Raw genomic sequence first — 60,948 nt, 5'->3', positions numbered from 1 at the left:
TCATCTGCAAACTTGGCAACAGAGCCGTCTATTCCATCATCTAAATCATTTATATACAGCATAAGAAGTGGTCCCAACACTGACCCCTGCTGAACACCACTAGTCACTGTCAGCCAACCAGAAAAGGATCCTTTTATTCCCACTCACTGCCTCCTACCAATCAGCCAATGCTCTAATCATGGTAGTAACTTCCCTGTAATGCCATGAGCACTTAACTTCGTAAACAACCTCATGTCTGGCACCTCATTAAAGGTCTTCTAAAAGTCCCAATATACAACATCCACTGCATCCCCTTTATCTATCCTATTTGTAATCTCCTCAAAGAATTCCAACAGGTATCAAGCAGGATTTTCCCTTCAAGAAACCATGCTGACTTTGTCCTATGTTGTCCTGTGTCACCAAGTACTCCATCACCTCATCCTTAACAACTGACTCTAACACCTTCCCAACCACTGAGGTTAGGCTAACTGGCCTATAATTTCCTTTCTACTGCCTTCCTCCTTTCTTAAAGAGTGCAGAGACATTTGCAATTTTCCAGTCCTCTGGCATGGTGCCAGAGTCCAATTTAAGGCAGAGATACATTCTGATTTGTAAGTGTTTCGGGGTACAGGGAGAAGGCAAGATTGAATTAAATTGAATTGAATTTACTTTATTTCTTACATCCTTCACATACATGAAGGGTAAAAATCTTTACGTTACATCTCCATCAAATGTGCAATGTGCAATCATAGTAATTTATAACAATTTATAATAAATAGGAGTTCATCAGTCTGGCGGTGCTGCCTCGAAGGGCTGAATGGCCTACTCCTGCACCTATTGTCTATTGTCTGATGGCCTGGTGGAAGAAGATGTCCCGGAGCCTGTTGGTCCTGGCTTTTATGCTGCGGTACTATTTCCTGGATGGTAGCAGCTGGAGCTGTTTGTGGTTGGGGTGACTCGGGTCCCCTATGATCCTTCGGGCTCTTTTCACACACCTGTCCTGAATCATGGGAAGTTCACAACTACAGATGCACTGGGCTGTCCGCACCACTCTCTGCAGAGTCCTGCGATTGAGGGAGGTACAGTTCCCATACCAGGCAGTGATGCAGCCAGTCAGGATGCTCTCAATCGTGCATCTGTAGAAAGTCCTTAGGCCTCTGACTATCCACACGATCAATGCCTCTCATTATCTCGTACACCTCTATCAGGTCACCTCTCATCCTCCGTCGCTCCGGGCAGAAAAGGCCGAGTTCACTCAACCTATTCTCATAAGGCATGCTCCCCAATCCAGGCAACATCCTTGTAAATCCCCTCTGCACCCTTTCTATGGTTTTCACATCCTTCCTGTAGTGAGGTGACCAGAACTGAGCACAGTACTCCAAGTGGGGTCTGGACCAGGGTCCTATATAGCTGCAACATTACCTCTCAGCTCTTAAAATCAGTCCCACGATTAATGAAGGCCAATGCACCGTATGCCTTCTTAACCACAGAGTCAACCTGCGTAGCAGCTTTGAGTGTCCTATGGGCACGGACCCCAAGATCCCTCTGATCCGCCACACTGCCAAGAGTCTTACCATTAATACTATATTCTGCCATCATATTTGACCTACCAAAATGAACCACTTCACAGTTATCTGGGTTGAACTCTATCTGCCACTTCTCAGCCCAGTTTTCCATCCTATCAATGTCCCATTGTAACCTCTGATAGCCCTCTACACTATCCACAACACAACAACCTTTGTGTCATCAGCAAACTTACTAACCCATCCCTCCAATTCCTCATCCAGGTCATTTATGAAAATCACGAAGTGTAGAGGTCCCAGAACAGATCCCTGAGGCACACCACTAGTCACCGATGGACTTACCAGGGTCTATCTTGAGATTGCCATTAGAGATGAGGAAGCCCAAAAAAGAAACAGTGTGTAGATGAAGTTCAGACTTCTCCAGCTTGACATAAAATCCAGGATCTAGAAGCCTCTTTAGGATATCTCCGATGAGAGAGACTTGCTCCTCCAAGGGCTTCGAGACTATTAGGATGTCATCCAAGTAGACAAAGGCATCCCTGTGGAGAGCATCCTGGAGCCCACCATTCATAAAGGCATGGAAAGCTACTGGCATACTCACAAGGCTGAAGGCATGACCGGGTACCCTTGCGGCCCTGTGTCGGTGTGTTGAATGCCATTTTCCACTCATCGCCCTCCTTAATGTGAACCAGGTTGTACACACTCTGCAAGTCCAGCTTCAGGAATACTCTTGCACTTGGAGAATCATGAAAGCAGTGCTCATGAGTGAAGAGGATAACGATTCTTGACTGTTATATGATTCCGTCTTCTAATGAATGCAAGGCCACAGACCCCCGTCCGCCTCCTGTATGAAGGAGCCAGCACCGGCTGGAGAGGTGGAGGGCCAAAAGAATCCCAGAGCAAGAGCAGTTCCCCAGATGGCTGCGGCTTCTGACATTTGGCCTGCGGGTGACTTGCTTCCCCACAGTAAGAGCAGCAACCTTGACTCTGATCAGTGGAGCAGGATCTCATCAGTGGAGAGTCTAGTGCAACCAATCTACAAGGATCCAGCTGGATCTTGAGCGGGTGACAGGTTGTTTGGAACAATGATGCATTGATTCCAGGCTCAGGGTAGCACTCCTCGACTTCATGTAGTTCCACTTACGCTCTGCCAGACACTTATCGAGACGGATGGACTGGTCGATGACAGCCTCCAAGCTGTCTGTTGGCTCTCCCAAGGAGAGGACATCCATCAGTTTATCTTAGATCTCTGGGAATATAGCATGGCCAAGGCCTCTCCATTTCCAACCCCTCTCCTGGGCCAAGTTCCAAAATTCCATAGAGTAGTCGGCCGTTGACTGTCCCCTGTCGAACCTTCATCAGGCGGTCTGAGGCTGGGCCTGCTCTGGCGTGGTAATGAAACACCTCCCTCATGGCGGCCATGAATTGCTCTAAGTCTGAGCAAATCTCCGACCTACGTTCCCAATGCACGGTGGCCCAGGCCAGGGCTTTCCCAGTCAGAAGAGGGATAATGAAGGCCACATTTCCACGCTCTGAAAGGAACCGGGAGGCTGGAGTTCAAATACTAACGAGCGCTGGATGAGGAGGCCGTGGAAGGAGCCCAGGTCACTGTCAAATATTTCTGGGATTGGAAGTTGTACTGGCTCTGGAGCAGAACTCACTGGTTCTCCAAAACCACTCTGGCCTCCTCCTTGCAAAAGGTGACCCATTGGCTACCTGGAGGTCATGTATCCCCAGGCTCTGTTGGGAAATATCTTTGCTATGGCTGGTCACAGCGGGCAAAAGACTGATACCCTGCTGGGTTCGTACTGGCTCAGTCGTACAGTGACGAGAGTCCTTGATGAGAATGGCTTGGACCCAAATGCTGGAGTATCTGTGGCAAGGATCGAGACATGCTATCAAACTAGATCAAGAATCTGAGCACAGAAACAAACATCAGACAAAATCACGAGTCAGCTTACAAGTGAGTAGCGAACCTCCTCCTTCTGACTTTTAATGGTGGTTGGCAGTCCAATTTACAGGTGAATTACTGCCGCCAACTGGACTGGAGTGTGATGTAGATTTGAAAATAAAACCTTGATCAAAAAAACTAAATTGCCCCAAAAACTCCTATAGATTGTAAATAATGAAAGACAATGTTGTGAATTATATTAAAGTCACTCCCATAACTTAGTGAAGTTTTTAAATGAAAACTATCAACCCTCAAAGATAGCAGTGCAGCCTACATTTGCTTTCTTTAAACCTCAGATGCTTCACATGCTAAAAGAATGTGCTCAACTATTTCATAATGATGAAAAAAATCTACACACTCTGATGTTTTCCAAAAAGATACAAGGAATAATTAAGCATAGTATGCCCAATTCTAAACTGAGTCAATATAATTCCTTCCCTTCTTGTCTTATCCCCTTCTCCCATCAATTTTATGTATTCTGTAAAGGTGTCCCCCTTCTGCCAATTAGCCCACAATTCTTGCCATAATCCCTTGATTCTTCGCCCACCAAGCTCTGATCGATAAGTGAAATAGCCACATCCACAGCTGAACTTTTAACAGCTTGTTTTTTTGGCCAAACAGTCAATCCATTCATTCCCCTGCACCTCTCTGTGCAGGGGCCCATAATAAGCAGACGTACAAGCCAGTATTTTGAATATGAAATGAATTATCGTTTCTCGCACCTCACTGCCGGTGTCTGAGGAGACAGACAAGGACTTGGACTGTGATTTGACTCCTGTTTTCACTGAAGACTCTTGTAGACCTCTGGAGGAGACTCTGAGATCAGCCGAAGCACCCTCACCACCGACGTGGTCTCAGAGGTCACCCTCGGAGGGAGGTTCCGGGGTAGGTATAGCACCCAAGCCAGTAGAAATCCCTCCCATTTACAAGGATTTGGAAGAGGTTTTCAGTAAGGGGAAGGCCTCAACTCTTCCACCGCACCGATCCTATGACTATGCAATAGATCTACTGCCAGCTACATGTCCTCCATCGTGCTCTCAGGCACAGTAACGCCATAGAGTATATTGAGGAAGTTCCTGTCCTGAGATTCATTCAGTCCTCCATCTCTCCAGCCGGCACCGATTTCTTCGTGCAGAAGCATGTGAATCTGTGGCCTTGCACTGATTATAGAGGACTGAATCGCACAACAGTCAAGAATTGTTACCCTCTTCACCTGTAAACACTGCTTTTGTGATTCTCCAAGGGCAAGTGTATTCAACACACCAACAGGAGCACCTGGTCATGCCTTCAGCCTTGTGAACATGCCAACAGTTTTCCAGGCCTTTATGAACAACGGGCTCTGGGATGCTCTCCACAAGTACGCCCTTGTCAACTTGGATGACGTCCTAATTTTCTTGAAGTCCATGGAGGAGCACATCACGTGCGTCAGAGATATCCTAAAGAGGCTTCTTGATCATGGACTTTACACCAAGCTGGAGAAGTGTGAATCTCACGTAACCACTATTTCTTTTTTGGACTTTATCATCTCTAATGGCAATCGCAAGAAGGACCCCAGTAAGATGCAGGCAATCGGAGATGGGCCACTATCATCCACTGTCAAACAGGTCCAGTGATTCCTGGGATTTGCCAATTTTTATCATAATTTTCTAAGTCTTCAACTCAGTGGCAGCTCCACTGTCAGCACTAACCAAGAGATCCACGGGCCCTTTTATTTGGACTTCCGCCTCGGGGGCTGCTTTCGCAGAATTCAAATGATGGTTCGCAACAGCTCCCATTTTGGTAACACTAACACGGACCTTCCCTTCATCATGGAGGTGAACGTCTCAACCATCAGTGTGGGGGCAATGTCTCAATGGACACCTTCGGGCAGTAAACTGCACCCATCTGTGTTCTTTTCCAGGAGATTAACCCCATCAGAGGTGACTTACGACATTGGTAATAGAGAGCTGCTCACGGACAGGTTGATTCTGGAGAAATGGCGTCACTGGTTCGAAGGGGCCAAGAACCTTTGTGTCATAGGAACAGACCACAAGAACCTGGCTTGTATTCAGGAGAGCAAGAGACTGAATTTCAGGCAGGCCAGGTGGTCTCTTCTTTAAGTGTTTTAATTTTATCCTGGCCTGTCGACTGGGATCTAAGAACCAGAAGCCATATTCCTACATTGTTTCGCCTCCTCACTTAAATTACCATGGTTACGGATTACATCAAGTGACCGAACCAGTAATCGTTTCAGTAAAAATCATATTACCTTCTTTAATCAATACAATTCTACCTCCCCACCACCACCTTTTTTTCTTATTTCCGAAACACCTCCAAGTTTAATATCTCTTCCAATACCATCTCAAAATGACCTCCAGTGAATCTTTTTTGCAACCTTCACCACTTTCCTCACCGATAAGGTCACTCGGAGACTGATCTTCAACTTTCCTAAACACCTCATTTCTCTCCCCGTTTGCCTCTGCACACTCCTCAGTCCACCATGCTACAGCCTTTCACCTACTCATGCCCTTTTTAACAGGAGTCATTTCAACCTCTATTTGCTGAATAATGTGACATAACCTTCCATTTCAAAAATCCAAATCATCAACATTCAGCCCTGACAGATGTTCATCACATTGAAGTCCAATTTGCTTTACTAAAATTCCACCTTGTAAAAGTGGCTTCCTATCCCCTACACAAATCCAAGCCCAAGCTTATGAAAATGGGGAACCACCATCTCCCATGCCATCCCACTCACTCAAGCCAGGATGTTCGAAACTGATGTTAATCTATAGCAGTTTCTTCTTTTTTTTTTACCTTTTCCATTTTTTTTATATGTATAAAACTACAATTATTTATACATTCTTAAGTACACATTGAGATGATATAAAAGGAAAATAAACATTTAAATAGATAATTATGTACTGTGGTAAATCCAACCTATTAGGCTAAGTAATGAAATTAGTTGTTAAGAAAAATGGTAATAATAGTTTCCATACAACCCTTCTGGACCATTTCCACTGGTCCAAAATGTTGCATACAAGCCAATATACCAACCATTGTAGGTGTTTATATCCCAATTTGTTCCTGCTTGTTCCTGCCCGCAGACATAATTATCCAATCCCTATGTACTTATTTACTTAATTTTTTCATTTTTTTTTATCCCTTTCCCAAATCTTTCCCTTTACTTGTGTTAATTCTCTATTTTCCAAAAAAAACAAACATTTAGACTAGGGGTGTTTACGTTAGCAATATTACTGTGTTGATGAGAAGAGCAATATAAATCATTAGGAGAGTCATCTAAAGTCTGCTCGCATTGGGGTTATATATTCAATCCATTTATTCCAGATTTGATAAAATGTTTCTTTTTGAGTTCTCAGGGAGTAAGTCAACTATTCCATTTTAAATATTTCCAAGATAATTTCGTACCAATCTTCTAATGTAGGTGGTATTGGATTTAGCCATTTTCTAGTGATTGATTTCTTACTTGCCGCTAAGAGGGCCTGCAGCAACTTTATATCTTCCTTCTGTTCAAGGAACAATACATGCCCCAAATAGAGCGTCTCAAAGTTCAGAGGTATCTGGGACCTAAGTACCTTAACTAATGTTCTATGAATACCTTCCAAAATAGACTTAATTTAGGGCAATCCCAGAAAATATGAAAATGATTTGCCTCCTTGGAGCCGCACCTTCTCCAACACATCACATTTGTATCTTTATATTTTTCCTGATATGGGGTCTTGAAGTATCTTATAATGTTTTTCCAACAATATTCTCTCCAAGTCAAAGAATTAGTCGAGGACCATTGAAAGCTGCAGATTTTCCCCCAAGCCTCCTCTGAAAGTACCAACCCCGCTTCTTTCTCCCACTTCTCTTTAATATACAGTGTATTTACATTTTTAGCATGGGAGAGTGCATTATATAGGCGAGAAACTGATTTACTAGGTATTGAACTGCAAGCCGAATTCAGAATCTTGAAAAATTCTAATTCTACTTTTGATAGGTCTGTATATCTACAACTCCGGTTAACATAGTTTCGTATTTGAAGGTACCTAAAAAAGTCATTATGTTCTAGGCCATGTTTGTCCTGCAGGATTTGGAAACTTTGTAATACTCTTTTATCTATAAATGAGAGGTAGGTTGTAAGACCTTTCTTTATCCATAGCTCAAATCTTTTATCTCCTCTGTTGGGAAGGAATTCGGTATCATATGCACACCATCTAAAGAGTTTTAGCATGTTATTAATTCCACATGAATTAACCACCTTCTGCCATACTTTTAATGTAAGATTTATCCAAGCATTATTAAATTTTTCCAACTGGGCCATCAATCCTTTGTCAGCTATTGAGGCCTGAAGAGGAAAACTGTCAACTAATCCAAATTCTATTTCCTTCCATCTAGCCTTATATTCCCTATTACACCAATATAACAGAGGGGTTATCTGTGAGGCATAAAAATAATTTCTCAGGCAAGGAAGAACCATACCTCCTCTTTCCTTCCCTAACTGTAAGGTGTTACATCGAATTCTAGGTTTCCTTCCTTGCCAAATGAAGCGGGAAATCCATTTGTCCCCTTCCCTGAATTGATTATCATCCACTTCCACCGGTAAAGTACGGAAAAGATACAATAACTGAGGAAGAATATTCATTTTTATAGTATTTATCCTTGAATTTAAACTTAAAAAGGGGATAAGATTCCATCTATGCATATCTGCTTTTACCTCTGAGATTAATGGCCCATAATTTACCTGTGACAGTGTTGAAAGCTCTTTCGGCAGGGTTATTCCTAAATATTTTAATGATTTAGCTTCCCACTTAAGATCGTATGTATCCTGCAATTTTTTTGGATGGTGTATAATTTAGGGACATAACCTGCGTTTTCTTTACATTTATTTTATAACCTGATATTTTCCCAAAGTCATCCAACAGTGTAAACAATCCTATAAATGATTTTTCTGGTTCACTCAGATAAACCAAAACATCATCTGCGAATAACGCCACTTTCTGTTCAATCCCTGCCACCTTGATACCTTTTACGATTTCGCTCTGTCTTATTAGTTGGGCAAGTGGTTCAATATATAGCGCAAAAAGGAGAGGAGAAATTGGGCATCCCTGTCTAGTGCCTCTCTCTAAAATGAAGGAGTCAGAGAGGTCCCCATTTATCTTAATTCGGGCTGTTGGGCTGTCATATAGAGTCTGAATTACTTTAATAAACCTTTCTTGAAAGCCGAATCTTCCTAACACTCTGTATAGGAATGCCCAACTAACCTAATCAAAAGCTTTCTCAGCGTCCAATCCTACTACAATTGTCTCTGTCTCGTTCTTATTAACCTGTTCTAATATGTGCAGAGTTCTCCTTATGTTGTCCTGTGTTTGTCTTTGTTGAATAAATCCAGTCTGGTCTAAATGGATTAGGCCAGGTAAGAGCTTTTCCAATCTGCTCGCTAATATAGATGTAAATAGTTTGTAATCTAAATTAAGAACACTAATTGGCCGATAATTGCCACATTCTAGTTTATCTTTACCCTCTTTAGGAATAACTGAAATAATCGCTTCTCTCCAGGAAGGTGGAGTTTCTCCTCTCTGCAAGATCCAATTAAAGGTGTTAAGTAGTAATGGGGCTAACTGTGTCTTCAGGGACTTGTACCACTCTGAGGTAAACCCATCAGAACCCGGGGACTTTCCAGCCTTTAACCTAGAGATGGCCACGTTCAGTTCTTTGACAGTTACTGGTTCTAATAAACTTTCATTTTGTAAATCTGTAAGTTTAGGTAGATCTAAAAAATTCAATACACTGTCTATATAGGGCTCATTGGGGGCCCGAGGTTGGGAGTACAGCTCTTGATAATATGTTTCAAAACTCTCTTGAATTTTCCCTATTGTACTCTCCACAAGCTTTGTCTTTGGATTCTTTATTTTATGAATTGTATTGTCTGCTTGTTGTTTTCATAATTTATATGCTAATAATCTAGCTGATTTACCTCCTACTTCATAATTCTTTTGTCTCAGGTAAAGAAAATTTCTTTGAGTTTCCAACGTATAAATATCATCAATTTCACTTTGCAATTTCCTAATTTCCTGTTTTCGATTTGAATTACTTTTGTTGCTATCTACAACTTGAAGTTGTTTTAATTTTCCTTGAAGGTCTGCTAATTTTTGTGCATTGATTTTTTTCATGTGAGTAATAATGGAAATAATTTTCCCTCTCAGTACAGCTTTCAATGTATCCCATAATATCACTGGTGATGTTTCTCCCGTGTCATTAAGGTCTAGATATTCTTTGATTTCTCCCCTTAATCTCTCCATTACTTTCGGGTTATTGAGTATATGTGAGTTTAGCCTCCATAGTGTTTTCCTCATTTTCCTTTCCAGGATTAGAGACATAGAGACTGGGCTATGATCCGACAGATCAATTGTTGCAATATTACAGTTTTTTATCCTGAGTCTATCTGTATTAAAGATAAAGAAATAGTCTATCCTTGAATAGGCTGAATGAGGGAAAGAGTAATATGTATAATCTTTACTAGTAGGGTGTAATTCCCTCCAGACATCTATAATTCCCAACTCCTCCATCAATGAATTCACTTTCCGAGTCAGAGGTTTATTCTGAGTAACTATTCTTGAAGAATCTAATATAGGATTTAATCTAATATTAAAATCCCCTCCACAAATTACTACCCCTCGAGAACTGACCATTAGGTCAAAAATGTGTCTATAAAATGACCATTCACTACCTGGAGGAGCATAAACATTCAGCAATGTTATTTCTGTACCTTCTATTCTTCCTGTGATTTTTACAAACCGTCCTTCTTTGTCTCTAGTCTCTGAAATATGTTCATAATTAAGAGTACTTGATATTAAAGTAGCTACCCCTCTTTTGTGACTTAACTGATATGATGAATAAAATATATGCTTAAAGCCCATTCTTTTTAATTTTCCATGTTCAGATTGGCTCATATGTGTTTCCTGGAGGAAAGCTATTTGTACCCTCTCTTTTTTCAATTTAGACATAATCTTATTTCTTTTAATTGGATTCAAAACCCCATTAACATTATAGGAAATTATTTTTACCAATTCAGTTTGCATTTTTCTCTAGTAGAAAAAAAGCACTCTCCTTTTCTAACCAAACAGTAAGCAATCCCTTCTCAACAGTAAACCAAGACATATAACCACACCCTAGACATTTCTGAACGTATAACATTTGAAAATTTTTCCCGACTTCCCACAGTGAGGCCTGAGCACCGACCCGCCTCAGTTCAGAGGGATAACTTCTATCTTCACCCTGTGTTAGAGGGCCCTCAGCAGTTTGAATAATCATAGAGAATTTTCTCCTATTTATGTCTCGACCATATTGCTATCATTCAAGTTATTCCACCTAGTTTATTTTCAGTTACCAGTTTTCATTTTACTTTTAAGTCCGATTTACTCTTTTCAGTCATTTCTCTTAATTAATCTGTATTCTCTGTTCATTCGCGTCTGAATATTTGCAGCTTTTCCTTGTAGTTTGACACTCTGGTTCGAGTGGAGCGTCCTCGCCCCACTAACTGCCACGACTTCTGCAAAATCCTCTCCAGTAGCGACTCCGGTTGGGTGATAACTTTAATAGGTAGTCCCCGGTCCGCCAGGTCCAACGTTGCCTCCTCCACCGTAGCGTAAGTTTTTGTCCCTTCGTCGTAAAAGACTCTCAGCCGAGCTGGATACAGGGTCTGGAATCTGATGTTGTTTTCCTTCAGGACCCTCCGTGTTTCCGTATATTCCTTCCGTCTGGCAAGAATCCCCGGTGCGTAGTCGTGGTCTAAACTGATTTTGCAGTTGTTCCACATGAAACCTTTCTTTTGCCATGCTCTTTTAAGCACCTCTTCCTTCGTTCTGTAACTGAGAAATCTGATCAGAATCGAGCTGGGCTGGGCGCCTGCCGGGGGCTGTGGTGCCAACGCGCGGTGAGCCCTTTCTATCTGTAGGTCTTTTGCGGCCGGTATATCAAGGTTCTCTCTAAGCAGCTTCTCCACGAAGGGAATCATCAATCCGGGTTTACCTTCGGTTCCTTCGGGAACTCCGTAAATCCTCACATTTTCCCTTCTCGAGCGGCCTTCTTGATCTATTAGCTTCCACTGGAGCTGGTCTTGCAGCTTCAGCATTTCTGCTATCACTTCCTCGGCGTTTTGTAGCTTCTCTTCAATTCCAACAATCCTCGCTTCGGCTTCATCTATCCGCGAGTTAGTTTTTACTATTTCTCCTTTAATATCTTCCAGCTGTTTGCTGTTATCTTGTCGGAACTTGCGAATCTCTCCGAGAATCAAAGACAGAGTCACCGATTCCCCCTCATTATCTCCGTCCTGGCTTGCCGTGGGGGAGCTAGGCCCGTCGCCTTGCTGCGTCTCTTTATGTTTATCAGCCTTCGAAGCGGACTTTTTATTCTTGTTCTTAGACATCATCCTTGCCCCTTTTATTAATATAGTTATGCAATATTAAGTATTTGTCTAAATTCAATTTTGGGGCAGTTTACCTTCTTTTTTGTCGAGAGACCTTTTCCTTACGCCGCCATTCCCTTGATGACCCGGAAGTCCTCTCTATAGCAGTTTCAGAACTATTCTGAACATCAAATCTCATACCCTTCCCGTCATTAAGCCACACAAAAAGGAAAATATCAAAAAATTATTTGAAAACTGAACCATTAACATCATTCTCAGAACAACCCCGCAATGAACCATGTGCATTAAAATCTCCACACTATACAATCCCCAGTGTGCTAGAGCTACATATGCTTTTTAACAAAAGAATCAAAAGCTTTCCACTAGGGTTGTAAAAATTTACAACTTTAATACCCCTACCCATTGAATCAAATACTTTTACTACAAGTGCACCATACTCTTCATTCACTTCCATAACTCCTTACAAAACTTACACCCCTTTACCAACTAACCTAGCACACCTAATTACACTATACTCCTGCAAAGAAAAAACTTAAATGTGGCAACAGGCAGGTTTCCTGAATACATATAACTTCGGGTGGATTTGGTAAATCAGAAATGAACTTTAAGTCTTGACCGTTGGATATCAGGGTTCTCGTTTTCCACTGCAGTATTCTTATGCCCATTCTGTACCTTCACAAAGAGACTGAAATACAGGCATCCCACCCATCAGAGCTTTATTTCCAGCTTCCCACATAACACCAGTTATAACAAGATACTTCTGAGCAGCTTTCACAATCTTAATTTTCACACTATGACTAGACGTCTGAACAGTACAATTCGCTACATCCATTATAAACATCACAAACTTGATTTTATCAACTAGAAAGGTATCTGTAGTAAGAAAACTATGATACTGACATTTAGCATCCGACTTCAGATTGTTCTCTGACCAGTAATATTTTATCAACATTCGGTTCAACTTTTTGCAAGGCCTGTGCATAAGACACTCCTAACTGTACTTTAACCTGTTGAACTCCAGCTGCCTTCTTCAGCACTTCACATCCTCTATAAGCTGCTCTATGTTCTCCTTTTCAGTCACAACAATTAAACTTTACACCTTCACAATCTTCATACTTATGTTCCCCATCACACTTACTACATCTTAGTTTCCCACAACATACTGCGACAACATGTCAAAACCTCCAACGTTTGTGACATCTAAGTGGGGGTGGAATCTAAGCTCATACATTATAACTAACATACCCCAAGCTAACTTTATCAGGGAGCTTCACCTCATCAAGATATGTCAATACAGATAAACTATCCATCCTTTCCCCATTTCTGACTACTTCGGATCTCTACCTCCTTAACCATGCCTCCCAATGAATGAGATTTAACTTGCATCAAAATCTCCACCAGAACACCCGTTATAACACCCCTAACACCTCTATTTTCACTAGGCAACTTTTTGCCAGTTAAAGCTTTCAAAAGCAGCGTCTTGTCATACTGCTTCTTATTCTTACAAACGATTAACATATTACCTCTTCTTAAAGTACGAAGACAATCTATATTCCTTTATCTGATTTTAACTCTAGTTAATTTGATAGGATTGATAGGAGGCTGATCGGGGCCAGGTTTAAACAATACCTTTGGAGTCTTCCTTTTTTCAAAGCATCCCACACTTCCTCTCCAGCACTTGAAATTATTGGAAAATTATGTTTTCTTTCATTTTCTAGATCTAGATTCAACTTCACCACAACCTCCTCCTGCCAACCCGCCCTCACCCGAACCCTCCATTTGTGGATCTTTTTCCAGATCCTCCCTCCTACCTGAATTCTCAATATCCCCACAACCAGCGCCACCAACCACCATTCCTCCAAACCAATGGTTTGAAAACCCTGCGGGTAAAAGTCTGAGCCAAGTGCTGAAACTCCATTCAGGTGCTCCTTAAGTACTCACTCCTTGGCGCCCAAAACAGGATTGCAGGTTAGCGGGACTGTCCTGAACCTTAAAGGGGCTGAGCCAGCTGGAACGTTAGATACCCTAAACCTCGGAGTTTGGTATGCATGCCGAAACATGTACGTTTCACTACCTCGATAAAGCGGCCAAAGACCCCAACCATATGACATAGGCGCAGAATTAGGTCATTCAGCCCATTGAGTCTTGCTCCGCATTCCACCATGTCTGATCCCGGATCCCACTCAACCTCATACACCTGCCTTCCTGCCATGTCCTTTGATGCCCTGATCAATCAGGAAACGATCAACTTCTGCCTTAAATATACCCAGGACTTGGCCTCCACAGCAGTCTGTGGCGGAGCATTCCACACATTCACCACTCTCTGGCGAAAACAAAAATTCTGCTTAACTCTGTTCTAAAAGTTCACCCTCGATTTTGAGCCTGTGCCCTCTAGTTCTGGATACCCCCACCATAGGAAACATCATCTCCACATCTACCCTATCTAGTCCTTTCAACATTCGGTACACTTCAATGAGATTCCCCCGCATTATTCTAACTTCCAGTGAGTACAGGTCCAAAGCTGCCAAACGCTCCTCATATAGTAACCCTTTCGTTCCCAGAGTCATCCTCGTGAACATCCTCTGGACTCTCTCCAATGCCAACGCATCCTTTCTGAGATATAGGGTCCAAAACTGTTGACAATACTCCAAGTTTAGCCTTATAAAGGCTTAGCTTACCTTCTTGATTTTATATTCTATTCCCCATGAAATAAATGCCAACGTTGTATTTGCCTTCTTTACCACAGACTCAACCTGTAAATTAACCTTCAGGGAGTCTTGCATGAGGACTCCTAAGTCCCCCCGCACCTCTGATGTTGGAACCTTCTCCCCTTTAGATAATAGTCTGCACTATTGTTCTTTCTATCAAAATATATGATCATACATTTCCCAACACTATATTCCATCTGCCAATTTTTACCCATTCTTCCAATTTGTCTGAGTCCTTCTGCAATCGCATTGCTTCCTCAGCACTACCTACCCCTCCACTTAGAAACATAGAAACATAGAGAATAGGTGAAGGGGTAGGCCATTTGGCCCTTCGAGCCTGCACCGCCATTCAGTATGATCATGGCTGATCATCCAACTCAAAACCCTGCCCCAGCCTTCCCTCCATAACCCCCTGATTCCTTTAGCCACAAGGGCCATATCTAACTCCCTCTTTTCCTAATCTCGGTCCTAAAAGGCTTCCCTTTTATCCTCAAACTGTGACCCCTCGTTCTGGACTTCCCCAACATCGGGAACAATCTTCCTGCATCTAGCCTGTCCTATCCCTTTAGGATTTTATACGTTTCAATAAGATCCCCCCTCAATCTTCTAAATTCCAACGAGTATAAGCCTAGTCGATCCAGTCTTTCATCATATGAAAGTCCTGCCATCCCAGGAATCAATCTGGTGAACCTTCTTTGTACTCCCTCTATGGCAAGGATGTCTTTCCTCAGATAGGGGACCAAAACTGCACACTTGGTGTGGTCTCACCAAGGCCTTGTACAACTGCAGCAGTACCTCCCTGCTCCTGTACTTGAATCCTATTGCTATAAATCCCAGCATACCATTCGCCTTCTTCACCACCTGCTGTACCTGCATGCCCACTTTCAATGACTGGTCTATAATGACAGCCAGGTCTCGTTGCACCTCCCCTTTTCCTAATCGGCCGCCATTCAGATAATAATCTGTTTTCCTATTTTTGCCACCAAAGTGGAAAACTTCACATTTATCCACATTAAATTGCATCTGCCATGAATTTGCCCACTCACCTAACCTATCCAAGTCACCCTGCATCCTCTTAGCATCCTCCTCACAGCTAACACTGCCGCCCAGCTTCGTGTCATCCGCAAACTTGGAGATGCTGCATTTAATTCCCTCATCTAAGTCACCTCAATATATATTGTAAACAACTGGTGTCCCAGCACTGAGCTTTGCGGTACCCCACTAGTCACTGCCTGCCATTCTGAAAAGGTCCCGTTTATTCCCACTCTTTGCTTCCTGTCTGCCAACCAATTCTCTATCCACATCAATACCTTATCCCCAATACCATGTGCTTTAAGTTTGCACACTAATCTCCCGTGTGGGACCTTGTCAAAAGCCTTTTGAAAATCCAAATATACCACATCCACTGGTTCTCCCCTAGTCACTCTACTAGTTACATCCTCAAAAAATTCTATGAGATTCGTCAGACATGATTTTCCTTTCACAAATCCAATGTAATAGAAAGCCAAGAGTCAGCTTTGCTTTTTTTTTTACAAAAAGGATGGTGGGTATCTGGAATGAGCTGCTAGAGGACGTGGTTGGTGAAATGCATTAACATTTAAAAGACAGTTGGACGGGTACATGGATAGGAATGGTTTAGCAGGTACAGTCCAAACACGGGTAAATGTGACTATATTTGAGGGTGCATTTTGGTCAGCGTGGACCCAAGAGGCCAAATCGTCTGTTTCCGTGTTGTATGATTCTCTAGGAGCTGATCAACAGCCCGGCTATGACCAGTAATGATTTCTTCTGTCTTTGATTGACAGTCTCCACTATCACTGCAGAAGAGGTACTTGATCAGCCAGAGGCAGCACAGGAAACAAACCAAGCGCTAGAGGCAGTTGGAGATGATGCAGAACACAGGATTTCTGGAGGATGCACGCCCTGCCTGCGACGTCACAGGGCCTCACATCTCCGTGGCCAAAGGTGACGAGCTGAGCAAGGAATGCATCACCATGAAGGCTCCCTACACCACCCCCAGCAGCAGCATTGCCGGGCTCCTCATTCATTCAACCAATGAGAAGATGAGCATCTACCAGGCCTTCAAAAAGAAACTGCTTCCGCCCGGCAGAGCTCTACTTCTGCTGGAAGCCCAAGCTGCCACGGGTTCTGTCATTGACCCGGTGACAGAGCAGAGGCTGCCCGTGGATGAAGCTCTGCAGGCCGGGATCATTGGCCCTGACGTATACGACAAATTGCTGTCTGCAGAGAAGGCCCTATCAGGTTACAAGGATCCGGCCACAGGGAATACCATCTCCCTATTCCAAGCCATTAAGAAGGAACTGGTGGTGAGCTCCCATGGCATCCGGCTGTTGGAAGCTCAAATAGCCACGGGTGGCATCATCGATCCGACCTCTGGCGATCGGATTTCCGTGGAGGATGCCTATCAGCGAGGAATGTTTGATCAGGAGATGAACAATATTCTATCTGACCCCAGTGATGACACCAAGGGATTTTTTGACCCGAACACCCAGGAGAACCTCAGCTACCTGGAGCTGAAGCAGAGATGTGTGACTGAGCCAAGCTCCGGTCTCTGCCTGCTGATCATCACAGATAAAGTGGTGAAAGGGATCCAGATTTCCACTGATGAACAAATAAAGAGCATCTTCAGAAAGACTTTGGTTTCAGTGAAAGCTGGCCGGTTCAGAGACCGAGAAGTGGCATTATGGGAAGTCATCAATTCAGAATATTTCACTGCCGAACAAATCTGTGAGTTTATCAAAGATTTCAAGTCCAGTAAAGCCACCATCAAGAAAATCATCACCGTTGTCACAACAAAAATTGAACAAACAGAGAGGGAGAAAAAGATGGCCACTTTCCGTGGACTGAGGCGCAGGGTGACTGCAGAACAACTCCTGGAATCAAACATCATTGATAAGAAACTCTACGACAAACTGGAGAAAGGGATCACCACAGTTCAAAAAGTTACCAAACTCCAGTCTGTGGAGCAGTATCTAACAGGAACATGCAGTATCGCTGGAGTCCTGGTGGAGAAAACCAGTGAGAAGATGAGCATTTACCAAGCCATGAAGAAAGGCCTGCTGATGCCTGGAACAGCCCTAATCCTGCTGGAAGCTCAGGCGGCGACTGGCTTTCTCATTGACCCAGTCAATAACGTGAAGCTCACAGTGGACGAGGCAGTTAAGAACGGTCTCGTTGGAAAAGAGCTCCATGAGAAGCTGCTGTCTGCAGAAAGGGCAGTCACTGGATACAAAGACCCCTACACCGGCAACATCATCTCCTTGTTCCAGGCTCTGAAGAAGGATTTGATCATCAAGGAACATGGGATTCGCCTGCTGGAGGCACAGATTGCCACAGGAGGCATCATTGACCCGGTACACAGTCATCGCCTCCCTGTCGATGTGGCGTACAAGACAGGGATGTTTGATGAGGAGATGAACAAGATTCTGGCTGATGAAGGAGATGACACCAAGGGATTCTTCGACCCCAACACCAAGGAGAACCTGACGTATCTACAGCTGAAGCAGAGGTGTGTAAATGAGGAGGAAACTGGCCTCTGCCTCTTGTGCTTGAGAGACCTCCATTATATAGATAAACAGACAGAAGTAATTTTCAAACAGACCACCTTCTCCAGCACAATGGGCATATTTCAGGGAAGGACCTTGACAATCTGGGAATTTCTAAATTCTAAATATGTCACAGACAAAAAGAGAAAAGAAGTGCTAGAGCAGTACAGTTCTGGATCGTTGACAATCCAACAGATCATTAGCCTTTTTACCAGGATCATTGAGGAGACTGAAAGACAATCCAGCTGCACAATGACAGTGGATGGATTCCGAAAGAAAGTTTCCGTGCAGGAACTTGTGAACTCTCAGGTAATAGAAAGCGATACGTTCAAGGACCTCAGTGAAGGCAGGACAACAGTGCAAGACCTTCTGCAGATGGACTCTGTGAAGAGATACCTGCAAGGATCAAGCAGCATTGCAGGCATAATTCTGGAAAACTCCAATCAGAAGATGGGCATTTACGAGGCACTAAAAAACCGCCTGCTCATGCCCGGAACAGCCTTGATCCTACTGGAAGCTCAGGCAGCGACGGGCTTTCTCATAGACCCAGTCAGGAATCTGAAACTCACCGTGGACCAGGCAGTTGAGAGGGGTCTCATCGGCAAAGAACTGCGTGCAAAGCTGCTGTCTGCAGAAAGAGCAGTCACTGGATACAAAGACCCCTACACCGGCAACATCATCTCCTTGTTCCAGGCTCTGAAGAAGGATTTGATCATCAAGGAACATGGGATTCGCCTGCTGGAGGCACAGATTGCCACAGGAGGCATCATTGACCCGGTACACAGTCATCGCCTGCCTGTCGATGTGGCATACAGGAGAGGGATGTTTGATGAGGAGATGAACAAGATTCTGGCTGATGAAGGAGATGACACCAAGGGATTCTTCGACCCCAACACCAAGGAGAATCTGACCTATCTACAGCTGAAGCAGAGATGTGTGAGTGACAAGGACACAGGCCTATGCTTACTGAAGATATTAGATGGAAGCGTGAAGAATCGCCAGGGATACACCACTGATGAAATAATGAGCGCATTTCAGAAGGAGACCATGTTTGTATCATGTGGCAAGTTCAAAGGCAGATCCATCTCAATTTGGGAAATGCTGCACTCTGAGTATTTCACAGAGGAGAAGAGGAAGGAGCTGATGGAGATGTACGGATTGAGGGAAGTTGACATAAAGACCATCATAACAAAAATAACGACCATTATTGAGCAAACACAAAGCCAGGCTAATGCTGTGAGTCCCTCTGTTGCTGTGCCGCGTCAGAGCCCTGTGCTCTACACTGCAGAAGAGACTGAAGCCGCTTTTCGAAAGACAACTCTCACCTTCACGCTGTGGTGTCTTCTTCATTCTAAGCTCTTCACTGAAGAGGAGCGCATATCATTGATTGATAGGTATAACAGGAAGGAGATTGATATGGCGACGGTGATCACAACCATCACCACAAGAGTTGAGGCAAGACAAAGCCATTTGGACACCTCAGTCACCTTCAGCGGTCTCCGAGCAGATATTTCCCTCCAGGAATTGGTGGAGTCAGAGGTTATTGATGAGGCAACGTTGCTGGATCTGAAGGAGGGGAAGAAGACTGTGCAAGAAGTCAGTGAGTTGGAGTCAGTGAAGATCTATCTCAAGGGATCAGACAGCATCGCCGGCATCCTTGTAGGGTCAACCAATGAGAAGATGAGCATCTACCAAGCCATGAAGAAACGCCTACTGATGCCTGGAACAGCCCTAATCCTGCTGGAAGCTCAGGTGGCGACTGGCTTTGTCATTGACCCAGTCAAGAACATGAAGCTCACAGTGGATGAGGCAGTTAAGAACGGGCTCATTGGAAAAGAGCTCCATGCGAAGCTGCTGTCTGCAGAAAGAGCAGTCACTGGATACAAAGACCCCTACACCGGCAACATCATCTCCTTGTTCCAGGCTCTGAAGAAGGATTTGATCATCAAGGAACATGGGATTCGCCTGCTGGAGGCACAGATTGCCACGGGGGGCATAATTGACCCGGTACACAGTCATCGCCTGCCTGTCGATGTGGCGTACAGGAGAGGGATGTTTGATGAGGAGATGAACAAGATTCTGGCTGATGAAGGAGATGACACCAAGGGATTCTTCGACCCCAACACCAAGGAGAATCTGACCTATCTACAGCTGAAGCAGAGATGTGTGAGTGACAAGGACACAGGCCTATGCTTACTGAAGATATTAGATGGAAGCGTGAAGAATCGCCAGGGATACACCACTGATGAAATAATGAGCGCATTTCAGAAGGAGACCATGTTTGTATCATGTGGCAAGTTCAAAGGCAGATCCATCTCAATTTGGGAAATGCTGCACTCTGAGTATTTCACAGAGGAGAAGAGGAAGGAGCTGATGGAGATGTACGGATTGAGGGAAGTTGACATAAAGACCATCATAACAAAAATAACGACCATTATTGAGCAAACACAAAGCCAGGCTAATGCTGTGAGTCCCTCTGTTGCTGTGCCGCGTCAGAGCCCTGTGCTCTACACTGCAGAAGAGACTGAAGCCGCTTTTCGAAAGACAACTCTCACCTTCACGCTGTGGTGTCTTCTTCATTCTAAGCTCTTCACTGAAGAGGAGCGCATATCATTGATTGATAGGTATAACAGGAAGGAGATTGATATGGCGACGGTGATCACAACCATCACCACAAGAGTTGAGGCAAGACAAAGCCATTTGGACACCTCAGTCACCTTCAGCGGTCTCCGAGCAGATATTTCCCTCCAGGAATTGGTGGAGTCAGAGGTTATTGATGAGGCAACGTTGCTGGATCTGAAGGAGGGGAAGAAGACTGTGCAAGAAGTCAGTGAGTTGGAGTCAGTGAAGATCTATCTCAAGGGATCAGACAGCATCGCCGGCATCCTTGTAGGGTCAACCAATGAGAAGATGAGCATCTACCAAGCCATGAAGAAACGCCTACTGATGCCTGGAACAGCCCTAATCCTGCTGGAAGCTCAGGCGGCGACTGGCTTTGTCATTGACCCAGTCAAGAACATGAAGCTCACAGTGGATGAGGCAGTTAAGAACGGGCTCATTGGAAAAGAGCTCCATGCGAAGCTGCTGTCTGCAGAAAGAGCAGTCACTGGATACAAAGACCCCTACACCGGCAACATCATCTCCTTGTTCCAGGCTCTGAAGAAGGATTTGATCATCAAGGAACATGGGATTCGCCTGCTGGAGGCACAGATTGCCACGGGGGGCATAATTGACCCGGTACACAGTCATTGCCTGCCTGTCGATGTGGCGTACAGGAGAGGGATGTTTGATGAGGAGATGAACAAGATTCTGGCTGATGAAGGAGATGACACCAAGGGATTCTTCGACCCCAACACCAAGGAGAATCTGACCTATCTACAGCTGAAGCAGAGATGTGTGAGTGACAAGGACACAGGCCTATGCTTACTGAAGATATTAGATGGAAGCATGAAGAATCGCCAGGGATACACCACTGATGAAATAATGAGCGCATTTCAGAAGGAGACCATGTTTGTATCATGTGGCAAGTTCAAAGGCAGATCCATCTCAATTTGGGAAATGCTGCACTCTGAGTATTTCACAGAGGAGAAGAGGAAGGAGCTGATGGAGATGTACGGATTGAGGGAAGTTGACATAAAGACCATCATAACAAAAATAACGACCATTATTGAGCAAACACAAAGCCAGGCTAATGCTGTGAGTCCCTCTGTTGCTGTGCCGCGTCAGAGCCCTGTGCTCTACACTGCAGAAGAGACTGAAGCCGCTTTTCGAAAGACAACTCTCACCTTCACGCTGTGGTGTCTTCTTCATTCTAAGCTCTTCACTGAAGAGGAGCGCATATCATTGATTGATAGGTATAACAGGAAGGAGATTGATATGGCGACGGTGATCACAACCATCACCACAAGAGTTGAGGCAAGACAAAGCCATTTGGACACCTCAGTCACCTTCAGCGGTCTCCGAGCAGATATTTCCCTCCAGGAATTGGTGGAGTCAGAGGTTATTGATGAGGCAACGTTGCTGGATCTGAAGGAGGGGAAGAAGACTGTGCAAGAAGTCAGTGAGTTGGAGTCAGTGAAGATCTATCTCAAGGGATCAGACAGCATCGCCGGCATCCTTGTAGGGTCAACCAATGAGAAGATGAGCATCTACCAAGCCATGAAGAAACGCCTACTGATGCCTGGAACAGCCCTAATCCTGCTGGAAGCTCAGGCAGCGACTGGCTTTGTCATTGACCCAGTCAAGAACATGAAGCTCACAGTGGATGAGGCAGTTAAGAACGGGCTCATTGGAAAAGAGCTCCATGCGAAGCTGCTGTCTGCAGAAAGAGCAGTCACTGGATACAAAGACCCCTACACCGGCAACATCATCTCCTTGTTCCAGGCTCTGAAGAAGGATTTGATCATCAAGGATCATGGGATTCGCCTGCTGGAGGCACAGATTGCCACAGGAGGCATCATTGACCCGGTACACAGTCATCGCCTGCCTGTCGATGTGGCATACAGGAGAGGGATGTTTGATGAGGAGATGAACAAGATTCTGGCTGATGAAGGAGATGACACCAAGGGATTCTTCGACCCCAACACCAAGGAGAATCTGACCTATCTACAGCTGAAGCAGAGATGTGTGAGTGACAAGGACACAGGTCTATGCTTACTGAAGATATTAGATGGAAGCATGAAGAATCGCCAGGGATACACCACTGATGAAATAATGAGCGCATTTCAGAAGGAGACCATGTTTGTATCATGTGGCAAGTTCAAAGGCAGATCCATCTCAATTTGGGAAATGCTGCACTCTGAGTATTTCACAGAGGAGAAGAGGAAGGAGCTGATGGAGATGTACGGATTGAGGGAAGTTGACATAAAGACCATCATAACAAAAATAACGACCATTATTGAGCAAACACGAAGCCAGGCTAATGCTGTGAGTCCCTCTGTTGCTGTGCCGCGTCAGAGCCCTGTGCTCTACACTGCAGAAGAGACTGAAGCCGCTTTTCGAAAGACAACTCTCACCTTCACGCTGTGGTGTCTTCTTCATTCTAAGCTCTTCACTGAAGAGGAGCGCATATCATTGATTGATAGGTATAACAGGAAGGAGATTGATATGGCGACGGTGATCACAACCATCACCACAAGAGTTGAGGCAAGACAAAGCCATTTGGACACCTCAGTCACCTTCAGCGGTCTCCGAGCAGATATTTCCCTCCAGGAATTGGTGGAGTCAGAGGTTATTGATGAGGCAACGTTGCTGGATCTGAAGGAGGGGAAGAAGACTGTGCAAGAAGTCAGTGAGTTGGAGTCAGTGAAGATCTATCTCAAGGGATCAGACAGCATCGCCGGCATCCTTGTAGGGTCAACCAATGAGAAGATGAGCATCTACCAAGCCATGAAGAAACGCCTACTGATGCCTGGAACAGCCCTAATCCTGCTGGAAGCTCAGGCAGCGACTGGCTTTGTCATTGACCCAGTCAAGAACATGAAGCTCACAGTGGATGAGGCAGTTAAGAACGGGCTCATTGGAAAAGAGCTCCATGCGAAGCTGCTGTCTGCAGAAAGAGCAGTCACTGGATACAAAGACCCCTACACCGGCAACATCATCTCCTTGTTCCAGGCTCTGAAGAAGGATTTGATCATCAAGGATCATGGGATTCGCCTGCTGGAGGCACAGATTGCCACAGGAGGCATCATTGACCCGGTACACAGTCATCGCCTGCCTGTCGATGTGGCATACAGGAGAGGGATGTTTGATGAGGAGATGAACAAGATTCTGGCTGATGAAGGAGATGACACCAAGGGATTCTTCGACCCCAACACCAAGGAGAATCTGACCTATCTACAGCTGAAGCAGAGATGTGTGAGTGACAAGGACACAGGTCTATGCTTACTGAAGATATTAGATGGAAGCATGAAGAATCGCCAGGGATACACCACTGATGAAATAATGAGCGCATTTCAGAAGGAGACCATGTTTGTATCATGTGGCAAGTTCAAAGGCAGATCCATCTCAATTTGGGAAATGCTGCACTCTGAGTATTTCACAGAGGAGAAGAGGAAGGAGCTGATGGAGATGTACGGATTGAGGGAAGTTGACATAAAGACCATCATAACAAAAATAACGACCATTATTGAGCAAACACAAAGCCAGGCTAATGCTGTGAGTTCCTCTGTTGCTGTGCCGCGTCAGAGCCCTGTGCTCTACACTGCAGAAGAGACTGAAGCCGCTTTTCGAAAGACAACTCTCACCTTCACGCTGTGGTGTCTTCTTCATTCTAAGCTCTTCACTGAAGAGGAGCGCATATCATTGATTGATAGGTATAACAGGAAGGAGATTGATATGGCGACGGTGATCACAACCATCACCACAAGAGTTGAGGCAAGACAAAGCCATTTGGACACCTCAGTCACCTTCAGCGGTCTCCGAGCAGATATTTCCCTCCAGGAATTGGTGGAGTCAGAGGTTATTGATGAGGCAACGTTGCTGGATCTGAAGGAGGGGAAGAAGACTGTGCAAGAAGTCAGTGAGTTGGAGTCAGTGAAGATCTATCTCAAGGGATCAGACAGCATCGCCGGCATCCTTGTAGGGTCAACCAATGAGAAGATGAGCATCTACAAAGCCATGAAGAAACGCCTACTGATGCCTGGAACAGCCCTAATCCTGCTGGAAGCTCAGGTGGCGACTGGCTTTGTCATTGACCCAGTCAAGAACATGAAGCTCACAGTGGATGAGGCAGTTAAGAACGGGCTCATTGGAAAAGAGCTCCATGCGAAGCTGCTGTCTGCAGAAAGAGCAGTCACTGGATACAAAGACCCCTACACCGGCAACATCATCTCCTTGTTCCAGGCTCTGAAGAAGGATTTGATCATCAAGGAACATGGGATTCGCCTGCTGGAGGCACAGATTGCCACGGGGGGCATAATTGACCCGGTACACAGTCATCGCCTGCCTGTCGATGTGGCGTACAGGAGAGGGATGTTTGATGAGGAGATGAACAAGATTCTGGCTGATGAAGGAGATGACACCAAGGGATTCTTCGACCCCAACACCAAGGAGAATCTGACCTATCTACAGCTGAAGCAGAGATGTGTGAGTGACAAGGACACAGGCCTATGCTTACTGAAGATATTAGATGGAAGCGTGAAGAATCGCCAGGGATACACCACTGATGAAATAATGAGCGCATTTCAGAAGGAGACCATGTTTGTATCATGTGGCAAGTTCAAAGGCAGATCCATCTCAATTTGGGAAATGCTGCACTCTGAGTATTTCACAGAGGAGAAGAGGAAGGAGCTGATGGAGATGTACGGATTGAGGGAAGTTGACATAAAGACCATCATAACAAAAATAACGACCATTATTGAGCAAACACAAAGCCAGGCTAATGCTGTGAGTCCCTCTGTTGCTGTGCCGCGTCAGAGCCCTGTGCTCTACACTGCAGAAGAGACTGAAGCCGCTTTTCGAAAGACAACTCTCACCTTCACGCTGTGGTGTCTTCTTCATTCTAAGCTCTTCACTAAAGAGGAGCGCATATCATTGATTGATAGGTATAACAGGAAGGAGATTGATATGGCGACGGTGATCACAACCATCACCACAAGAGTTGAGGCAAGACAAAGCCATTTGGACACCTCAGTCACCTTCAGCGGTCTCCGAGCAGATATTTCCCTGCAGGAATTGGTGGAGTCAGAGGTTATTGATGAGGCAACGTTGCTGGATCTGAAGGAGGGGAAGAAGACTGTGCAAGAAGTCAGTGAGTTGGAGTCAGTGAAGATCTATCTCAAGGGATCAGACAGCATCGCCGGGGTCATGGTGGAGTCAACCAATGAGAAGATGAGCATCTACCAAGCCATGAAGAAACGCCTACTGATGCCTGGAACAGCCCTAATCCTGCTGGAAGCTCAGGCAGCGACTGGCTTTGTCATTGACCCAGTCAAGAACATGAAGCTCACAGTGGATGAGGCAGTTAAGAACGGGCTCATTGGAAAAGAGCTCCATGCGAAGCTGCTGTCTGCAGAAAGAGCAGTCACTGGATACAAAGACCCCTACACCGGCAACATCATCTCCTTGTTCCAGGCTCTGAAGAAGGATTTGATCATCAAGGATCATGGGATTCGCCTGCTGGAGGCACAGATTGCCACAGGAGGCATCATTGACCCGGTACACAGTCATCGCCTGCCTGTCGATGTGGCATACAGGAGAGGGATGTTTGATGAGGAGATGAACAAGATTCTGGCTGATGAAGGAGATGACACCAAGGGATTCTTCGACCCCAACACCAAGGAGAATCTGACCTATCTACAGCTGAAGCAGAGATGTGTGAGTGACAAGGACACAGGTCTATGCTTACTGAAGATATTAGATGGAAGCATGAAGAATCGCCAGGGATACACCACTGATGAAATAATGAGCGCATTTCAGAAGGAGACCATGTTTGTATCATGTGGCAAGTTCAAAGGCAGATCCATCTCAATTTGGGAAATGCTGCACTCTGAGTATTTCACAGAGGAGAAGAGGAAGGAGCTGATGGAGATGTACGGATTGAGGGAAGTTGACATAAAGACCATCATAACAAAAATAACGACCATTATTGAGCAAACACAAAGCCAGGCTAATGCTGTGAGTCCCTCTGTTGCTGTGCCGCGTCAGAGCCCTGTGCTCTACACTGCAGAAGAGACTGAAGCCGCTTTTCGAAAGACAACTCTCACCTTCACGCTGTGGTGTCTTCTTCATTCTAAGCTCTTCACTGAAGAGGAGCGCATATCATTGATTGATAGGTATAACAGGAAGGAGATTGATATGGCGACGGTGATCACAACCATCACCACAAGAGTTGAGGCAAGACAAAGCCATTTGGACACCTCAGTCACCTTCAGCGGTCTCCGAGCAGATATTTCCCTCCAGGAATTGGTGGAGTCAGAGGTTATTGATGAGGCAACGTTGCTGGATCTGAAGGAGGGGAAGAAGACTGTGCAAGAAGTCAGTGAGTTGGAGTCAGTGAAGATCTATCTCAAGGGATCAGACAGCATCGCCGGCATCCTTGTAGGGTCAACCAATGAGAAGATGAGCATCTACCAAGCCATGAAGAAACGCCTACTGATGCCTGGAACAGCCCTAATCCTGCTGGAAGCTCAGGCAGCGACTGGCTTTGTCATTGACCCAGTCAAGAACATGAAGCTCACAGTGGATGAGGCAGTTAAGAACGGGCTCATTGGAAAAGAGCTCCATGCGAAGCTGCTGTCTGCAGAAAGAGCAGTCACTGGATACAAAGACCCCTACACCGGCAACATCATCTCCTTGTTCCAGGCTCTGAAGAAGGATTTGATCATCAAGGATCATGGGATTCGCCTGCTGGAGGCACAGATTGCCACAGGAGGCATCATTGACCCGGTACACAGTCATCGCCTGCCTGTCGATGTGGCATACAGGAGAGGGATGTTTGATGAGGAGATGAACAAGATTCTGGCTGATGAAGGAGATGACACCAAGGGATTCTTCGACCCCAACACCAAGGAGAATCTGACCTATCTACAGCTGAAGCAGAGATGTGTGAGTGACAAGGACACAGGTCTATGCTTACTGAAGATATTAGATGGAAGCATGAAGAATCGCCAGGGATACACCACTGATGAAATAATGAGCGCATTTCAGAAGGAGACCATGTTTGTATCATGTGGCAAGTTCAAAGGCAGATCCATCTCAATTTGGGAAATGCTGCACTCTGAGTATTTCACAGAGGAGAAGAGGAAGGAGCTGATGGAGATGTACGGATTGAGGGAAGTTGACATAAAGACCATCATAACAAAAATAACGACCATTATTGAGCAAACACAAAGCCAGGCTAATGCTGTGAGTCCCTCTGTTGCTGTGCCGCGTCAGAGCCCTGTGCTCTACACTGCAGAAGAGACTGAAGCCGCTTTTCGAAAGACAACTCTCACCTTCACGCTGTGGTGTCTTCTTCATTCTAAGCTCTTCACTGAAGAGGAGCGCATATCATTGATTGATAGGTATAACAGGAAGGAGATTGATATGGCGACGGTGATCACAACCATCACCACAAGAGTTGAGGCAAGACAAAGCCATTTGGACACCTCAGTCACCTTCAGCGGTCTCCGAGCAGATATTTCCCTGCAGGAATTGGTGGAGTCAGAGGTTATTGATGAGGCAACGTTGCTGGATCTGAAGGAGGGGAAGAAGACTGTGCAAGAAGTCAGTGAGTTGGAGTCAGTGAAGATCTATCTCAAGGGATCAGACAGCATCGCCGGGGTCATGGTGGAGTCAACCAATGAGAAGATGAGCATCTACCAAGCCATGAAGAAACGCCTACTGATGCCTGGAACAGCCCTAATCCTGCTGGAAGCTCAGGCAGCGACTGGCTTTGTCATTGACCCAGTCAAGAACATGAAGCTCACAGTGGATGAGGCAGTTAAGAACGGGCTCATTGGAAAAGAGCTCCATGCGAAGCTGCTGTCTGCAGAAAGAGCAGTCACTGGATACAAAGACCCCTACACCGGCAACATCATCTCCTTGTTCCAGGCTCTGAAGAAGGATTTGATCATCAAGGATCATGGGATTCGCCTGCTGGAGGCACAGATTGCCACAGGAGGCATCATTGACCCGGTACACAGTCATCGCCTGCCTGTCGATGTGGCATACAGGAGAGGGATGTTTGATGAGGAGATGAACAAGATTCTGGCTGATGAAGGAGATGACACCAAGGGATTCTTCGACCCCAACACCAAGGAGAATCTGACCTATCTACAGCTGAAGCAGAGATGTGTGAGTGACAAGGACACAGGTCTATGCTTACTGAAGATATTAGATGGAAGCATGAAGAATCGCCAGGGATACACCACTGATGAAATAATGAGCGCATTTCAGAAGGAGACCATGTTTGTATCATGTGGCAAGTTCAAAGGCAGATCCATCTCAATTTGGGAAATGCTGCACTCTGAGTATTTCACAGAGGAGAAGAGGAAGGAGCTGATGGAGATGTACGGATTGAGGGAAGTTGACATAAAGACCATCATAACAAAAATAACGACCATTATTGAGCAAACACAAAGCCAGGCTAATGCTGTGAGTCCCTCTGTTGCTGTGCCGCGTCAGAGCCCTGTGCTCTACACTGCAGAAGAGACTGAAGCCGCTTTTCGAAAGACAACTCTCACCTTCACGCTGTGGTGTCTTCTTCATTCTAAGCTCTTCACTGAAGAGGAGCGCATATCATTGATTGATAGGTATAACAGGAAGGAGATTGATATGGCGACGGTGATCACAACCATCACCACAAGAGTTGAGGCAAGACAAAGCCATTTGGACACCTCAGTCACCTTCAGCGGTCTCCGAGCAGATATTTCCCTCCAGGAATTGGTGGAGTCAGAGGTTATTGATGAGGCAACGTTGCTGGATCTGAAGGAGGGGAAGAAGACTGTGCAAGAAGTCAGTGAGTTGGAGTCAGTGAAGATCTATCTCAAGGGATCAGACAGCATCGCCGGCATCCTTGTAGGGTCAACCAATGAGAAGATGAGCATCTACCAAGCCATGAAGAAACGCCTACTGATGCCTGGAACAGCCCTAATCCTGCTGGAAGCTCAGGCAGCGACTGGCTTTGTCATTGACCCAGTCAAGAACATGAAGCTCACAGTGGATGAGGCAGTTAAGAACGGGCTCATTGGAAAAGAGCTCCATGCGAAGCTGCTGTCTGCAGAAAGAGCAGTCACTGGATACAAAGACCCCTACACCGGCAACATCATCTCCTTGTTCCAGGCTCTGAAGAAGGATTTGATCATCAAGGATCATGGGATTCGCCTGCTGGAGGCACAGATTGCCACAGGAGGCATCATTGACCCGGTACACAGTCATCGCCTGCCTGTCGATGTGGCATACAGGAGAGGGATGTTTGATGAGGAGATGAACAAGATTCTGGCTGATGAAGGAGATGACACCAAGGGATTCTTCGACCCCAACACCAAGGAGAATCTGACCTATCTACAGCTGAAGCAGAGATGTGTGAGTGACAAGGACACAGGTCTATGCTTACTGAAGATATTAGATGGAAGCATGAAGAATCGCCAGGGATACACCACTGATGAAATAATGAGCGCATTTCAGAAGGAGACCATGTTTGTATCATGTGGCAAGTTCAAAGGCAGATCCATCTCAATTTGGGAAATGCTGCACTCTGAGTATTTCACAGAGGAGAAGAGGAAGGAGCTGATGGAGATGTACGGATTGAGGGAAGTTGACATAAAGACCATCATAACAAAAATAACGACCATTATTGAGCAAACACAAAGCCAGGCTAATGCTGTGAGTCCCTCTGTTGCTGTGCCGCGTCAGAGCCCTGTGCTCTACACTGCAGAAGAGACTGAAGCCGCTTTTCGAAAGACAACTCTCACCTTCACGCTGTGGTGTCTTCTTCATTCTAAGCTCTTCACTGAAGAGGAGCGCATATCATTGATTGATAGGTATAACAGGAAGGAGATTGATATGGCGACGGTGATCACAACCATCACCACAAGAGTTGAGGCAAGACAAAGCCATTTGGACACCTCAGTCACCTTCAGCGGTCTCCGAGCAGATATTTCCCTCCAGGAATTGGTGGAGTCAGAGGTTATTGATGAGGCAACGTTGCTGGATCTGAAGGAGGGGAAGAAGACTGTGCAAGAAGTCAGTGAGTTGGAGTCAGTGAAGATCTATCTCAAGGGATCAGACAGCATCGCCGGCATCCTTGTAGGGTCAACCAATGAGAAGATGAGCATCTACAAAGCCATGAAGAAACGCCTACTGATGCCTGGAACAGCCCTAATCCTGCTGGAAGCTCAGGTGGCGACTGGCTTTGTCATTGACCCAGTCAAGAACATGAAGCTCACAGTGGATGAGGCAGTTAAGAACGGGCTCATTGGAAAAGAGCTCCATGCGAAGCTGCTGTCTGCAGAAAGAGCAGTCACTGGATACAAAGACCCCTACACCGGCAACATCATCTCCTTGTTCCAGGCTCTGAAGAAGGATTTGATCATCAAGGAACATGGGATTCGCCTGCTGGAGGCACAGATTGCCACGGGGGGCATAATTGACCCGGTACACAGTCATCGCCTGCCTGTCGATGTGGCGTACAGGAGAGGGATGTTTGATGAGGAGATGAACAAGATTCTGGCTGATGAAGGAGATGACACCAAGGGATTCTTCGACCCCAACACCAAGGAGAATCTGACCTATCTACAGCTGAAGCAGAGATGTGTGAGTGACAAGGACACAGGCCTATGCTTACTGAAGATATTAGATGGAAGCGTGAAGAATCGCCAGGGATACACCACTGATGAAATAATGAGCGCATTTCAGAAGGAGACCATGTTTGTATCATGTGGCAAGTTCAAAGGCAGATCCATCTCAATTTGGGAAATGCTGCACTCTGAGTATTTCACAGAGGAGAAGAGGAAGGAGCTGATGGAGATGTACGGATTGAGGGAAGTTGACATAAAGACCATCATAACAAAAATAACGACCATTATTGAGCAAACACAAAGCCAGGCTAATGCTGTGAGTCCCTCTGTTGCTGTGCCGCGTCAGAGCCCTGTGCTCTACACTGCAGAAGAGACTGAAGCCGCTTTTCGAAAGACAACTCTCACCTTCACGCTGTGGTGTCTTCTTCATTCTAAGCTCTTCACTAAAGAGGAGCGCATATCATTGATTGATAGGTATAACAGGAAGGAGATTGATATGGCGACGGTGATCACAACCATCACCACAAGAGTTGAGGCAAGACAAAGCCATTTGGACACCTCAGTCACCTTCAGCGGTCTCCGAGCAGATATTTCCCTGCAGGAATTGGTGGAGTCAGAGGTTATTGATGAGGCAACGTTGCTGGATCTGAAGGAGGGGAAGAAGACTGTGCAAGAAGTCAGTGAGTTGGAGTCAGTGAAGATCTATCTCAAGGGATCAGACAGCATCGCCGGGGTCATGGTGGAGTCAACCAATGAGAAGATGAGCATCTACCAAGCCATGAAGAAACGCCTACTGATGCCTGGAACAGCCCTAATCCTGCTGGAAGCTCAGGCGGCGACTGGCTTTGTCATTGACCCAGTCAAGAACATGAAGCTCACAGTGGATGAGGCAGTTAAGAACGGGCTCATTGGAAAAGAGCTCCATGAGAAGCTGCTGTCTGCAGAAAGAGCAGTCACTGGATACAAAGACCCCTACACTGGCAACATCATCTCCTTGTTCCAGGCTCTGACGAAGGATTTGATCATCAAGGATCATGGGATTCGCCTGCTGGAGGCACAGATTGCCACGGGGGGCATAATTGACCCGGTACACAGTCATCGCCTGCCTGTCGATGTGGCGTACAGGAGAGGGATGTTTGATGAGGAGATGAACAAGATTCTGGCTGATGAAGGAGATGACACCAAGGGATTCTTCGACCCCAACACCAAGGAGAATCTGACCTATCTGCAGCTGAAGCAGAAATGTATTAAGGATCCCATGACAGATCTGTGTTTTTTGTTACTGAGAAGATAAATAGTTGAATAATCTTGACATTATTATTATGATTAGGTACTACTGTTTAAATGGACTGTATAATTTTAATTAATTCCTTGTCATGCCCCATGCCATAAGTCTGCAGTCCTAAGATCTTATCTGCCCCTCTTCAATGGGATGACTGATCCTTCTTTGACTTTGCCCATGTGCTCTATTGTCTAATTTTCCTCTCCTCTCTTTCTCTTTTCATTCACATTGTCCCTCTCACCTGACTCCAGATCTGATATGAGACAGATGAGGACTTTAGCACATTTCATTTAAACCCCCAATATAATTAGCATGGAGATACTTCAATAGTCATTGTCCTGCCACAATCACGGAAAGAATTTCCCTCAGAACTGAGAAAGAGGCAAATAAGTTGGTTCAGCAGCAGCGAGAGAAGTTGATTGTAATATGACTTCTGTTCATTTTGTGCAGATCCATTCTGACCTTCTGTGTTGTACAGGTCCAGCATGATCCTGTTGGAGTGCAGGGTAATGTGGACAGCTTTGGGGAGTTCAGGCCATTGACATATATGGAGTCTGTGGTCAGCAAAAGAAAGGAGGTATACAGTCAGATTTGGCAATTGGAAGCAAGAAAATCCAGGCTCGTTGAGGTCTTTGGTTATGCTGACTGCTTCAGCAAGTGTAAACAGAGCCTGATTTCCTGCTCCTGCAGTAATTTTCAAAGCCGTCCGAAGCTGTCGTCCATCTTGATCTGGTGCTTTCTGTGGTGAATCGTAAGTGACTCAGTGTTGACAGACATGCCAGACTTCTTGAACTTCCTGAGGAAGTAAAGACATTGCTGAGCTTTTTTAGTCGTTGCACTGAGTAATGGACAGGTTGTTGGTGATGTTTACTTGTCGGAACTTGAAGCCCTCGACCCTCTCAGCATTAAGATCATTGATGTAGATGCTCATCTACCAAGCCATGAAGAAACGCCTACTGATGCCTGGAACAGCCCTAATCCTGCTGGAAGCTCAGGCAGCGACTGGCTTTGTCATTGACCCAGTCAAGAACATGAAGCTCACAGTGGATGAGGCAGTTAAGAACGGGCTCATTGGAAAAGAGCTCCATGCGAAGCTGCTGTCTGCAGAAAGAGCAGTCACTGGATACAAAGACCCCTACACCGGCAACATCATCTCCTTGTTCCAGGCTCTGAAGAAGGATTTGATCATCAAGGAACATGGGATTCGCCTGCTGGAGGCACAGATTGCCACAGGAGGCATCATTGACCCGGTACACAGTCATCGCCTGCCTGTCGATGTGGCATACAGGAGAGGGATGTTTGATGAGGAGATGAACAAGATTCTGGCTGATGAAGGAGATGACACCAAGGGATTCTTCGACCCCAACACCAAGGAGAATCTGACCTATCTACAGCTGAAGCAGAGATGTGTGAGTGACAAGGACACAGGTCTATGCTTACTGAAGATATTAGATGGAAGCATGAAGAATCGCCAGGGATACACCACTGATGAAATAATGAGCGCATTTCAGAAGGAGACCATGTTTGTATCATGTGGCAAGTTCAAAGGCAGATCCATCTCAATTTGGGAAATGCTGCACTCTGAGTATTTCACAGAGGAGAAGAGGAAGGAGCTGATGGAGATGTACGGATTGAGGGAAGTTGACATAAAGACCATCATAACAAAAATAACGACCATTATTGAGCAAACACAAAGCCAGGCTAATGCTGTGAGTCCCTCTGTTGCTGTGCCGCGTCAGAGCCCTGTGCTCTACACTGCAGAAGAGACTGAAGCCGCTTTTCGAAAGACAACTCTCACCTTCACGCTGTGGTGTCTTCTTCATTCTAAGCTCTTCACTGAAGAGGAGCGCATATCATTGATTGATAGGTATAACAGGAAGGAGATTGATATGGCGACGGTGATCACAACCATCACCACAAGAGTTGAGGCAAGACAAAGCCATTTGGACACCTCAGTCACCTTCAGCGGTCTCCGAGCAGATATTTCCCTCCAGGAATTGGTGGAGTCAGAGGTTATTGATGAGGCAACGTTGCTGGATCTGAAGGAGGGGAAGAAGACTGTGCAAGAAGTCAGTGAGTTGGAGTCAGTGAAGATCTATCTCAAGGGATCAGACAGCATCGCCGGCATCCTTGTAGGGTCAACCAATGAGAAGATGAGCATCTACCAAGCCATGAAGAAACGCCTACTGATGCCTGGAACAGCCCTAATCCTGCTGGAAGCTCAGGCAGCGACTGGCTTTGTCATTGACCCAGTCAAGAACATGAAGCTCACAGTGGATGAGGCAGTTAAGAACGGGCTCATTGGAAAAGAGCTCCATGCGAAGCTGCTGTCTGCAGAAAGAGCAGTCACTGGATACAAAGACCCCTACACCGGCAACATCATCTCCTTGTTCCAGGCTCTGAAGAAGGATTTGATCATCAAGGATCATGGGATTCGCCTGCTGGAGGCACAGATTGCCACAGGAGGCATCATTGACCCGGTACACAGTCATCGCCTGCCTGTCGATGTGGCATACAGGAGAGGGATGTTTGATGAGGAGATGAACAAGATTCTGGCTGATGAAGGAGATGACACCAAGGGATTCTTCGACCCCAACACCAAGGAGAATCTGACCTACCTACAGCTGAAGCAGAGATGTGTGAGTGACAAGGACACAGGTCTATGCTTACTGAAGATATTAGATGGAAGCATGAAGAATCGCCAGGGATACACCACTGATGAAATAATGAGCGCATTTCAGAAGGAGACCATGTTTGTATCATGTGGCAAGTTCAAAGGCAGATCCATCTCAATTTGGGAAATGCTGCACTCTGAGTATTTCACAGAGGAGAAGAGGAAGGAGCTGATGGAGATGTACGGATTGAGGGAAGTTGACATAAAGACCATCATAACAAAAATAACGACCATTATTGAGCAAACACAAAGCCAGGCTAATGCTGTGAGTCCCTCTGTTGCTGTGCCGCGTCAGAGCCCTGTGCTCTACACTGCAGAAGAGACTGAAGCCGCTTTTCGAAAGACAACTCTCACCTTCACGCTGTGGTGTCTTCTTCATTCTAAGCTCTTCACTGAAGAGGAGCGCATATCATTGATTGATAGGTATAACAGGAAGGAGATTGATATGGCGACGGTGATCACAACCATCACCACAAGAGTTGAGGCAAGACAAAGCCATTTGGACACCTCAGTCACCTTCAGCGGTCTCCGAGCAGATATTTCCCTCCAGGAATTGGTGGAGTCAGAGGTTATTGATGAGGCAACGTTGCTGGATCTGAAGGAGGGGAAGAAGACTGTGCAAGAAGTCAGTGAGTTGGAGTCAGTGAAGATCTATCTCAAGGGATCAGACAGCATCGCCGGCATCCTTGTAGGGTCAACCAATGAGAAGATGAGCATCTACCAAGCCATGAAGAAACGCCTACTGATGCCTGGAACAGCCCTAATCCTGCTGGAAGCTCAGGCGGCGACTGGCTTTGTCATTGACCCAGTCAAGAACATGAAGCTCACAGTGGATGAGGCAGTTAAGAACGGGCTCATTGGAAAAGAGCTCCATGCGAAGCTGCTGTCTGCAGAAAGAGCAGTCACTGGATACAAAGACCCCTACACCGGCAACATCATCTCCTTGTTCCAGGCTCTGAAGAAGGATTTGATCATCAAGGAACATGGGATTCGCCTGCTGGAGGCACAGATTGCCACGGGGGGCATAATTGACCCGGTACACAGTCATCGCCTGCCTGTCGATGTGGCGTACAGGAGAGGGATGTTTGATGAGGAGATGAACAAGATTCTGGCTGATGAAGGAGATGACACCAAGGGATTCTTCGACCCCAACACCAAGGAGAATCTGACCTATCTACAGCTGAAGCAGAGATGTGTGAGTGACAAGGACACAGGCCTATGCTTACTGAAGATATTAGATGGAAGCGTGAAGAATTGCCAGGGATACACCACTGATGAAATAATGAGCGCATTTCAGAAGGAGACCATGTTTGTATCATGTGGCAAGTTCAAAGGCAGATCCATCTCAATTTGGGAAATGCTGCACTCTGAGTATTTCACAGAGGAGAAGAGGAAGGAGCTGATGGAGATGTACGGATTGAGGGAAGTTGACATAAAGACCATCATAACAAAAATAACGACCGTTATTGAGCAAACACAAAGCTAGGCTAATGCTGTGAGTCCCTCTGTTGCTGTGCCGCGTCAGAGCCCTGTGCTCTACACTGCAGAAGAGACTGAAGCCGCTTTTCGAAAGACAACTCTCACCTTCACGCTGTGGTGTCTTCTTCATTCTAAGCTCTTCACTGAAGAGGAGCGCATATCATTGATTGATAGGTATAACAGGAAGGAGATTGATATGGCGACGGTGATCACAACCATCACCAAAAGAGTTGAGGCAAGACAAAGCCATTTGGACACCTCAGTCACCTTCAGCGGTCTCCGAGCAGATATTTCCCTGCAGGAATTGGTGGAGTCAGAGGTTATTGATGAGGCAACGTTGCTGGATCTGAAGGAGGGGAAGAAGACTGTGCAAGAAGTCAGTGAGTTGGAGTCAGTGAAGATCTATCTCAAGGGATCAGACAGCATCGCCGGGGTCATGGTGGAGTCAACCAATGAGAAGATGAGCATCTACCAAGCCATGAAGAAACGCCTACTGATGCCTGGAACAGCCCTAATCCTGCTGGAAGCTCAGGCGGCGACTGGCTTTGTCATTGACCCAGTCAAGAACATGAAGCTCACAGTGGATGAGGCAGTTAAGAACGGGCTCATTGGAAAAGAGCTCCATGAGAAGCTGCTGTCTGCAGAAAGAGCAGTCACTGGATACAAAGACCCCTACACCGGCAACATCATCTCCTTGTTCCAGGCTCTGAAGAAGGATTTGATCATCAAGGATCATGGGATTCGCCTGCTGGAGGCACAGATTGCCACGGGGGGCATAATTGACCCGGTACACAGTCATCGCCTGCCTGTCGATGTAGCGTTCAGGAGAGGGATGTTTGATGAGGAGATGAACAAGATTCTGGCTGATGAAGGAGATGACACCAAGGGATTCTTCGACCCCAACACCAAGGAGAATCTGACCTATCTGCAGCTGAAGCAGAAATGTATTAAGGATCCCATGACAGATCTGTGTTTTTTGTTACTGAGAAGATAAATAGTTGAATAATCTTGACATTATTATTATGATTAGGTACTACTGTTTAAATGGACTGTATAATTTTAATTAATTCCTTGTCATGCCCCATGCCATAAGTCTGCAGTCCTAAGATCTTATCTGCCCCTCTTCAATGGGATGACTGATCCTTCTTTGACTTTGCCCATGTGCTCTATTGTCTAATTTTCCTCTCCTCTCTTTCTCTTTTCATTCACATTGTCCCTCTCACCTGACTCCAGATCTGATATGAGACAGATGAGGACTTTAGCACATTTCATTTAAACCCCCAATATAATTAGCATGGAGATACTTCAATAGTCATTGTCCTGCCACAATCACGGAAAGAATTTCCCTCAGAACTGAGAAAGAGGCAAATAAGTTGGTTCAGCAGCAGCGAGAGAAGTTGATTGTAATATGACTTCTGTTCATTTTGTGCAGATCCATTCTGACCTTCTGTGTTGTACAGGTCCAGCATGATCCTGTTGGAGTGCAGGGTAATGTGGACAGCTTTGGGGAGTTCAGGCCATTGACATATATGGAGTCTGTGGTCAGCAAAAGAAAGGAGGTATACAGTCAGATTTGGCAATTGGAAGCAAGAAAATCCAGGCTCGTTGAGGTCTTTGGTTATGCTGACTGCTTCAGCAAGTGTAAACAGAGCCTGATTTCCTGCTCCTGCAATAATTTTCAAAGCCGTCCGAAGCTGTCGTCCATCTTGATCTGGTGCTTTCTGTGGTGAATCGTAAGTGACTCAGTGTTGACAGACATGCCAGACTTCTTGAACTTCCTGAGGAAGTAAAGACATTGCTGAGCTTTTTTAGTCGTTGCACTGAGTAATGGACAGGTTGTTGGTGATGTTTACTTGTCGGAACTTGAAGCCCTCGACCCTCTCAGCATTAAGATCATTGATGTAGACAGCAGCAGGTGCTCTTCCCCCCACCCACTTTCTGAAGTCAGTGACCAGCTCCTTTTTCATGACAAATGACACTAAGCTATCTGCCTCCTTCCTGTACTCGGAATCATTATTTGAAATATGGTGACTACGGTGGTATTATCTGCCAAGTTAGAGATGGGGTTTGAGCACAATATGGCCACAGAGTAATGAGTATACAGGGGACGAGCTGGGGGATGTGACAACACAGCCGTATGGGGTAACATTGTTGAGAATAATTGTAGTTGAGCTGTTGCTGCAAATCCTGAATGGTTGTAGTCTGTTGGTCAGGAAGTTAAGGATCCAGTTGCAGAGGGAGGCATTGACACCCCAGGTCTAGGATTTTGGTAGTTAAATTTTTAATTGTAGTACTAAAGGCAGAAGTGTAGTCAATAAACTGTAGAGGCATATGCACTACCATTGAGAAAGAGGACATTGCCGACTTGATCTTCTGCATTGTCCAATCTACACTGACAAAAACCACACTGCTCAAACCCCCTCCCATCCATGTACCTATCCAAACATTTCTTAAATGATACAACTCAGCCCACAGTTACCACTTCCGCTGGCAAATCGTTCCACACTCGCAACAGCCGCTGAGTGAAGAAGTTCCCACTCAGACTTCCCATCAAATATTTTGCCTCATAACTCTGTGACTATGACCTCTAGTTTAAGTCCCACCCAACACGAGGGGGAAAGCCCTGCAAGTATTTGCCCTGTCTACACCCCTCACCATTGCATATCACCTATACGCTCTCCCCTCATTTTCCTGAACTCTAGCTTCTAAAATCCAACAAAAGGCAACTAAAAATGCTATAAGTAGGAAAAAGATAAAATATGAGGGCAAACTAGCCAGTAATATAAAGCAGGATATTAATAGTATTTTCAGTTATGTAAAGAGTGAAAGGGAGGCAAGAGATGATATTGGAACACTAGAAAATGATGCTGGTGAGATATGGGAGACAAAGAAATGGCAGATGAACTTAATGGGTACTTTTCAACAATCTTCACTGTGGAAGACACTAGCAGTGTGCCAGAGGTCTGTGAGTGTAAGGGAGTAGGAGTGAATGCCACTGCTAGGCAAAAGTGCTAGGCAAACTCAAAGGTCTTAAGGTGGATGTCATCTGGGCCAGATGGACAACATCCCAAAGTCCTGAGAGAGGTTGCTGAAGAGATAATGGATGCATTGGTCATGATCTTTCAAGAATCACTTGATTCTAGCATGGTCGTGGAGGACAGGAAGATTGTAAATGTCACTCCCCACTCTTTAAGAAGGGAGGAGGGCAAAAGAAAGAAAATTATAGGTGAGTTAGCCTAACCTCTGTGGTTGGGAAAGTGTTGGAGTCTATTATTAAGGATGAGGTTTCGGGGTACTTGGACACTAATGATAAAATAAGTCAAAGTCAGTATGTAAAGGGAAATCTTGCCTCACAAATCTGTTAGAGTTCTTTGAAGAAGTAACAAGCAGAATGGACAAAGGAGATGCAGTGGATGTCATTTACTTGGATTTTCAGAAGGCATTTGATAAGGCGCCACACAAAGTAAAATCCGAAAGCATTATAGGAAAGATACTGGGGTGAATAGTGGAATGATTGCTAGGCAGGAGGCAGCAAGTGGGAATAGAAGCGGCCTTTTCTTTCTTTATTAATCTTTTTATTGATTTAAAAGGAACATAAATACAAACAAGAGGAGAATTATCTCAAATATATATCAATAACCATACAGAGATTAAAATAATCATCAAAATCATAGATAGTGTTAAGCTAGTGTATAATATACAATAAAAGAGAAAACAGCAATTCTCCTCTTATCAGTTCATAAAGAGGAAAGAAAAAAACTTTGAATTTTAAATAAGGAAAAGAAAACTACTGCACTGTACAAAAAAGGGACTGGGCAGTCCATTCTGAGGATATGACCAGAAAAGAAAATGAAAGACTTTCTGATCAAATCTAAAACTTCGGAAAAAAAAAAAATTGGAAGAGTAATAAATCAAATCAAATGAAAATATTGAATAAAAGGTCACCAGATTTGCTCAAATTTAAAGGATGTATCAAATGTCTGACTTCTTATTTTCTTTAAACTTAAACAGGACATAATGGAGGAAAGCCAATAAAAGACAGTAGGTGGATTAGAATCCTTACACTTCAGTAAAATGGCTCTCCTAGCCAATATAGTTGAAAAGGCTATCATACGTTGAGCAGAAACAGGAATATTTCCTGGTTTCGATGGGGTAATCCCAAAGATTGCCTTAAGTAAATTAGGTTGTAGGTCCAGATTCAAGACTTTTGATAATGTTTTAAAAATATCTCTCCAAAAATTGTCTAGCTTTATACAAGACCAAAACATATGAGTTAAAGTGGCCACCTCAATATTACATCTGTCACAAATAGGATTGATGTTGGAAAAAATATGTGCTAGTTTATCCTTTGACATATGGGCCCGATGCACTATCTTGAACTGTATCAAGGAATGACAGGCACAAGTAGATGAATTATTAACCAAATGAAGAATTTTACTCCATTGATCATCTGAAAATGACTCTTGAACTTCCAATTCCCAGGCGCCTTTAATTTTATCGTTAGATATCATTCGTGAATTCAATATCCATTTATAAATTATAGCTATCAACCCTTGGCCTTTTCTGGTTGGCTGCCAGTGACTAGTGGTGTTCCTGAGGGCCAGTATTGGGAACTGCTACTTATCATTTGTTTGACAATGAATTAGACAATGGAATTTATGGTTTTGTGGCAGAGTTTGTGGATGATACGAAGATAGGTGGAGGGGTAGGTAGTGCTGAGGAAGCAATGTAATTGCAGCGCAACTTAATTTCACTATGGATGTCCAGTCCCCGTACACCTCCATCATCCACCAGGAAAGCCTCAAAGCTCTCCATTTCTTTCTGGACACCAGACCCAACCAGTTCCCTCCACCACCACTCCCCTCCATCTAGCAGAACTTGTCCTTACTCTTAATAATTTCTCCTTTGGCTCCTTCCACTTGTTTCAAATGAAAGGTATAGCCATGGGCACTCGCATGGGTCCCAGCCTTGCCTACCTTGTTGTCAGTTACATGGAACAGTCTATGTTCCAAGCCTACACTGGTGTCTGTCCCCCACTTTTCCTACACTACATTGACGACTGCATTGGTGCTGCTTTCTGCACCCATGCCAAGCTCATTGACTTCATCAACTTTGCCTCCAACTTCCAACCTGCCCTCAAATTTAATTGGTCCATTTCCGACACCTCCCTCCCTTTTCTCGATCTCACTATCTCTGAAGACAGTTTATCTACTATTGTCTATTTTAAATGCACAGACTCTCACAGCTACCTGGACTATACCTCTCCCCATCCACTTCTTCTCTCTAATCCTCCATCTCCACCACACCTGCTCTCAGGATAAGACTTTTCATTCTAAGACAATGGAGACCTGTATGTCAATGATTTGGACTATGGGATTAATGGATTTGTGGCTAACATTTGCCAATGATACAAAGATAGGTGGAGAAGCGGGTAGTGTTGAAGAAACCTGACAGGGTGTTCCCTCGGACCTTGAAGGAGACTAGTGTTGAAATTGCGGGGGCCCTGGCAGAAATATTTAAAATGTCACTGTCTACAGGTGAGGTGCCGGAGGATTGGAGAGTGGCTCATGTTGTTTCGTTGTTTAAAAAAGGATCAAAAAGTAATCCAGGAAATTATAGGCCAGTAAGTTTAACGTCGGTAGTAGGTAAGTTATTGGAGGGAGTACTAAGAGACAAAATCTACAAGCATTTGGATAGACAGGGACTTATTAGGGAGAGTCAACATGGCTTTGTGCGTGGTAGGTCATGTTTGACCAATCTATTGGAGTTTTTCGAGGAGGTTACCAGGAAAGTGGATGAAGAGAAGGCAGTGAATATTGTCTACATGGACTTCAGTAAGGCCTTTGACAAGGTCCCGCATGGGAGGTTAGTTAGGAAAATTCAGTTGCTAGGTATACATGGAGAGGTGGTAAATTGGATTAGACATTGGCTCAGTGGAAGAAACCAAAGAGTGGTAGTAGAGAATTGCTTCTCCGAGTGGAGGCCTGTGACTAGTGGTGTGCCACAGGGATCAGTGCTGGGTCCATTGTTATTTGTCATCCGTATCAATGATCTGGATGATAATGTGGTAAATTGGATCAGCAAATTTGCTGATGATACAAAGATTGGAGGTATAGTAGATAGTGAGGAAGGTTTTCAGAGCCTGCAGAGGGACTTGGACCAGCTGGAAAAATGGGCTGAAAAATGGCAGATGGAGTTTAATACTGACAAGTGTGAGGTATTGCACGTTGGAAGGACAAACCAACCTAGAACATACAGGGTTAATGGTAAGGCACTGAGGAGTGCAGTGGAACAGAGGGATCTGGGAATACAGATACATAATTCCCTAAAAGTGGCGTCACAGGTAGACAGGGTCGTAAAGAGAGCTTTTGGTACATTGGCCTTTATTAATCGAAGTATTAAGTATAAGAGCTGGAATGTTATGATGAGGTTGTATAAGGCATTGGTGAGGCCGAATCTGGAGTATTGTGTTCAGTTTTGGTCACCAAATTACAGGAAGGATATAAATAAGGTTGAAAGAGTGCAGAGAAGGTTTACAAGGATGTTGCCGGGACTTGAGAAACTCAGTTACAGAGAAAGGTTGAATAGGTTAGGACTTTATTCCCTGGAGCGTAGAAGAATGAGGGGAGATTTGATAGAGGTATATAAAATTATGATGGGTATAGATAGAATGAATGCAAGCAGGCTTTTCCACTGAGGCAAGGGGAGAAAAAAACCAGAGGACATGGGTTAAGGGTGAGGGGGGAGAAGTTTAAAGGGAATATTAGGGGGGGCTTTTTCACACAGAGAGTGGTGGGAGTATGGAATGAGCTGCCAGATGAGGTGGTAAATGCGGGTTCTTTTTTAACATTTAAGAATAAATTGGACAGATACGTGGATGGGAGGTGTATGGAGGGATATGGTCCATGTGCAGGTCAGTGGGACTAGGCAGAAAATGGTTCGGCACAGCCGAGAAGGGCCAAAAGGCCTGTTTCTGTGCTGTAGTTTCTATGGTTTCCTACAGCTTGGCCGCCAGCCAGAAAAAAAGAGAGACTGCAGAGAGACTTAGATAGTGTAAGGGATTTCTTCTTATATGTTACTGCTAAGGCTAATTAAAATGGCTTCTTTGTTATGTTATAATAAAAATGGCTTCTCTGTGATGTTAACTGCTGAGACAGTGGTTCTCTCTCGCAGCTTGTTCGGGTTATAATTACTAATAACGAGAATTGTATTCATTTGCTATTCAATTGGGATAGACGATATTCTTTCTTGTGAGTCTGTAAGCTATTGTTTTTCGTGGGCTTTGGGGAGAAGACGCGATGGGGACAGAGAGGGGAGATATAATGCTGTAAGCTGGGCGATGAAACGGACCCCAAGCGGGAGTCCGAGGCCCAGGGTCTTCGGCGAGGAGAGGAGACAAGGACAGATTCGTGTGGAGCGTTTGATCAATCACTGAGGGTGGTCCCATTCGAGGGTCAGCGGAGTTCGGCGGACATCGACTGGCGGAAGGGGGACCCGGTTCTGTAAGAGCTCCAATGATGTGTGCACAAACTACTTAATAATAATGGTGCCTTTTTCTTTTAACAGTTAAACAGTTCCTATTTTGTTCCTTTACTATCTACATAGTCAAAGTATGAGTTATAAAGTGTAATAATTTAATTGCAATTGGTGTACTGTCTGTTATTTGGCGGGGTGGGGTACATCACACAGCCTCCACACAAACTTGATTACCCAGCTTGGCAGGGCTGAAGGCTGCTCCCCCTAGACGAAAGCGAGTTGAGCGAGCCTGAGGCTTACCAGGGGCTACAATAGTTTGGGGGAATGGGAAAAGAAGTGGCAAATGAAATACAATGTTGGAAATTGTATGCATTTTGATGGAAGCAATAAATGAGCAGGCTGTTATTTAGATGGGGAGAGAATTCAAAATGCAGAGACGCAAAGGTTAATCTCCAGGTTGAATCGCTTGTGAAGAAGGCAAATGCAACATTGCCATTCATTTCTAGACGTATAGAGTATAAGAGCAGGGATGTGATGTTAAGGCTCTATAAGACACTTGTGAGACCACACAGAGTATTCTGTGCAGTTTTGGGCTCCTTATTTTAGAAAAGTTATACTGACATTGAAGAGGGTTCAGCGAAGTGTGATTCATGGGAATGATTCCAGGAATGAAAGGGTTACCGTATGAGGAACGTCTGGCAGCTCTTGGGCTGTATTCCCTGGAGTTCAGGAGAATGAGAGGGGAATCTCATAGAAACTTTCCGAATGTTAAAAGGCCTGAACAGATTAGATATGGCAATGTTACTTCCCATGGTAGGGGATTCTACGACAAGCGGGCACAATTTCAGGATTGAAGAACATCCATTTAAAACAGAGGCAGAGAAATTACTTTTGTCAGAGGGTGGTAAATCTGTGGAATTTGTTGCCATGAGCAGCTGTGGAGGCCAAGTTATTGGGTGTATTTAAGGCAGAGATAGATAGGTTCTTGATTAGCCAGGGCATCAAAGGGTATGGGGAGAAGGCAGGGGAGTGGGGATGACTGGAAGAATTGGATCAGCCCATGATTGAATGGCGGAGCAGACTCGATGGGCCGAATGGCCTACTTCTGCTCCTATATCTTATGGTCTTATGGAGACGTTCCTGTTTTCCAAAGAAAGGTGCTTCCCTTCCTCCACCATCAATGCTGCCCTCAACCACATTTCTTCCATTTCATGCATGTCTGCTCTTACCCCATCCTCCTACCATGTTATCAGGGATAGAGATCCTCTTGCCGTCATCTACCACCCCACCTGCCTCCATGTCCAGCACATAATTCTCTGGAACTTCCACCATCTTCGACAGGACCCCACCACCAAGCACATCTTTCTCTCCCCCATCTTTCTGCTTTCCACAGAGGTCGCTCCTACATGACTCCTTGGTTGATTTGTCCCTCCCTACTAATCTCCTTCCTGGCACTTACCCTAGCAACAGAACACCATGCTGCACCTGCCCTGACACCTCCTCCCTCACTACCATCGAGGGCCCGAGATAGACCTTCCCACATTTCACCTGTGGGCTGCTTGGGTGATATACCGTGTCCGGTGCTTCCAGTGTGGCCTCCTGCATACCAGTGAGACCCGATGTAGATTGGGAGACCGCTTCGCTGAGCATCTACGCTCCATCCGCCAGAACAAGCAGGATCTCCCTGTGGCCACCCATTTTAATTCCACTTCCCATTCCCATTCCAATATGTCCATCCATGGCTTCCTGCACTGTTGTGATGAGGCCATGCTCAGGTTGGAGGAACAACACCTTATATTTAGTCAGGGTAGCCTCCAACCTGGTGGCACTGACATCAATTTCCTGAACTTGCTGTAATGACCCACCCCCTCTCCTTCTCCATTCCCCATCCCTCTTTCTTCTCTCACCTTATCTCCTTGGCTGCCCATCACATCCCTTTGGTGCTCCTCCCCCACTTCTTTCTTCCATGGCCTTCTGTCTTTCCTTTCTGACTCCCCCTTCTCCAGCCCTGTATCTCGTTCACCAATCAATTTCCCAGCTCGATATTTCAACCCTCCCCCTCCCAGTTTCACCTAACACCTTGTGCTTCTCTCTACTCTTCCCCCAACTTTTAAATCTGCACCTCATCTTTTTTTCTCCAGTTTTGTTGAAGGGTCTCGGCCCGAAATGTCGACTGTAGTTTTTTTCCATAGATGCTGCTTGACCTGCTGAGTTCCTCCAGCATTTTGTGTGTGATGCTTGGGTTTCCAATATCTGCAGATTTCCTCGTTTGTGAGATAATGTTGAGATAAGACACTAGTCAGGCCGCACTTGGAGTATTGTCAACAGTTTTGGGCCCCATATCTCAGAAAAGATGGTTGTCATTGGAGAGAGTCCAGAGGAGGTTGAAGATGATGATTCCGGGAACGAAGGGAGCATATAAGGAGCATTTGGCAGCTGTGGGTCTGTACTCACTGGAATTTATCATTGAAACTTTCCGAATGTTGAAAGGGCCAGATGACGTGGATGTAGAGAGGATATTTCCTATGTGGGCATATTCGGAATTAGAAAGCACAAAATTGAGGGGTGACGTTTTAGAACAGAGTTAAGGAGGAATTTTTTTCAGGCAGAGAGTAGTGGAATTCTCTGCCACAGACTGTGGTGGAGGCCAAGTCTGTGCGTATACTTAAGGCGGAAGTTACAGGCACCAATTATGGTTCTGTGGTGCAGAAGGGAAAAAGAGACAAGAACGGGACTTGATAGTGAGGGGAACAGGCAGAAGATTCTGTGGAAGTGAACGAGACACCCGGATGGTATGTTGCCTCCCACGTGCCAGGGTCAGGGATGTCTCAGATTGCGTCCACAACATTTTGGAGGGGGAGGGCGAGCAGCCAGATGTCTTGGTACATATTGGTACCAATAAGATAGGAAGGAAAACAATGAGGTCCTGAAAAGAGAATTTGGAGTGCTAGGTAGAAAGCTAAGAAGGAGGACCTCCTGGGTAGTAATTTCTGGATTGCTGCCTGTGCCACACGCCAGTGAGGGTAGAAGCAGGATGATTTGGCAGATTAATGCATGTCTGAGAAGCTGGTGCAAGGGGGAGGGCTTCAGGTTCTTGGATCATTGGGATCTCTTCTGGGGGAGATATGACCTGTACAAAAGTGAAGGGTTGTACCTGAACCCAAGGGAGCCAATATTCTCACAGGCAAGTTTTTTTAGAGCTGTTGGGGAACATTTAAACTAATTTGGCAGGGAGTTGGGAACCAGAGTGAAGGGATTCAGGAAAGGACGATGGTAAAAAAGTAAAGATAGTGTGCAGTCAGATTGTCAGGAAGGGCAGGCAGGTGATGGGACTTAGCTGCAGACAACCAAATCATTAGGCATGCAGAATCAGAAAGGATAGCAAATACGGTAGTCAAGGTGTTGTATCTAAATGTGCATAGTATAAGAAATAAGGTGGATGCTGTTGTTGCAATATTGCAGATTGTCAGGTATGATGTTGTGGTCATCACTGAATCGTGGCTGAAGGATGGTTGTAGTTGGGAGATGAATGTCCAAGGTTACACATTATTTCAGAGGGATAGGAAGGTAGGCAAAGGGGATGGTGTGGATTTACTGGTAAAGAATTACATCAAATCAGTAGAAAGACGTGACATAGGATCGGAAGATGTTGAATCATTGTAGATTGAGTTAAGGAACTGCAAGGGTAAAAGGACATTAATGGCAGTTATATAAAGGCAGTTATATGTGGAGTCTAACATAGAGTATTTCAGTGGGGTAAAGGAAATTACAGTGGTATGAGAGAACAGTTGGGCAAGTGAAGTGGAAGGAAATGCTGGCAGGGATGTCAGCAGAGCAGCAATGGTGTGTGTTTCTGGGAAAAACGAGGAAGCTGCAGGACATGTGTATTCCAAAAATGAAAAAATACTCAAATGGTAAAATAGTACAACTGTGGCTGACAAGGGAAGTCAAAGCTATTGTAAAAGCAAAAGAAAGGGCATACAACAAAGCAAACATTAGTGAGATGACAGAGGATTGGAAAGTTAAAAATTAAAAACCTACAGAGGACAACTAAAAAAAATCATTAGAAGGGAAAAAATGAAATATGGAAGCAGGCTAGCAAATATTATCGAAGTGGACAGCAAAAGTTTTTTCAAGTATGATAAAAATAAAATGGAAATGAGAGTGGATATAGGACCGCTAGAAAATGAGGCAGGAGAAATAATAATGGGGGACAAGGAGATGGCTGCTGAACTAAATGAGTATTTTGCATTAATCCTCACTGTAGAAGACACTGGCAGCATGCCTGATGTTGTAGTGTGTGAAGGAAAAGAAGTGGGTGCAGTTACCATTACAAGAGAGAAGGTGCTCAAAAAGTTGAAAGGCCTAAACGTACATAAGCCACCCAGACCTGATGAACTGCACCCTAGGGTTCCGAAAGAAGTAGCATTGGAGATTGTGGTGACATTAGAAATTATTTTTCAAAAATCATTGGACTCTGGCATGGTGCCAGAGGACTGGAAAATTTCAAATGTTACTCCATTCTTTAAGAAATGAGGAAGGCAGCAGAAAGGAAATTATAGACCAGTTAGCCTGACCTCAGTGGTTGGATTGTTAAGGATGAGGTGATGGAATACTTGGTGACACAGGACAAGATAGTACAAAGTCAGCATGGTTTCCTCCAGGGAAAATCCTACCTGACAAATCTGTTGGAATTCTTTGAGGAGATTACAAGTAGGATAGATGAAGAGGATGCAGTGGATGTTGTATATCTGGACTTTCAGAAGGCTTTTGACAAGGTGCCACATGTGAGGCTGCTTACCAAGTTAAGAGCCCATGGTATTACAGGAAAGTTACTAACATGGTTAGGGCATTGGCTGGTTGGTAGAAGGCAGCGAGAGGGAATGAAAGGGTCCTTTCCTGGTTGGCTGCCAGTAACTTGTGGTTTTCTGCAGGGGTCAGTGTTAGGACCACTTTTTTTGATGTAGAAGGACTTAGACAGATTAGCAGAATGGGCAAGGCAGTGGCAAATGAAATACAATGTCAGAAAATGCACTTATGCACTTTGGTAGTAGAAATAAATGTGCAGAATATTTTCTAAACATGGAGAAATTCCAGGAATCTGAGATGCAGAGGGACTTGGGAGTCCTTGTGCAGAACACCCTGCAGGTTAACTTGCAGGTTGAGTCAGTGGTGAGGAAGGCAAATGCCATGTTAGCATTCATTTCAAGAGGTCTGGAATACAAGAACAAGGATGTGATGCTAAAGCTTTATAAGTCACTGGTGAGGCCTCACCTTGAGTATTCGGAACAATTTTGAGCCCCTCATCTTAGAAATGATGTGTTGGCATTGGAGAGGGTCCAGAGGAGGTTCACGAGGATGATTCCAGGAATGAAAGGGTTGTCATACAAGGAACGTTTGATGGCTCTGGATCTGTACTCACTGGAATTCTGAAGGATGATGGGGGGATCTCTTTGAAATCTTTCAAATATTGAAAGGCCGAGACAGAGTAGATCAGGAAAGGATGTTTCCCATGGTGAGAGAGTCTAGGACAAGTGGGCACAGCTTCAGGATAGAGAGGCACCCTTTCAAAACAGAGATGAGGAGAAATTTCTTTAGCCAAAGGGTGGTGAATTTGTAGAATTTGTTGCCACATGCAGCTGTGGAGGCCAAGTCATTGGGTGTATTTAAGGAAGAGATTGATAGGTTCTTGATTGGACATGGCATCAAAGGTTACAGGGAGAAGGCCGGGAGCTGGGGTTGAGGAGGAGATAAAAAAAAAAGGATCAGCCATGACTGAATGGCAGAGCAGACTCGATGGGCCAGATGGCCTAATTCTGCTCCTATGTCTTATGGTCTTGTGGAAGTTGATCATTTCCTGATCAGTCAGGGCTTCAAAGGATATGGCAAGAAGGGAGGTGTTTGGGGTTCTGGGATCAGCCATGATGGACTGGTGGAGCAGACTCGATGAGTTGAATAGACTAATTCTGCTCCAATGTCTTATGGTTTTAAGATGTTATGCCCACCACTCGCTAACCCTGAGCCGTATGTCTTCAGAAGGTGAGAGGAAAGCTGAGCTCCTGACGGAAACCGACGTGGTAATGTAGAGCACATACACACTCCTTTCAGGCAGCTTCGGGAGTTGATTCCAGAGGCACTAATTCCTACGCTTCTGTGCTGCCCTGAAAGTTCCCTAAAGCCGCACAGATCAACAGGGTGGCGAAGGAGGCATTAGTACACTGGCCTTCAGTCGGGGTATTGAGCACAGGAGCTGCTGAGACTGCCCTGGAGCACCGTGTATGATTTTGAGAACCATATCACAGGGAACACTGGAAAATACTGAAAGGATTCGTGAGGAATTTGCCAGTGTCAGATGGCAGGAGCTGTAGAAATGGGATGGGCAGTTCAGAATGTAAGAGATTGAGGGGTGGCCTTCTCAGCATGTTGAAATGCACACAGTCCTTTTCCCTGGGAAGGGGAGCTAAAAGCTATAGGCCATACGATTAAGATGACAGAGGGAAGAATTAAAAGGAACATGAAGAGCAACATTTTCACACAGAGGGTTGTGAGCATATGAAATGAGCTACCAGGAGAAATATAAAATAAAAACATTTAATGTATATGGATTTCAGCAAGTATTTGATAAGGTACCCCATGCAAGGCTTATTGAGAAAGTAAGGAGGCATGGGATCCAAGGGGACATTACTTTGTGGATCCAGAATTGGCTTGCCCACAGAAGCCAAAGACTGGTTGAGTCATATTCTGCATGGAGGTCGGTGACCAGCAGTGTGCCTCAGGGATCCGTTCTTGGACCCTCGACTCTTCGTGATTTTTTTTTAAATGACCTGGATGAGGAGGTGGAGGGATGAGTTAGTAAATGTGCTGATGACTCAAAGGGTCGGGGTGTTGTGAATAGTGTGGAGGGCTGTCAGAGGTTACAGTGGGACATTGCTACGATGCAAAACTGGGCTGAGAAGTGGCAGATGGAGTTCAACCCAGATAAGTGTGAGGTGGTTCATTTTGATAGGTCAAATATGATGGCAGAATATAGTATTAATGGCAAGACTCGTGGCAGTGTGGAGGATCAGAGGGATCTTGGGGTCTAAGTCCATAGGACACTCAAAGCTGCTGTGCAGGTTGACTCTGTGGTGCATTGGCCTTCATCAACCATGGGATTGAGTTTAAGACCTGAGAGGTAATATTACGGCTATATACAGTAGGACCCTGGTCAGACCACACTTGGAGTACTGTGCTCAGTTCTGGTCACCTCACTACAGGAAGGATGTGGAAACTATAGAAGGGGTGCAGAGGAGATTTACAAGGATGTTGCCTGGGTTGAGAAGCATACCTTACGAGAATAAGTTGAGTGAACTTGGCCTTTTCTCCCTGAAGCAACAGAGGATGAGAGGTGACCTGATAGAGGTGTATACGATGACGAGAGGCTATGATCGTGTGGATAGTCAGAGGCTTTTTCCCAAGGCTGAAATGGCTAGCACTAGAGGGCACAGTTTTAAAATGCTTGGAAGTAGGTACAGAGGAGATGTCAGGGGTAAGTTTTTTTTAAACACACATAGTGTGATGAGTGCGTGAAATGGGCTGCCGGTGATGGTAATGGAGATGGATACGATAGGGTCTTTTAAGAGACTCTTGGATAGGTACATGGAGCTTAGAAAAATCAAGGGCTATGGGTAACCCTAGGTAATTTCTAAAGTAAGTACATGTTTGGCACAGCATTGTGCGCCAAAGGGCCTGTATTGTGCTGTAGCTTTTCTTTGTTTCTATGTTATTTTTGGGCAAATACATATATGGGGGGTGTTTAGAAGGTTTTCAAGACGACGAGTTTATTGTCCAGTGCACAAGTACATGTATGAACTGGTGCGTTACAAAACTTACTTGCTGTAGCAGCATCACAGACATTAAACATCACGTAAACGGCTTTCAGAAGAAAAAAAACTTACTTCAAATACAAATTATATGTACTCTTTACAGAAAAAAAAACAAAAGCAAAAAACAAAGTCAGAAAGGATTGGCAAGTGTGGTTTTCTAGCAAAGGTGTACTTGGTAAGTAGAAAGCCTTCAAAAGTGGAAATTTGAGAGTGAAAAGCATTTATCTGCCTGTCAGAATAAAAGGCAAGGATAACAGACTTGGGAAACCTTGGTTTTCAAGAACAATTGAGGCCCTGTTTAAAAAAAAAGGATGCACAGACTTTGACCAAATGAGATACCTGATGAGTCTACCAGATGTGGAGGGCTCAGAGAAGGTGTTTAGTTGCCCAAGCAGACATGGTGCAGGACAACCTACAGGAGTTCTACAGAAATGTTAAGAGCAGAAGGATACCATGAGACGAAGCTGGTCCTCTGGGAGAACAGAATGGAAATCCATGCAGGGAGACAGAAGAAACAGGGGTAATCTTAAACTGATTTGTATTTTTTGCAGGAGACAAACACAGGGTCTATAGCAGTGAGGCAAAGCAGCAACGAGGTCAATACAGATTACAGAGGAGGAAGTGGTGGCTGTCTTGAGGCTAATTAAAGTGGACAAATCCCCCAGGCGTGACTTTGTGTTCCCTTGGGCTCTGGGGGAGGCAACTGCAGAAATTCTAGGGAGCCTGACAGAGATATTTAAAGTATCCTTACAGACAAGTCAGGTACTGGAGGATTGGAGGAGAGCCAATGTTGTTCTACTGCTTAACAAAAGCTGGAAGAATAATCCAGAAATTATAGGCCGGTGAACCGGACATCAGTAAAGTTACTAGAAGGTATTTTAAAGGACCAGATACAAGACCATAAGTCATAGGAGCAGAATTAGGGCATCTGGCCCATCAAGTCTGCTCCGCCATTCAATCATGGCTGATCCTTTTTTCTCCTCCTCAACCCCAGTTCTCAGCCTTCCCTCCATAATCTTTGATGCCATCTCCGATCAAGAACCTATCCATCTCTGCCTTAAATACACCCAACGACCTGGCCTCCACAGCTGCAGGTGGCAACAAATTCCACAAATTCACCACCTTTCGGCTGAAGAAATTTCTCCGCATCTCTGTTTTGAAAGGGCACCCCTCTATCCTGAGTCTGTGCCCTCTTGTCCTAGACTCTCCCACTATGGGAAATATCATTTTCACATTGGCTCTGTCTCGGACTTTCAAAATTCGAAAGGTTTCAATGAAGTCCCCCCTCATCCTTTTAAATTCCAGCAAGTACAGACCCAGAACCATCAAACGCTCCTCATATGATAACCCTTTCATTCCCAGAATCATCCTTGTGAACCTCCTCTGGACTCTCTCCAATGCCAGCACATCTCTTCTAAGATGAGGACACCAGAACTGTTCACAATACTGAAGGTGAGGCCTCACCAGTGTCTTATAAAGGCTCAGCATCACATCCCTGCTCTTGCATTCTGGACCTCTTGAAATGAATGCTAACGTTGCATTTTCCTTCCTCACCACTGACTCAACTTGCAAGTTAACATAGAAACATAAAAACATAGAAAACCTACAAGCACAATACAGGCCCTTCAACCCACAATGCTGTGCCAAACATGTACTTAATTTAGAAATTACCTTGGGTTACACATAGCCCTCTATTTTTCTAAGCTCCATGTACCTATCCAGGACTCTCTTAAAAGACCCTATCGCATCCACCTCCACCACCGTCGCCGGCAGCCCATTTCATGCACTCACCACTCTCTGCGTAAAAAAACTTACGCCTGACATCTCCTCTGTACCTACTTCCTACCACCTTAAAACTGTGCCCTCTTGTACTAGCCACACGATCAATGCTTCTCATCATCTTATACACCTCTATCAGGTCACCACTCATCCTCTGTCACTTCAAGGAGAAAAGACTGAGTTCACTTAAACTTATTCTCATAAGGCATGCTCCTCAATCCAAGCAAAATCCTTGTAAATCTCCTTGTTAACCCTCAGGGTGTTCTGCACAAGGACTCCCAAGACCCTCTGCATCTGAGATTCCTGGATTTTCTCCCCGTTTAGAAAATAGTTGGCACATTTAATTCTACTACCAAAGTGCATGACCATGCATTTACCAACATTGTACTTCATTTAAGGTTTAAGGTTTCTAAGATACATTTAACGTCAGAGAACTGTATACAATATACATCCTGAAATGATTTTACTTCACAACCATCCATGAAAAACAGGAGTGCCTCTAAAGAATGAATGACAGTTAAATGTTAGAACCCCAAAGTCTCCCCCAGCTCCCCTCCCTCCTATGCATCAGCGGCAGCAGGCAACGATCCCCCCCACCCACCAGCAAAAAAAAAGCAAAGGCACCCGCCACCGAGCGCTCAAGCGTGAGCAAAGCAACAGCAAAGACACAGACCTGCAGTACCCCAATCTGCTTTTTCACCCGGTATTCAACACACCACAGGCTCTCTCTCTCCCTAACAAAGGAGAAAGAAAGGTCTCTGTTTCACAGCGAGAGGGGAGAGATAACAAACAACTCGCTGGTTTATGAAATTAAAACTCTGTTAAAACAGGTCTCTGGCCACACAGCCTTAGATTTACCATCTTCCGTGACACACCAATCTCCTGCCTGGATACCAACCTCTGAACTCCCCATCTCCAGAGCCACGAGATCTCAAACCTAAGGCGAGTGAAGCTCTTAGGCCGAACCCTTGGTGTGCCGAATAACAGCCAGTCGTGAAACCCCAAGAGCGGGTCCTACTACCGCAAAGAACTGTAGTCAGTGTGTAACTCCAGGTCAGGGTCTTCAAAAGAACCCTGAAAGGGAAAAATAGAGATATTAAAGATGGAAATAGAGCTGTTTCCAAAGATGCAACAAAGTAGTCCCTGTTGGGCACCATTGAATCTCCTTTCTCCACTCTTTTGCCCTTTCTTCTAATCTGTCCATATCATTCTGCAGCCTTTCTGTTTGCTTAGTACTACCTGCCCCTCTACCAATCTTTGCATCATCTGCTGTTGGCAACAAAGCCATCTATTCCATCATCTAAATCATTGATATACAGAATAAAAAGCAGCCCCAACACCGAACCCTGCAGAATATCACTAGTCACTGGCAGCCAACCAGAAAAGGATCCTTTTATTCCCACTCACTGCCTCCTTCCTATTAGCCAATGCTCTATGCCAGTAACTTTCCTGTAATATCATGGGCTCTTAACTTGGTAAGTAGCCTCATGTGTGGCACCTTGTCAAAGGCCTTCTGAAAGTCCAAATTTACAACATCCACTGCATCCCCTTTATCTATCCTACTTGTAATCTCCTCAAAGAATTCCAACAGGTTTGTCAGATAGGACTATCTCTGAAGGAAACCATGCTGACTTTGTACTATTTTGTCCTGTGTCACCAAGTGCTCCATCACCTCATCCTTAACAATTGACTCCAACATCTTCCCAACAACTGAGGTAAGGCTAACTGGTCTATAATTTCCTTTCTACTGCCTTCCTCCTTTCTTAAAGAGTGGGGTCACGTTTGCAATTTTCCAGTCCTCTGGAACCATGCCAGAGTCCAATAATTTTTGAAAAATCATTACTAATGCTTCCATAATCTCTACCGCTACCGCTTTAAGAACCCTAGGGTGCAGTTCATCTGGTCCACGTGACATGTATCCTTAGGTCTTTCAGCTTTTTGAGCACCTTCCATCTTCTGCCTTCTGCCAGGTCGTTGGGTGTATTTAAGGCAGAGATTGATAGGTTTTTGATTGGACACGGCATCAAAGGTTACGGGAAAATGGCTGGGAACTGGGTTTGAGGAGGAGAAAAAAAAAAGGATCAGCCATGATTGAATGGTGAAGCAGACTTGATGGGCCAGATGCCTAATTCTGCTCCTATGTCTTATGGTAATACTAACTGCACTCACTTCTCTTTCCTCACCCCCTTCAAAATCTGGCACACTGCTAGCGTCTTCCACAGTGAAGACATGCAAATTAGTAATTTAGTTCATCTACCATCTCTTTGTCCCCCATTATTATTTCTCTGGCCTCATTTTCTAGTGGTCTTATATCCACTCTCATCTCTCTTTTATTTTTTATGAACTTGAAAAAGCTTTTGCTATCCACTTCAATATTGTTTGCTAGTATAACTGCATACTTACTAATCCAATTTATCACCCCATCATCCAGATCGTTAATATATATGACAAACGACATTGGATCCAGTACAGATCCCTACGGCACACCACTAGTCACCAGCCTCCCATCTGACAAACAGTTATCCATGACTACTCTCTGGCATCTCCCATCCAGCCACTGCTGAATCCATTTTACTACTTCAATATTAATACCTAACGATTGAACCTTCCAAACTACCTTCCATGTGGAACCTTGTCAAAGGCCTTACTGACGTCTACATAGACAACATCCACCACTTTACCCTCGTCAACTTTCCTAGTAACCTCTTCAAAAAATTCAATAAGATTTGTCAAACATGACTTTCCACGCACAAGTCCATGTCGACTGTTCCTAATCAGACCCTGTCTATCCAGATAATTATATATACCATCTCTAAGAATACTTTCCATCAATTTACCCACCACTGATGTCAAACTCACAGGCTAATAATTGCTAGGTTTACTCTTAGAACCCTTTTTAAACAACGGAACAACATAAGCAATATGCCAATCCTCCGGCACCATCCCCGTTTCTAATGACATTTGAAATATTTCTGTCAGAGTCCCTGCTATTTCCACACTAACTTCCCTCAAGGTCCCAGGGAATATCCTGTCAGGACCCGGAGACTTATCCACTTTTATATTCCTTAAAAGCACCAGTACTTCCCCTTCGTTAATCACCACAGTTTCCATAACTACCCTACTTGTTTCCCTTACTTTACACAATTCAAAATCCTTCTCCTTAGTGAATACTGATGAAAATAAATTGTTCAAAATCTCCCCCATCTCTTTTGGCTCCGCACATCGCCATCCACTCTGATTCTCTACGGGACCAATTTTATCCCTCACTATCCTTTTGCTATTAATATAACTGTAGAAACCCTTTGGATTTATTTTCACCTCACTTGCCAAAGGAACCTCATATCTTCTTTTAGCTTTTCTAATTTCTTTCTGATTCTTTTTACATTCTTTATATTCCTCAAGCACCTCATTTACTCCAAGTTGCCTATATTTATTGTAGATCTCTCTCTTTTCCTGAACCAAGTTTCCAATATCCCTTGAAACCATGGCTCTCTCAAACTTTTAACCTTTCTTTTCAACCTAACAGGAACATAAAGATTCTATACCCTCAAAATTTCACCTTTAAATGACATCCATTTCTCTATTACATCCTTCCCATAAAACGAATTGTTCTAATCCACTCCTTCTAAATCCTTTCGCACCTCCTCAAAGTTAGACTTTCTCCAATCAAAAATTTCAACTCTGGGTCCAGTCCTATCCTTCTCCATAATTATATTGAAACTAATGGCATTATGATCACTGCACCCAAAGTGCTCCCCAACACACACCTGACCTATCTCATTCCCTAACAGGAGATCCAACATTGCCCCTTCTCTAGTTGGTACCTCTATGCATTGTTGCAAAAAACTATCTTGCACACATTTTACAAACTCCAAACCATCCAGCCCTTTTACAGAATGGGTTTCCCAGTCTATGTGTGGAAAATTAAAATCTCCCACAATCACAACCTTGTGTTTACTACAAATATCTGCTATCTCCTTACAAATTTGCTCCTCCAGTTCTCGCTCCACATTAGGTGGTATATAATTCACCCCTATAAGCGTTACTACATCTTTCCCATTCCTCAATTCCACCCAAATAGCCTCCCTAGACGAGTCATCTAATCTATCCTGCCAAAGCACCGCTGTAATATTTTCTCTGACAAGCAATGCAACATGTCCCCCTCTTGCCCCTCCAATTCTATCACACCTGAAGCAATGAAATCCAGGAATATTTAGTTGCCAATCACACCCCTCCTGCAACCATGTTTCACTAATAGCTACAACATCATATTTCCTGGTATCAATCCATGCTCTAAGCTCATCCACCTTTCTTACAATGCTCCTAGCATTAAAATAGATGCATTTAAGAAACACTCTACCTCTTACTCTCTGTTTATCCCTAGTGGTGCAAACAACTTTGTTATCTTTTTCTTCCTTCTCCCCTACATCTTCGGTCTGAGCACTCCCGTTCTCTGTCCCCTGCCTATCCTCCCTCACACATTGTCTACTAGCTTTCTCTATTTGTGAACTAACCTCCTCTCTCCAAGTCTCTTCAATTTGATTCTCACCCCCCAACCATTCTAGTTTGAAGTCTCCCCAGTAGCCTTCGCAAAGCTCCCCGCCAGGATATTGGTCCCCCCTAGGATTCAAGTGCAACCAGTCCTTTTTGTACAGGTCACACCTGCGCCAAAAGAGGTCCCAATGATCCAGAAACCTGAATCCCTGTCCCCTGCTCCAATCCCTCAGCCACGCATTTATCCTCCACCTCATTCCATTCCTACTCTCACTGTCGCATGGCACAGGCAGTAATCCCGAGATTACTACCTTTACGGTCCTTTTTCTCAACTTCCTTCCTAACTCCCTATATTCTCCTTTCAGGACCTCTTCCCTTTTCCTACCTATGTCATTAGTACCTATATGTACCACGACCTCTGGCTCCGCACCCTCCCACTTCAGAATATCTTATACGCAATCAGAAACATCCCGGACCCTACCATCCGGGTCTCCTGATTGCATCCACAGAATCGCCTATCTGACCCCCTTACTATCGAGTCCCCTATTACAACTGCCCTGCTCTTCCTTTCCCTACCCTTCTGAGCTACAGGGCCGGACTCTGTGACGGAGGCACGGTCACTGTTGCTTCCCCCAGGTAAGCTGTTTCCCCCCCCCCCAACAGTACTCAAACAGGACTGCCTATTGTCAAGGGGCACAGCCACTGAGGTACTCTCTATTACCTGACTCTTCCCTTCCCTCTCCTGACTGTGACCCATTTGTCTGCCTCCCGTGGCCCCAGTGTGACCACCTGCCTGTAACTCCTCTCTATCAACTCCTCACTCTCCCTGATCAGACGAAGGTTATCGAGCTGCAGCTCCAGTTCCCTAACATGGTCCCTTTGGAGCTGCATCTCGGCGCACCTGGCACAGATGCAGATGTCCGGGAGGCTTGGAGACACCAAGAACAGCAAGCTGCCCTCACACTTATACTTCCCTCTTTCCTCAAATAACAGGAAATATTGAAAACCAAACCTACTTTGCCTCGCCCGTTTCCGCCTAAGCCCGTTAAGCCAAAGCCATTAAGCCTTCACTCTGCTCCCGGCTCACTCCGCTGCCTGCAATACGACACTGCCCGCTGTAAGTATGTAGATGATACTAAGATAGGCGGAGTTGTGGATAATGAAGTAGGTTTTCAAAGCCTGCAGAGAGATTTAGGCCAGTTAGAAGAGTGGGCTGAAAGATGGCAAATGGAGTTTAATGTGAGGTGCTACATTTTGGTAGGACTAATCAAAATTGGACATACATGGTAACTGGTAGGGAATTGAAGAATGCAGTAGAACAGAGGGATCTAGGAATAATGGTGCATAGTTCCCTGAAGGTGGAAGCTCATGTGGATATAGGGTGGTGAAGAAAACTTTTGGTATGCTGGCCTTTATAAATCAGAGCATTGAGTATAGGAGTTGGGATGTAATGTTGAAATTGTACAAGGCATTGGTAAGGCCAAATTTGGAGTATTGTGTACAGTTCTGGTCACCAAATTATAGGAAAGATGTCAACAAAATTGAGAGAGTACAGAGAAGATTTACTAGAATGTTACCCGGGTTTCATCTCCTAAGTTACAGAGAAAGGTTGAACAAGTTGGGTCTTTATTCTTTGGAGCGTAGAAGGTTGAGGGGGGACTTGATAGAGGTATTTAAAATTATGAGGGGGATAGATAGAGTTGGCGTGGATAGGCTTTTTCCATTGAGAGTAGGGGAGATTCAAACAAGAGGACATGAGTTGAGAGTTAAAGGGCAAAAGTTTAGGGGGAACTTCTTTACTCAGAGAGTGGTAGCTGTGTGGAATGAGCTTCCAGCAGAAGTGGTTGAGGCAGGTTTGATGTTGTAATTTAAAGTTAAATTGGATAGCTATATGGACAGGAAAGGAATGGTGGGTTATGGGCTGAGTGCAGGTCGGTGGGACTAGGTGAGAATAAGAGTTCAGCACGGACGAGAAGGGCCAAGATGGCCTGTTTCTGTGCTGTAATTGTTATATGGTAACATGCTGTAGGGTTTCACTGCTGTGTAGCATGCTGTAAGGTTTCACTGATAATGTAATAGTTTTTCTGTAGCAGAAATGTTTGGGTTATGACTAGAGATAACGGGGTTTGGAGTGTTGTTCTTTCTTGTGAACTGGAAGACAGATTTTCACAGTCTTTTGCCGGGGAGAGATGAGGAGAGAAGACGTGAATGGAGAGAGTTGGTAGACCGCCGGACTGGGTGGACTTGGAGCGAGGGCCTGAAGGGCAGCGACCATCGGAGGAGGTCGAGGGTGGACGAACAGTCTTATCAGTGAGCTCCAACATGCGCAACAGACTGCTTAATAAGATTAGGCCCTTTTCCTTTTTTTCTCCCCCCATTTACTAACCATATCGTCAAAGTAAGAATTATAAAGCTTAATCGTTTAATCACATATTGTGTACTATTTGTTATTTCAGGGTACTGATTTGTAACAGGGGACACATCACGCAGCATCCACCCAAACGAGATTTCTTAAGTTTGGCCGGACCGGGTGCTATCAATC

General features: G+C 44.9%; 1 protein-coding gene across 1 annotated transcript; it reads left to right on the top strand.

Moving 5' to 3' along the window:
* The first annotated feature begins 2,330 nt into the window (after positions 1 to 2,330).
* LOC134343791 (epiplakin-like) lies at positions 2,331 to 43,068 on the top strand. Its single transcript, XM_063042524.1, is given in 3 exon segments — positions 2,331 to 3,465; positions 16,377 to 32,645; positions 33,563 to 43,068. Coding segments are annotated over 2 exon segments (20,412 nt in total). The 5' UTR covers positions 2,331 to 3,465; positions 16,377 to 16,457; the 3' UTR covers positions 37,787 to 43,068.
* The last annotated feature ends 17,880 nt before the right edge of the window (positions 43,069 to 60,948 follow it).

This window comes from Mobula hypostoma, chromosome 3, assembly GCF_963921235.1.
Source record: "Mobula hypostoma chromosome 3, sMobHyp1.1, whole genome shotgun sequence".
Classification (NCBI taxonomy): domain Eukaryota; kingdom Metazoa; phylum Chordata; class Chondrichthyes; order Myliobatiformes; family Myliobatidae; genus Mobula; species Mobula hypostoma.
The sequence above is the reverse complement of the archived record's forward strand: the minus strand, read 5'-3'. Positions and strand labels throughout refer to the sequence as shown.